The sequence below is a fragment of the Aristolochia californica genome, unplaced genomic scaffold (genome assembly GCF_029961685.1).
Source record: "Aristolochia californica isolate CCGP_79_NKW_82.1479 unplaced genomic scaffold, dmAriCali1.0.hap1 SCAF_10, whole genome shotgun sequence".
NCBI classification, from domain to species: Eukaryota; Viridiplantae; Streptophyta; class Magnoliopsida; order Piperales; family Aristolochiaceae; genus Aristolochia; species Aristolochia californica.
Window position 1 is genome coordinate 25,697,025 of NW_027181771.1, and position 72,089 is coordinate 25,769,113.

The window sequence follows — 72,089 nt, forward strand, 5'->3', positions numbered from 1 at the left end:
TCAAAATGTGCTATGGGTACATCTGAGGTGGCATATTTGGGCCACGTCATATCAGCTGGGGGCGTGAAAGTTGACCAGAGCAAGATTCAGGCAGTTACAGATTGGCCGGTTCCCACCTCCACTACAGCATTAAAGGGCTTTTTGGGCTTAGCGGGATATTATAGAAAATTTATTCAATCTTATGGACAGATAGCAGCACCACTCAACAACCTGCTCAAAAAAAATGCCTTCCACTGGTCTTCTTCAGCAGAACAGGCATTTAACCTGTTAAAGGAGGCCTTAGCCTCAGCGCCAGTCCTACAATTACCAGATTTTGAGGCAGAATTTGTGGTGGAATGTGATGCCTCCGGGGGAGGTATAGGGGCAGTGTTACAACAATTGGGGCACCCCATTACTTATTTCAGTCGTCAGTTGGGACAACACCACCATAAGTTAGCTGCATATGAGAGGGAATTGATTGGGTTAGCCAAGGCTGTCCAACATTGGCGACCGTATCTTTGGGGAAGATCGTTTCTCATTCGTAAAGATCATTGCAGCCTCAAGTATCTTCTGGAACAGCGCCTCACCACATCCCCACAGCAGCATTGGTTAACTAAACTCATGGGCTTTGATTTTACGGTTCATTATAAGCCAGGTAGTTCGAATTTGGGGGCTGATGCCTTATCACGTCGGGATATTTCCACCACTCAAATTTATGCTATCAGTCACCCACGTGCACTGCTATTAGATTCTATTCATGAGGAAGTAAATCAATATCCGGATCTTATGTCTTTATATCAGGATATTCAACAGGGGACAGCTGCTCCTCATTGGACGATTCAGGATCGTCTCATTCTCTACAAAAATAGGATATTTTTACATAATACATCACCACTTCTTCACACAATCCTGTCCTCTATCCATGATAGCACACATGAGGGTCGACAGAAAACATATTTCCGAATCAGTCGGGACTTTTACTGGAAGGGCATGAAGAGCACAATTGCTGATTATGTAGCTGCTTGTCAGATTTGTCAAAGAAATAAGGCCGAATCCTTAAGTCCAGCCGGCCTACTGCAACCTCTGCAACTACCATCTCAAATCTGGTCTGATATTTCCATGGACTTCATTGTTGGACTTCCCATTTCATCAGGTAAATCGGTGATCTTTGTCGTCGTTGATCGGTTTTCAAAATATGGGCACTTCCTTGCTTTGGCGCATCCATATACTGCTGCTCAGGTCGCTCAATTATTTATGGACAACATTGTCAGATTACATGGAATTCCCTCATCCATTATTAGTGACAGGGATGCAATTTTTACCAGTCTCTTTTGGAAGGAATTATTCAAATTACAGGGCACCCAATTGGCATTTTCGTCAGCCTATCACCCACAAACGGACGGACAAACAGAGGTTGTCAATCGCACTATTGAAATGTATCTTCGTTGGTTTGTGGGGGATGCACCTAGAAGATGGGTGAAATGGCTTTCATGGGCCGAATTTTGCTATAACACATCTTACCACACAGCATTGGGTACTACTCCTTTCAGGGTAGTTTATGGCAGAGATCCACCTCGTTTGTTACCATATGAACCGGGGGCATCCAAAGTCGTCACTTTGGACCAAGCATTAGCTGAACGAGATGCTATGCTCACTGAGGTACGTACACATCTGCAAGCGGCCCAACACTCTATGAAACGCTTTTATGATAAGAAGCACCGGGAGGCATCTTATTGCCCTGGAGACTATGTGAGGTTAAAGCTTCAACACTACCGCCAGCTGTCCCTGACTGCAGCCAAGCGCCATAAGCTGTCTCCAAAATATTATGGTCCATTTCCGATATTGGACCAAATTGGGCCCGTGGCATACCGTTTGCAGCTCCCACCGGAAGCAAAGATCCACAATGTATTTCACGTCTCCCAATTGAAGCCCTTCCAAGGTGACTCGCCCCTACTACACACTCCACTGCCGCCACTACATGAGGGCCGAGTCCTTTCTATTCCAGCTCAGGTAATACAAGCACGCCACATTCAAGGGGATTGGGAAATTCTAGTCTAGTGGGCCGATGCCGATCCCAGTGACACCACATGGGAGCAGTTATCAACATTTCGACTTTTATATCCTTCCTTCGAGCTTGAGGACAAGCTCTTTCTCCAGGAGGGGGGTGATGTTATGGACTCTATAGCATCACGAGTTACCAACAGGCGTAGGAATTAATTAATGTGTTTTTCAATTTCCATGTAATTGTCTTTGGTTTGGTTTTGTCTTTGGTTTGGGTTGGTTTAGCATTTATTGGTTTGAACCATTGACCCAAGAGGTCTTTAGGGTTTTGGACGTCCTCCACCCTATTTAAGGGGACGGCTAGGGTAATGAAGATTATGAATTGAGTTCACTCTAGTTAACGTAATTTAGATAAACAGGTCAAGAGCTCCTTCAAGCTCTCTTCCGAATTTCCCCAATTCTCCTTTCCAAAATTCAATCCCCTTCAACCCCTCATTCCATCTCAACGTCAAGCAAGATAATGGAAGGAAGAGAAGAGAGGAGGGTGACAAGATCCATGGCTCGTGAGGATCCTAACAAAAAGAACTCTTCAATTTAAAGATAACAGAAAATACATCAGTGGCATCACATTTGAATATGTTTAGCTTGATTTTCAATCAATTGACCTCAGTTCAAATTAAATTTAATGATGAGGTTCATGCTTTAATTCTCTTGGCGTCTTTGTTAAATTTTTGGGAGCCTATGAGGGTTTCGGTCAGCAACTCTATAGGCAACGAGAAGTTGATTTTTAATGATATTCGAGATATCATTCTTGCAGTGGAAGTTTGTAGAAAGAATTCTAAAGAATCCTCGATATCTAATTATGCCCTTAGTGTTGATACTAGGGGCATGAACTTCGAGAGGAATTCCAACAAGGGCAATGGTAGAGGGAAGTCAAGGAATGGAAGAAGCAAGTCCAAATTTGGAAGGAATGTGGAGTGCTGGAATTGTGGAAGTCTGGTCACATAAAGAAGAACTGCATAGCACCGAAGAAGGATGAAAGGAAAGGCGATGTTGCAAATGTAGTGACTGAAGAAGTACAAGATGTTTTACTCTTGTCGGTTGATAGCCCTATTGATTCTTGAGTGTTAGATTCAGGGGCTTATTTTCACACCATTGCTCACCATGCGATCATGGAGAATTACGTTGCTAGAGATCACGGGAAAGTGTATCTTGCTTATGGAGAACCTTTGGATATTGTCGGCATTGGTAATGTCAGTTTGAGGATGTCAAATGGGTTAGTGTGGAAAATTCACAAGGTGAGATATGTGCCAAAATTTATGCATAATTTGATCTTAGTAGGGTAACTTGATGATGAAGGTCATAATGTGACTTTTAATGGTGTTGTCTGGAAAGTCACTTAGAGAGCCATGGTTGTTACACGAGGAGTTAAAATTGGAACTCTTTACATCACTTCTAGTTGTAGAGACATGGTTGCAGTTGCTGATGCTGTTACTGATTCTGAGTTGTGGTATTATAGGCTCGGTCACATGAGTGAGAAGGGAATGGAAGTACTTCAATCCAAAGGGAAGCTACCAAGGTAGAAAACTGTAAAAAAAAAAAAAAAATTGTTGAAGATTGTATTTTTGGTAAGTAGAAAAGGGTTAAATTTCTAAGGCTGGAAAGGAGCAAAAAGACAACAAAATTGGAGTTGGTTCTCATGGATGTGTGGAGGACTTCAACTGTTACTTCCCTTAGTGGTTCTAACTACTATGTGACATTTATTAATGATTCAAACAGAAAGGCATGGGTTTATTTTCTAGAAAAAAAATATGATGTCTTTGATACCTTCAAGAGATGGAGAGCAATGGTTGAGAATGAGATAGATTTGAAGGTGAAGTACTTGTAGTCAAATAATGGGGGAGAATACATAGATGATGATTTCAAGATGTACTGTGTTGATAATAGAATCAAGATGAAGAAGACCATTCATGGAAATCCTCAACAGAATGGTGTGGCAAAGAGGATGAATAGGACTTTGAATGAGTGTGCTAGGGTCATGAGATTGCGTACGGGATTGCCAAAGATGTTTTGGTCTGAGGCTATTAGTATCGCTACCTATTTGATCAATAGAGGTCCCTCAAAACCATTGGATAGTAAAATACCAGAAGAAGTCTAGAACGACAAAGAGGTAAACCTTTCTTTCTTGAAATTTTTTTGTTCTATTTCTTATATTCACATTGACTCTGTTGTTAGAAGTAAATTTGATGCTAAATCTAAAATATGTTTCTTTATTAGCTATGGTGGTATCGCTTCTGGGATGACCAAAGTCATAAGTTTATTAGGAGCAAAGACGTGATCTTCAATGAAGGTGTTCTGTATAAAGATAGGTTGAGAACAGAATCTGAGAGCACAAGTGATGAAGCCAAGAAATTTGAAGTGATTCAGTTGAGAGATCTTCCAGTTATTGAGATGGAGAATATTGCTCAGGAAGACCAGGAAAACATACCCCCATAAGTAAATTAGAACATTCTTGTGACTGAACTCAGGAGATCAGCCAAAACTAGAAGACCACCATAGAGATACTCCCCTGCACTGAATTATATTTTATTGACTGATAAAGGTGAACCAAAGAGTTATGATGAAGTTGTGCAAGTTGATGAATCAACCAAGTGGAAGTTGGCCATGAAGGACGAGATGGATTCACTGTTATCCAATCAGACATGGCAGTTGACAGAGTTACCAAAAGCGAACAAGGCCTTGCAGAATAAATGGGTGTACCAAATAAAAGATGAACATGATGGCAGCAAGCTGTAGAAGGCAAGATTGGTGGTAAAGGGCTTTCAACAAAAAGAATGCATCGACTACATTGAGAATTTCTCTCCAGTAGTAAAATTGACTACTATTAGAACAATGTTTGGACTAGTGGAAAATGAAGACTTGCACTTAGAGCAGTTTGATGTAAAGACAACCATTCTTCATGGTGATTTGGAGGAAGAATTTTACATGATTCAGCCACAAGGTTTCAAAGCACAAGGAAAGGATAAAATGGTGTGCAAACTTCAAAAGAGTTTGTATGGTCTTAAACAGGCTCCAAGACAATGGTATAAGAAGTTTGACACCTTTATGAGTAGTAATGGTTTCTTGAGGTGTCAGGCAGATCAGTGTTGTTATGTGAAGAAGTTTGATGACTCCTACATCATTCTACCATTATATGTTAATGACATATTTATAGCAGGTGCTTGCAAACAGGACATAGATAAGTTGAAAAAGGAGTTGTCCAAGAAGTTTGTAATGAAGGATTTGGGTGTTGGAAAACTAGACACATAGATGTCTTGAAACTATCACAAGAAGAATATGTGAAGAAGGTACTGAGTAGATTCAACATGAATGATGCAAAACCAGTGGGTACTCCTTTGGCTAGTCACTTTAGGCTATCTAAGGAGGAGTCACCTTCTACAGAGCAAGAGCGAGCCAACATGGCCAATGTTCCTTATGCTTCTGCTATTGGTAGTCTCATGTATGCCATGGTGTGCACTAGACCAAACATAACTCATGGAGTGGGAGTTGTGAACAGATATATGAGTAATTCGGGTAACCAACATTTGGGAAGCAGTGAAGGGGATTCTCAGGTATTTGAGAGGCACTGCAGACTCAACCTTATGTTTCAAAACGTCAGACTTGGGATTACAAGGATATGTAGTTGTTGACATGGCAGGAGACATTGATGGTAGGAAAAGTACCACTGGATATGTATACACATTGGGTGGTACAACAGTTAGTTCGGTCTCTAAGTTGCAAAAGACAGTTGCTCTTTCCACCACTGAGACATAAGATGTTGCTGTGACCGTAGTGTTGATTTTATGGCAAAGAGAAAAACTTCATTGACTTATTATAATCATAGTACATGAACCTCTATTTATAATAGAGGAAGATAGTAGAGTCCAATTGCAATAAAACTACTTTTGTCCCAATTACACCCAAACTTTAACACTTAAAGATAAGTCCTAGCATAATTAAATAACTCAATATAAATAAAAAACAAACATAACTCAAACTAGAACTCTTCTAGGATGTGACCATAAGATAAAGATGCATTTGTGAGTCCTTCTTGATCTTCCAACCAGCTTGTGGTTATCTTTGTGGTTCTTCTTGATTTTCCAACTAGCTTGTGCCTTCTTGATCTTCCAACTTATGTGATAAGGATGCCATCTCGTGGTAATCATGGTGGGTCCTACTTCTTATGTGCTTGGGCCCATCATGTGGGCCTTCCTTGGTCATGTGGCCCATCTTATAATACTCTTAGATATGTGAACCTTCCTTGGTTGTGTGGGCTAGAGTCCATCTTCCAACACGAAGCCAACAAAGAGATGGTATGGTTGCAGTCTTTTTGGAAAGAATTAGGTCTCAAGCATGGAAGAATGTGTTGTATTGTGACAGTTAGAGTGTTATTCATTTAGCAAAGAATCTTGTTTATCATGCCAGAACAAAGCACATACAGGTGCGTTCTCATTTCATCATATCGGCTCTGGAAGATGGAGTCTTAGCACTTGAAAAGATTCAAGGAAGTCAAAATCCCGTTGATATGTTGACGACGACTGTTATAATCGAGAAACTAAAGTTGTGTGCAACTGCAGTTGGACTTCTCTCTGAGGATTGAGAAGTTGTTGCCGCTGCAGAGGAGATCTGGTGATGGATTAGTCTCCAAGTGGGAGATTGTTAAGTTGTGGAGCCTAATTAACGCCTTACGCTGAGTTGGTCGTGGATCGACCTTCGTGGTAAAGTCGTTGTAGAGGTTGGAAGGCGGGTGGAAGCCCCCGTCCGATCCACGATATATTGACTGATGTTTCTTTAAGAGTAGTTTGGAAATTTCACTCTGGTAATGCGGTTGCCATAACTTTCTCTTTAAATTGGGGGGTGCCACTATTAGGGTTTTATGATCTTAATTCGAGAAGCATCTTGAGTTGTAGCCCGAGAATTTAGAAAGAAACACTTGTAGTGTACGATTTCTCTTGTAAACTATTTCATCTTCATAGTGGATTAGTGTAGCGGTGGAAGACAAGACGTAGTCTCACCTTGAGGTATAAATCTTGTTGTGCTTTTTCGTGTTTGCTTTTCCCTTTTTCCATGTTTATTATTATTGCTCTCATTAGTTTGGAATTAGGAAGTCTAATTCCTAACATACTTTACAAGAGAGATTGCATACACTTACAAGTGTTGTTTTTCTCTAACCTCTCTTGCCGACAAATCAAGATGCTCTTCAGATGAGTAATAAAACCCTAATAGCGGCATTCCAAATATAAAGAGGAAACTAGGGCAACCGCAATACAAGAGTAAAATTCTCAGACTACCCTTAATGAAACAACACTTAATAAATCGTGGATAGGGCGGGGGACTCCGGTCCCACACCCCTGGGAGTGGCGACCTTACCGTAAAGGCCGATCTGCGTACCGACTCAACATAGGGTGTCGATTAGGCTCTACAACTTAACATAAAAAATGCAAACAGTTTATTAACTTACCTCTATTTCCTCACTTATGTCGGTGATGCTCGATTGAAAAAATTGATTGAGCGACGAAGATCGAAGAGGAAGAACATCGTAGAAATAGAGGATGAAATTGAAAAAAAAAAACAAAAACTTCTCTAAAGGGGCTGATTCTTTCTCTGTTTAAATGGGGAAAGATCGGAGAATCACTGGCGAACGAACTTCTCAACGCCAACACTTGATTTTCTTTCAATTTTCCCTAGACCAAATTCCTTGATTTCATGAACTGCGAAGGTTGCCGCCTGCCGAATCTCCGATTTTCTAATATAAAGCATCATTAAGTAACGAGTTGGCTTACAAGCTTCTGAATTGAACTAGGATTCGCTCGAGCTCGACTCATTCACTTAAACGAGCCTGATTCTGTGTTATGGACTCCATAGCATCAAGAGTGGCTAACCGGAGAAGAGAAGAGATGGAGTAAACTTGTATTTCAGTACCTTAGGGGTTTAATTGTAATTTGAAGTTCCATAAGGGTCTAATTATAATTATAGAACCTTTGATGTTTTCCTTAACCTATTTAGGGCGTCAAGTGATGGAATGAAAACAAGTATTGATCATTAGTCTAAGTGAGATCAGGTTCTCTCTCTAAAGAGGCCTAAGGTTGGAGCTCCTTTAAAGGCTCACGTCATTCACCATTGGGCGTTCCAGGTACCCCAAATCCCTCCCTTCTTCGTCATTCAATCTGGAAGCTAGAGGAGATCGCCGGGTGACTCGATCCATGGCTAGAGAGCCTAACATCGTGGTATCAGACAGGACCACCCTTGGTGATTCCTCTTCCCCTGCAGAAATTCGAAATTTTGTGGAAGAGAATCATGATGATCTACAATCTCAAATCAATGGCCTGGAGGAAAAATTCCAGATGTTGTTGTCACGAATGGAGGAGGGCTTCACCCAGCTTTCGGTCCAGATGGCATCCTCCTCACGTCCAGCAGATCCTCTCAACCCTCATCCAACGCCTCCACCTCCTCCCCTATGCCAAACACGTCCACCTCGTGGGGGCCTCAATCCAGCACCTCCTACCGTGCCAAGGTACACAAAGCTTGATTTTCCAACGTATGATGGGTCCTCCGACCCTTTAATGTGGTTGCACAGGTGTGATCATTTCTTTTCCAATCAAGGAACTCTGCCCGAAGGCAAGGTTCAATTAGCTGCCTTCCACATGCTCGATGAAGCGCTTATGTGGTTTCATCAATTCAAAAAGGAGTTTGTGGTGTATGATTGGAAATTTTTCAAAGAAAATTGTATGCTACGGTTTGGTCCTCTGCTTCGCAGCAACCCAGTTGGGGATTTGGTCAATCTAAAATAGCTTGGCACTATAGAACAATATCAGAAATTGTTCCAAGAAAAACTTGCTCGTGCAAGTCATTTGGTCCGGCCTGAACTTTATGTCAATTTGTTCACGACTGGCTTAGTAGAACCCCTTTGCCTAGAAGTGGAATTGGAAGCCCCCACCTCCCTAGCCCACGCCATGAATTTGGCAAGAGCATTGGACACCAAACAGCGCCTCTTCCGCGAGTCATTAACCAAACTTCCCCCCCATGGTCCTTATTCCACTATCCCACGGCCTCAACCCAACAATTCCTCTCCACCACCACCACCAGCCTTTACACCCCCACCGGGATTTATCAAACGTCTCACAAAAGCAAAAATTGATCAGAGAAGGGCTCAGGGCCTATGTTTCAATTGTGATGAAAAATTCGTCAAGGGCCATCAATGCAAAAGACTATTTTGGGTAGAAATAGAAGACCCCTCAGAGGATGAATTTCAGGAGGATGTGGACCAAACCGAGGAGGAGACACCAGAAATCTCCCTCCATGCCATGACAGGCCTACATAGCACCAATACCATGCAGGTCCATGCCACCATGCACCATTATATTCTGCTAGCACTCGTGGACTAAGGCAGCACACATAATTTTATAAGCAGCTAGGCAGCACAACAGTTGGGGTTATCCCTACAGCAGAAATCAGGCATATCGGTCTCAGTGGCTAATGGTGACATGGTCACCACTGTGGGTTTCGGTTCAGCAGTGCCCTTTACTATTGAAGGTCACTCCTTTGTAGCAGATTTTTTGGTCATACCGCTGGCTGGGTTTGACCTCGTATTGGGCATTAAATGGCTACAGCGATTGGGTCCGATTTTATGGGATTTCCAATCCCTGACCATGAGTTTTAACTAGGACACCCATCCGATCACCCTTCAGGGCAATAGCGCACAGAGGCCATGCAGCATCCAAACACTTTCGGTGGATCCTTCCCAAGGGGATAACTTAGCTTCGTTATTGGCCGAATATGCTGATTTATTTCAGGAACCTGCCGACCTTCCTCCTATACGAGAGTGTGATCACAGAATTCGTTTGAAGATGGGCACCAAACCAGTGGTAGTGCGCCCCTACCGCTATCCCCATGTGCAAAAAGATGAGATAGAATGACAATGTCAACAAATGCTACAACAAGGTATTATTCAGCCTAGTCATTCTCCTTTTTCATCCCCGGTATTGCTGGTAAAGAAATCAGATAAATCTTGGCATTTTTGTGTGGATTACCGTGAACTCAATGCTCGCATCATCAAAGATAAATTTCCAATTCCAGTGGTCGATGAATTATTGGATGAGCTACACGGCTCTCAATTATTTACAAAGTTGGACTTGAAATCTGGCTACCATCAGATTCGGGTTTATTCAGAGGATATCGAAAAAACTACCTTCCGCACCCACCATGGTCACTACGAGTTCTTGGTGATGCCATTTGGGCTATCCAATGCCCCGTCCACCTTTCAAGCGCTTATGAACCAGGTATTTCGCCCTTTCTTACGGAAGCATGTCTTAGTTTTTTTTGACGATATACTGGTCTATAGCAAAACTTGGGCAGCACACTTGCATCAATTGCGACAGGTTTTCACAATTCTCCGAGCACACCATTTATTTCTCAATCGTGCCAAATGTGACTTTGCCACATCCGAAGTAGCTTATTTGGGGCATGTGATCTCGGCATCTGGGGTGAAACCAGACTTTAGCAAGATATAATCGGTTATGGATTGGCCCACACCTCACTTCGTTACAGCTTTTAAAGGGTTCCTTGGTCTCGCAAGGTATTATAGAAAATTTATCAAAGAATATGGTCACCTGGCAGCGCCATTGCACAATTTACTGAAGAAGCATGCCTTTCAGTGGTCTCAGTTGGCAGACTCCTCGTTTAACAGCTTAAAACAGGCATTAGCGTCAGCACCAGTTCTCCAATTGCCCAACTTTGCCGAAAATTTCATCATAGAATGCAATGCATCCGGGGGAGGGATAGGTGCTGTCTTGCAGCAACAGGGTCACCCCATTGCCTATTTCAGCCGCCATCTCGCGCCTCACCATCACAAGTTAGCCACGTATGAAAAAGAACTCATCGGTTTGGCCAAAGCCGTGCAGCATTGGAGGCCGTATCTATGGGGCAGACCTTTTGTGATCCGGACAGACCACTGTAGCCTCAAATACATATTGGAGCAGCGCCTTACTACATCCCCACAACAACATTGGCTCAGCAAATTAATGGGATTCGATTTTCAGGTGGAATACAAACCGGGTTATCTCAATAGGGTCGCAGACGCTTTGTCCCACCGAGAACTAGAGGATTCACACTTGCACGCATTGAGCCACCCCAAGTCCCCTTTGTTGGACACAATCCGTCAGGATACTAGCCATCATCCAGATCTCCTTGATTTACAAGCTCAAATCGAAAACCATTCCAAAGACAAAAACTGGACACTACAGGACGGTCTCATTCTGTATAAAGGACGCATATATCTTCATCCTTCGTCGGTACTCCTTCCTGCCATTATTGCCTCCTTTCATGATAGTACACATGAGGGCCAGCAGAAAACATACTTCCGCCTCAATCGGGAGTTTTATTGGAGAGGTATGAAGCGGGTCATTGCTGAGTATGTTGCAGCATGTCAGATCTGTCAGAGGAATAAGTCTGAATCCTTACAACCCGCCGGTTGCTCCAGCCACTTCAACTTCCTTCACAGGTATGGGCAGATCTCTCAATGGATTTTATCGATGGTCTTCCTCCTTCTGCAGGGAAATCTGTTATTCTTGTTGTGGTAGACCGGTTCTCGAAATATGCCCACTTTATGGCCCTCAGCCATCCGTATACAGCAACACAAGTCGCTCAGCTCTTCATGGATAATATTGTCCGTCTCCATGGCCTTCCGGAGACCATCACCAACGACCGTGATGCTATCTTCACCAGCAAATTCTGGGGGGAGCTATTTAAGCTCCATGGCTCTAAGTTAGCTTTTTCTTCAGCATACCACCCTCAAACAGACGGTCAGACAGAGGTGGTTAACCGCACATTGGCGATGTATTTACGGTGCTTTGTGGGGGACACCCCTCGACAGTGGGTTCGTTGGTTAGCATGGGCGGAGTATTGTTATAATACCTCATACCACACCGCACTGGGTACTACCCCTTTTCGAGTTGTTTATGGACGCGACCCTCCGCGCCTACTGTTATGGACTCCATAGCATCAAGAGTGGCTAACCGGAGAAGAGAATAGATGGAGTAAACTTGTATTTCAATATCTTAGGGGTTTAATTGTAATTTGAAGTTCCATAAGGGTCTAATTGTAATTATAGAACCTTTGATGTTTTCCTTGACCTATTTAGGGCGTCAAGTGAAGTAATGAAGACAAGCATTGAGTATTAGTCTAAATGAGATCAGGTTCTCTCTCAAAAGAGGCCTAACGTGAGAGCTCCTTTCAAGGCTCACGTCCTTCACCATTGGGCGTTCCAAGAACCCCAAATCCTTCCCTTCCTCATCATTCAATCTGGAAGCTAGAGGAGATCGCCGGGTGACTCGATCCATGGCTAGAGAGCCTAACAACGTGGTATCAGACAGGACCACCCTTGGTGATTCCTCTTCACCTGCAGAAATTCGAAGTTTTGTGGAAGAAAACCATGCTGGTCTACAATCTCAAATCAATGGCTTGGAGGGAAAATTCCAGATGTTGCTGTCACGCATGGAGGAAGGCTTCACCCAGCTCTCAGTCCAGATGGCATCCTCCTCACGTCCAGCAGATCCCCTCAACCCTCTTCCAACACCTCCACCTCCTCCCCTGCGCCAAACACCTCAACCTCGTGGGGGCCTCAATCCAGCCCCTCCTACCGTGCCAAGGTACACAAAGCTTGATTTTCCAACGTATGATGGGTCCTCCGACCCTTTAATGTGGTTGCACAGGTGTGATCATTTCTTTTCCAATCAAGGAACTCTGCCCGAAGGCAAGGTTCAATTGGCCGCCTTCCACATGCTCGATGAAGCGCTTATGTGGTTTCATCAATTCAAAAACGAATTCATGGTCTATGATTGGGAATTTTTCAAAGAAAATTGTATGCTACGGTTTGGTCCTCCGCTTCGCAGCAACCCAGTTGGGGATTTGGTCAATCTAAAACAGAGTGGAACTATAGAACAATATCAGAAATTGTTCCAAGAAAAACTTGCTCGTGCAAGTCATTTGGTCCGACCTGAACTTTATGTCAATTTGTTCACGGCTGGCCTGGTAGAACCCCTTCGCCTAGAAGTGGAATTGGAAGCCCCCACCTCCCTAGCCCACGCAATGAATTTGGCAAGAGCATTGGACACCAAACAGCGCCTCTTCCATGAGTCCTTAAACAAACGTCCTCCTTGGCAACCTCGCCCACAGCCCCATGGCCCTTATCCCACTCACCCCAGGCCTCCTCCCACCCAACCATCACCACCACCACCAGCCTTTACACCCCCACCTGGTTTTATCAAACGTCTGACAAAAGCCGAAATTGATCAGAGGAGGGCTCAAGGCCTATGTTTCAATTGTGATGAGAAATTCGTCAAGGGCCATCTATGCAAAAGACTATTTTGGGTAGAAATAGAAGACCCCTCAGAGGATGACTTTCAGGGGGATATGGACCAAACCGAGGAGGAAACACCAGAAATCTCCCTCCATGCCATGACCGGCCTGCATAGCACAAATACCATGCAGGTCCATGCCACCTTGAAACATCATATTCTGCTAGCACTCGTGGACTCAGGCAGCACACATAATTTTATAAGCAGCCAGGCAGCACAACAGTTGGGTTTATCACTACAGCAGAAATCAGGCATATCAGTCTCAGTGGCTAATGGTGACAAGGTCACCACCGTGGGGTTCAGTTCAGCAGTGCCCTTTACTATTGAAGGTCACTCCTTTGTAGCAGATTTTTTGGTCATACCGTTGGCTGGGTTTGACCTTGTCTTGGGCATTAAATGGCTACAGCGATTGGGTCCGATCTTATGGGATTTCCAATCCCTGACCATGAGTTTTAACCAGGACACCCATCCGATCACCCTCCATGGCAATAGCGCCCAGAGGCCATGCAGCCTCCACACACTTTCGGTGGATACTTCAAAAGGGGATAACTTAGCTTCATTGTTGGCCGAATATGCTGATTTATTTCAGGCACCTGCCGACCTTCCTCCTATCAGAGTGTGTGATCACAGAATTCGTTTGAAGATGGGCACAGAACCAGTGGTAGTGCGTCCCTACCGCTATCCCCATGTGCAAAAAGATGAGATAGAACGTCAATGTCAACAAATGCTACAACAAGGTATTATTCAGCCTAGTCGTTCTCCTTTTTCATCCCCGGTATTGCTGGTAAAGAAATCAGATAAATCTTGGCGCTTTTGTGTGGATTACCGTGACCTCAATGCTCGCACCATCAAAGATAAATTTCCAATTCCAGTGGTCGATGAATTATTGGATGAGTTACACGGCTCTCAATTATTTACAAAGTTGGACTTAAAATCAGGCTACCATCAGATTCGGGTTTATTCAGAGGATATCGAAAAAACTGCCTTCCGCACCCACCATGGTCACTACGAGTTCTTGGTGATGCCATTTGGGCTATCCAATGCCCCGTCCACCTTTCAAGCGCTTATGAACCAGGTATTTCGCCCTTTCTTACGGAAGCATGTCTTAGTTTTTTTTGACGATATACTGGTCTATAGCAAAACTTGGGCAGCACACTTGCATCAATTGAGACAGGTTTTCACCATTCTCCGAGCACACCATTTATTTCTCAATCGTGCCAAATGTCACTTTGCCACATCCGAAGTAGCTTATTTGGGGCATGTGATATCAGCATCCGGGGTGAAACCAGACTTCAGCAAGATACAATCGGTGATGGATTGGCCCACACCTCACACCGTTACTGCTTTGAAAGGGTTCCTTGGTCTCGCAGGGTATTATAGAAAATTTATCAAAGACTACGGTCACCTGGCAGCACCATTGCATAATTTACTGAAGAAACATGCCTTTCAGTGGTCTCAGTTGGCAGACTCCTCATTTAACAACTTAAAACAGGCATTAGCGTCAGCACCAGTTCTCCAATTGCCCAACTTTGCCGAACATTTCATTATAGAATGCGATGCATCCGGGGGAGGGATTGGTGCCGTCTTGCAGCAACAGGGTCACCCTATTGCCTATTTCAGCCGCCATCTCGCTCCTCACCATCACAAGTTAGCCACGTATGAAAGGGAACTTATCGGTTTGGCCAAAGCGGTGCAGCATTGGAGGCCGTATCTGTGGGGCAGACCTTTTGTGATCCGGACAGACCACTGTAGCCTCAAATATTTATTGGAGCAGCGCCTTACTACCTCCCCACAACAACATTGGCTCAGCAAATTAATGGGATTCGATTTTCAGGTGGAATACAAACCGGGTTATCTCAACAGGGCAGCAGACGCTTTGTCACGCCGGGAACTAGAGGAGTCACACTTGCACGCATTGAGCCACCCCAAGTCGCCCTTGCTGGACACAATCCGTCAGGATACTAGCCATCATCCAGATCTCCTTGAGTTACAAGCTCAAATCGCAAACCATTCCAAGGACAAGAACTGGACACTACAGGACGGTCTCATTCTGTATAAAGGACGCATATATCTTCATCCTTCGTCGGTACTCATTCCTGCCATTATTGCCTCCTTTCATGATAGTACACATGAGGGCCAGCAGAAAACATACTTCCGCCTCAGTCGGGAATTTTATTGGAGCGGTATGAAGCGGGTCATTGTGGAGATCTGTCAGAGGAATAAGTCAGAATCCTTACAACCAGCCGGCTTGCTCCAGCCACTTCCACTTCCTTCACAGGTATGGGCAGATCTATCAATGGATTTTATCGATGGTCTTCCTCCTTCTGCAGGGAAATCTGTTATTTTTGTTGTGGTAGACCGGTTCTCCAAATATGCCCACTTTATGGCCCTCAGCCATCCGTATACAGCCACACAGGTCGCTCAGCTCTTCATGGATAATATTGTCCGTCTCCATGGCCTTCCGGAGACCATCACCAGCGACCGTGATGCTATCTTCACCAGTAAATTCTGGGGGGAACTCTTTAAGCTCCATGGTTCTAAGTTAGCTTTTTCTTCAGCATACCACCCTCAAACAGACGGCCAGACAGAGGTGGTTAACCGCACCTTGGGTATGTATTTGCGGTGCTTTGTGGGGGACACGCCCCGACTGTGGGTTCGTTGGTTAGCATGGGCGGAGTATTGTTATAATACCTCCTACCACACCGCCTTGGGTACTACCCCTTTTCAAGTTGTTTATGGACGCGAACCTCCGCGACTACTTTCTTATGAAACGGGGTCTTCTCGGGTAGAAGCATTGGACCAGGCCTTGGCCGACAGAGATGCAATGCTTGCTCAAGTCCGCCTTCAGTTACAACGTGCACAAGCAACTATGAAGCATACTTATGACAAAGGACACCGTCCCCTTACCTTTGCACCTGGAGAATTTGTTTGGCTCAAACTTCAGCCATATCGCCAACTTTCTCTAGCAGCCATCAAACGCCATAAGCTCTCTCCAAAATTTTATGGGCCATTCCAGATCACGCAACGTATTGGCACTGTGGCGTATCGTTTGAAACTACCACCAGACGCCAAGCTCCATGACGTCTTCCACGTCTCCCTTCTCAAGCCGTTCAAGGGAGACTCACCACTGCTGCATACCCCTTTGCCTCCTCTCAAAGATGGCAGGTCCATGCCCACGCCTGCTCAGATCCTTCAAGCCAGGCGAGTTAACAACGCTTGGGAAGTGTTGGTTCGGTGGACTGACAAGGAATTGATAGAAGCCTCTTGGGAGACCCTCGAGTCCTTCCAGACTCTATTTCCCACTTTCGAGCTTGAGGACAAGCTCTTTCTTCAGGAGGGGGGTGATGTTATGGACTCCATAGCATCAAGAGTGGCTAACCGGAGAAGAGAATAGATGGAGTAAACTTGTATTTCAATATCTTAGGGGTTTAATTGTAATTTGAAGTTCCATAAGGGTCTAATTGTAATTATAGAACCTTTGATGTTTTCCTTGACCTATTTAGGGCGTCAAGTGAAGTAATGAAGACAAGCATTGAGTATTAGTCTAAATGAGATCAGGTTCTCTCTCAAAAGAGGCCTAACGTGAGAGCTCCTTTCAAGGCTCACGTCCTTCACCATTGGGCGTTCCAAGAACCCCAAATCCTTCCCTTCCTCATCATTCAATCTGGAAGCTAGAGGAGATCGCCGGGTGACTCGATCCATGGCTAGAGAGCCTAACACCTACTTTCTTATGAACCGGGGTCTTCTCGGGTAGCGGCATTGGACCAAGCATTAGCTGACAGAGATGCAATGCTTGCTCAAGTCCCCTTTCAGTTACAACGTTCACAAGCAACTATGAAGCATACTTATGACAAAGGACATCGTCCCCTTTCCTTTGCACCTGGAGAATTTGTTTGGCTCAAACTTCAGCCATACCGCCAACTATCTCTTGCAGCCATCAAACGCCATAAGCTCTCTCCAAAATTTTATGGGCCATTCTAGATCGTGCAACGTATTGGCACTGTGGCGTATCGTTTGAAACTACCACCAGACGCCAAGCTCCATGACGTCTTCCATGTCTCCCTTCTAAATCCTTTCAAGGGAGACTCACCACTGCTGCATACCCCTCTGCCTCCTCTCAAAGATGGCAGGTCCATGCCCACGCCCACTCAGATCCTTCAAGCCAGGCGAGTTAACAACGCTTGGGAAGTGCTGGTTCGGTGGACTGACAAAGAATTGATAGAAGCCTCTTGGGAGACACTCGAGTCCTTCCAGACTCTATTTCCCACTTTCGAGCTTGAGGACAAGCTCTTTCTTCAGGAGGGGGGTGATGTTATGGACTCCATAGCATCAAGAGTGGCTAACCGGAGAAGAGAAGAGATGGAGTAAACTTGTATTTCAGTACCTTAGGGGTTTAATTGTAATTTGAAGTTCCATAAGGGTCTAATTGTAATTATAGAACCTTTGATGTTTTCCTTGACCTATTTAGGGCGTCAAGTGATGGAATGAAAACAAGTATTGATCATTAGTCTAAATGAGATCAGGTTCTCTCTCTAAAGAGGCCTAAGGTTGGAGCTCCTTTCAAGGCTCACGTCATTCACCATTGGGCGTTCCAGGTACCCCAAATCCCTCCCTTCTTCGTCATTCAATCTGGAAGCTAGAGGAGATCGCCGGGTGACTCGATCCATGGCTAGAGAGCCTAACATTCTGATCTCGAATTTGATTCGAGATTTAGATAAATCGAACTGAATCGAGCCAAAACTGAGCCGAACTCAAACTACTTCTGAACCGGCTAGTAGTGAGCAATGATTTGAGTGCTTTTTCCTTGAAGATCAATCTATTGGTTGATTCTTTGTACGTGATTTTGTATTCGCTGTATATTCCTCAAATTGATGAAGAAGCGTTATGGGATCTATTTAGGTTGCTGAGTTTCTTAACGTTTTTTTCAAAAGGCTTTTGAAATTTGGTGCCTTGGTTCGGACCTCTTGAATGTCAAATTTTACTGAATTGTTCAAAATTATTTATTTATTCTATTTTCTTTCTCTAAATTACTAGCTTAGTTTTGTGGGGGCAAGCGGATTTTTATAGATACCGTTTTAGAGATTTGGTAATACTTGGAGTAAGAATACAACAGGTTGAACAACTTGTTGGTTAGTGACTTCTCTTCTACATGTACTTGAGAGGTAAAGCTAGTGGATTAAAATGTGCATTTGTATGTTGCTATTCCTTATAGGTCTCATATGCAAGTTTTTCTCTTCCCAAAAGTGAGAGGCTGGCAAAATAATTGTTTTGATAAATTTTGCCTAGTGCAAGGGGCACCCAAAAGTGAGAGGCTGGCAAAATAATTGTTTTGATAAATTTTGCCTAGTGCAAGGGGCACCCGGGCCGTGGAGTCTCAATGCCTGCCAGGGACATGTCTTGCTTCAAATTATAGACATCGCCCAGCAAGGAGTACAACCCGGTTCAAATTATTCTTTGGAAAGTAATCGAAGGTTCTGTTGAAGCAACCGGTCCCTTCTAAAGGACAAAATCAATGAGTCATTTCAGCGACGAAAAAGGACAATTGCGTCATTCTCAAAAATTTCAATTTTAAGCTCCTTCCCTTCCATGTCTCTCACCGTTTTCTTTGCCATCCTTCCAACGCCGTCCCTTGCCGGGGAAAAGCGGAGTCGCCGCCGTCTCCAGCGCCGGTGGCGTCCGTTCCTTTTATTATGGCCGCAGTCTGATTTTTCTGAGCTTCTTATTTCTTTCATTAGCTTCAGTTCCACATCGTTACGTTGGAGCACTTCCTTGACTTCTGCACCTAAAAACTCTTCGCAGTGAAAACCCTAGATCACATAAAACTTGGATATGCTAATGAAGCGGAACTACGTGTCCCTTCCAATTCTCGTCGTTCTGTCGGCGATCGGATTTCTCTACTACACGACCGTCTTCGTCGTGATCGATGAATGGCTCGGTCTAAGCACCTCATCCGGACTCTTGAATGCTGTCGTCTTCACATTCTTGGTCATTATGTCGACTGTTACATACGGTATTGCCATCGTGCGGGATCCAGGTCATATTCCCGCTTCGTTCGTACCGGAAATTGAAGACGCTGAAAGCTCAATTCACGAGATCAAGCGGAAGGTGAGTATGTTACCCTTGAAATTTCTCTTTTAGGATTTTCCAATTGGTATTTTGAGGATAGTTATTTAAGTTTCGTGTTTAATATGGGGTATTGGACCTTTTTGAGGATCGGATGCCAACGAGTGTTTGTCTTCGGAATATTTTGCAGTATATATCATGGAATAAAAAGATGTGTATTCGGTCCATTTTATTACCTGAAGAGATATCTGGTGTTAGGTAGCTTGTGACGTAACGTTCGTCATCATCAATCCTGTGCACGCTATCTCCTCCTAAAATGAATTATTACCATGAATGAAATTCCAATTTTCATTTGCTCTTGTTATTAGTTAATATGGATATTTAAAATTTTATGCTTTTAGTTAGTTAAAAACTTGGGGGGTATAGTCTATTAGATACTCTGTTTTTTGTGTTTCGTCTTTAATCTCTGTTCTTGTTTCCTTATAACTTTTGGTCTTGCATTATCTGAATCAAATGTTATTGCTTCTGTAATTTTGTCATACCCTCGTGCCTGTATATTCACTTTGTAAGCTCATTTCATCCTTCTGTGCTGGCACGTAAAAGAATTTGTAAGTTAATCTAAAACAGAACTGACAAATGGGTGGAACCGGGTACTTGTATGAACTATATTTGAGTGTTTCCAAAACGCGAAAACTCCATCAAAGTTCAAACAGCCACTTGAAACTGCTATTTCTCTCTAATTCGATGTATTGTTGCTCTTTTCAGAAAAGAGGTGAATTTTTTTTTGAATGTCATCATAAAATGTCTTCAAGGCATTATTTTGTATCAGTTCAAGGCAGGTTGGTCCTTATTGTAGTTTGGATTGCCTTGCTTGCATGGATAACTGGTTTTATTGCGGCAATTATATTTACTAACACTATCACTATCAATGAGACAACTAAGAACTCATAAAATTTTACTAAGTGTATGCCTTTCACCCCAATAAAATAATGTAGCCAGCAATTATCCAAGTTCTTTAAGCATGAATTCAACTCTAGGCAGGCTAATCTAGAAAGATAAATGTACTTGTGGTTTCACATACTTTCTTATGAATCTTTTGCTGTTGCCTATATCTCTTGAGTGTAGATGTATTATTCCATCATTGTGTTAGTTTGAGAACAATTATCAAACAGAAAGCTACTAGGTATTCTTGGAAATATTGTCTAAATTTCTTTGTCATTCATAGAGAACTTTTGTCATAGCCAAAAATGACAACCAACTAATTGTATGTGCTTCCTTAAACATTGATTCCTATATTGCATAATAGAATTGTTCCTAATTTGAGGTGAAGGTTAGTAGTGATTCTTACTGGTTTGCAATATCTTTTGGTAATTGCTTTGAGGCTATGTTGCTAGTCACATCTATGTGCCTAGGGGTGCCATTGAGCTGAGCCAAGCTAGAACCTGCATTTGTTCGAGTTTGGCTTGATCTGAATACTTCGAACTCGAGTCCAGCCTTGAGCGTAAATTTGGAATCGAGCTCAAGCCCAAAAATTTTAACCGAGTTTGAGCTTGAACTCGAACCAGGTTCAAGCTCCAACTTACATTTAAAACTTTGCAATTTAAGAGTCGGGTTCGAGTTTTATCTCTTTTTCATTATGAAGCTTATTTTTTTCTTGTTAAGTTAAAGTGTAAACCAACATTTTTTTTTTTTTTGTTTTTTTTGAGCTTTATGGCTACGGACTCGCACAATTAAACTAGGCTCTCTTTTATTTTAGACACACAATCTCTTTTGTGCCTTAAATTTTCCAACAATTTCACAAGGCATCTTCAGCATTCAACTCTATAAAAACTCTTCATTTGTAAAATACAAACCAACAAACTTGGGACTTTTTGCAGTTTTCACATTGTTTTCAATTCAATTAGAAGTGAAGAGGTGACTTGGGACTCTTTGAAGAGGGGACTTATACGATTTCAAGGGCAAGTTTCCCTAGCCCACTAGCCTCATCCGCCCAATCCCTAAATTCAGGTCAATTCAGCAAGTCATGAAATTGTATTTTATACAAGACCAATTATCAAACAACTACAAGGCATGACCTCTACAAGCGCCTATCAACATGCGATAGGGTTGGGTGCACATACAAGACACAGTAGTAGATAGTAGGGACAAGAAGCAACGCATACAAAACTGAAAAATTACTCTCAAAATCAAACCCTAGATTCATAAGTAGAAGAAAATAAACAAAAACCAAATCCTTCACAAAACAATAGATTCATAAGTAAAAAAAAAAACAGAAAATAAGAAAATTGATCCTTTGACAAAACCAAACCTTGATGAGGAATTTCCCTTTTTTCGTCGGCAATAGCAAATCTTGGCGAAAACCAGTTGATTGAAGAGGCTATTGAAACAGGGCACTGTTGGCAAATCTCGACGTTTGACGGTGAAGAACATGGTGATGGCACTATTGAAATGGGGCATCCCTCCAGGCAGAGTTCGAGAGTTTTTAGACTCTCTGGATTTGTTAGAGAAGATGGCATTAGTGGAGTTTTGGAGAGTGTACGGGAGAGGAGGAGAGACCTAGACATGAGAGCGGCGATTTTTCTGTCCCGTCTTTGCAATTTGCAACTTGTTATCCCGATTTTCCCGAAGCTGAAGAGTGAAGACCCCGAAGGTCCGAAGGAATTTAAGTTACTGGTCTGATTTGCGAGCTCACGAACCAAACTGAGGCTTAGTCGAGCTTGGGTCGTGTAACTAAACGAACAAAACCCATATTTCGAATTCGATTTGAGATTGCGATTGATTGGCTCGGTTCGATGTCACCCCTATATGTACCCATGGTAGACTTTCTCTTCATGGACATGGATAGAACAACATACTTGGACATATTGAATTGTGTAGGAGACACATGTATAAGTTTCTTTTTGGATCCAACTTGAATTAACTATGTTCTGGTGTGACCGACTCATTCAGTAGCCAGGTTTATTATTCCTATGTCTAGTATCACATAAATAACTTGACTGCTCTATTAACCCAACACTTACACACACACACACATGTACACATATTTAATTCGTCTTACTTTTTTTTATCGTCGGGTTGTAGATTATAGTCAACACAATATTTGTTGAGTGTTGATTACACACACAGACTGCACCCATATTTTCTCATTCCATGAAAAGCCGAATGTTACGGTCCCAGATCACGTAGGGAGACCACGTGGAATCGTAGGGAGATATGGAGAGGAAGACGAAGATCAAGCCAAAGGGAAGCTTAAACCCTAGAACTCGTAAGGAGAGCTCCAAGCCTGTTTAACCTAAAATTAACCTAAAATCAATGTTTGTCTTTCTCATTACTCTTACCCCTTAAATAGGGTTCACACTGTTAGGGTTTAATATAAAATATTAAAAAAATACCCCTATAAATGAAATATTCCAAAAAATACCCCTGCGGCCTAAAACTGAAATAAATAAAGTAAATTAAAATAATAATGTTATTGTGTGCATAACACCGAACCTCAACATTGTCATCAACATTCGAAGTAAAAGTTCAAGATTTTATTTGCTTTGTAACAAGTTCAAGTGTATTTTATCTTTGCTTTTTTGGAAGGAAGAGCATAGTCAAATTTTGGACTCTATTGAATTTCTGATGATTCATCAAACAGCTGTCAAATATTCTGAAAGTTTTTATTTCATTATTAGAGCTCCGTCTAATAGCAAGAAATATATGTGAGAGTACAATATAAATGGATGTGAGGAAAAAATAGAAGATACAAAATCGTCAAAACACACAAAAGACTACAAAACATTCACAAAAGAAGTGAACTGCTGCTAGAGAGGTGTTGTCTAGTTCCCTTCCTTGTGTGAGTCTGAGTGTGCTGTCAAGTGATAGTCAAGGGTTGCAAATATCCTTGATCTCATCAAAGTACATCAAGAACCTCCTAGAAGACCTTTCTTCCCAAGGAACATATGATAATCACTGTTGAATTGCCCTCCAAGGTAAGGGGAAAAAATGATCTCGGAAGCATGAGGCCTTGATGGATAGTTTTTATCTTTGCCGATGTAAAATTATACTACCCAAAAGGAGTAGAGAAAACAAGGAGGCATCTCTCACTTGAATCCATAGGGATACCCCAACCACATGTCAGTCGGGCCACCCTTGGAGCTGCCATTAAAGTTGAGTTGAGTCATCTCTCTTGAGGGGAAAGCCAAACAACCGAATTGTCAATGTGATGGGGGGTGGAGTGAATTATAACCTTCCATTCTTTGGATGATAGAACTAGTAAAATGGAAGGTTTCATGATGTTTGGTTGGCCAAAACTATATACAATGCATAATTGTTTCATTGATTCCTCCCAATGTTCTTTGGTTGATTTCAAAAATCCTGTTGTTGTGTTCTTTCCATATATCCCTTGTGGTGGAGGCAATATTAATCTTTTGAAAACCTTATTTGAGTCTTCCAAAAGGAATAAGGAGGGAGAGAAGCATCAAAAGTGAAGGTGGGAAACAAAAGTGAAGACCAAAGTTGAGTGCAAAGGCTGACCAAATTTGTTGAGAGAATGGGAAGTGAAGCAAAAGATGACTTATCGTTTCTGTATGACTAATGCAAAATTTACAATTTTGGTCATCAATTGTGTTTTTCCTTCTGCCATAAGAGTTATCTTTTATTGCACCCTAAAGGAAATGGATGACCTTTGGGAGGGCTTTGATGTGCTAAATTAAGCCCTCATACGATCATTGTTGAGGTTGTAGCTAAATTGTAAGAATATTGAGATGCAATTGTGTGAGGCCTAGAAAGGTCATGCTTCCATATCATCATGGCCATCCCTCATCCCTACACATGTGGCAACTATGATGGAGAGTAGGTAGTTTGCTTCAAAATCTTTGACATTTGATAAGGGCCTTTTTACATGAATCTTTTACAAAGATATTGTTGAATTTTTGGAAAAGAGAAATACTTTATTAACTCGAAATCCCGAACGTCAGCATTGTAAATGGAGACATCAACCCCAGTGGATAGGCAGATGGAGTTGTGAGCCTCTTCAAGCTTCCCAAAGCTTTGAGCAAGAATGGAGACATGGTCCCCTTTGGAGGCGGCGCGGTGGGCAAGGGCAAGCCCAATTCCGCTGGAACCGCTGGTGATAAAAAAGGGAGAGCGTGTACGAGAGGGAGAAGGGAGTGTGAGAGGGAGAGTAGGGAGCGATGAGAGCGAGAGCAACGACTGGTGGGCGACGAGGGAGCGAGAGCAGAGTGAGCGATGAGAAGAGGAAATTTCCTTCAGGCCCGACGAGTTCAAGCAGAAGAATCAGGATTTAGGTGGGAATCCTGATTCAGCCGCTTAACGTTATAGCCACTTCAAGTGAATGATTTGCTTCATTCACTTGAACCTGGCGGAGGTTCCCCACTAATGGGTTCAAGTCAATGAAGCATGTAATCACATGAACTTGAACTTGAACCCGTGGTGCACTAACCCCCCTTAGATACCAGAATGGGGGCTGCACCTCCTCTTGCAACTTGTTGTTGAGCCAAGTTCGAATCGAGCTTGAGCGCATGAAATCTACCACAAACAGTGCTCGAGCTCATGAACGGGCGAGCTAGGGAGTCATGGTTTGAGCCAAGCTCGAACCAATCATTGGTCAAGCTCGGCTTGGCTCGATGCCACCCTTACATGCATGAAGCTAACTCCAAATCCATTAAACACTGAACTTTCATTGAGGTGGAGCCTGCTATAGATCACACAAAAACATCAGGTGGGAGAATTTTCTATTTGATTTCGATCTTTACTCAAGTTAGAAACAATGGCATTGAGTAATCTGTTAGATGGCAATGAGGAAGAAAAACCAAGCTTCTTCTTGTCTCTTCCTCCCAACAAGCTCAATCATATAGGGCTGTAGACTGAATGGATTCGGTTTTGATATTGAAAATTTCCAAATCCAACCCATTTGTAAATATCTGGATGTCTAAAATTTGGATATCCAAAAAACTTTCTGAAGTTATAATTCCAAATTCAGTTCCATCGGATAATTTTTGAATCGGGATAATAGCTGGAGGGGTTAAGAGATGCAGAGAAGGTTTTGGAGGGGCTGAGAGTGAGGAAACGGAATACGAAAAGAAGAAAGATAGAGGGAATGATTGAAAGAGGGGCCAAGAGGCTGAGAGTGAGGAGTTAAAAGAGAAAATGGAATGGGAAGGAGAGAAGAAGAAAGTAGAAAAGAGGGGTTGAAAGAGGGGCCAAAGATAGGATTGGAGAGAGACGTTGAGAGAGCTAGACCAGAGAGATATAAAACACAATCATAATTAGAAGGCTTGACATGAGCTTGTGCTTCTTGCTGGCTTTCATTGATTTTTTTTCTTAACCAAAGCATTTTTGGACTTTTTCTGAACTTGCGCAAAATATTGTGGTCTGTATCTTTGTGGTCCCTTCATAGGAAAGAGAGGAATCACAGAGTTTTCCCAAAAGCTCATTATATCTTTGTGGTCCCTTAGGGAAAGTCATTGAATAAGTGATGCACCAGATACCTTCCTGGGTGAGTTTGCTGAAGAAATTTCTGGACTGCACAAGTTCTTTTTTTCTTTTTTCATTTTTTGAAAAGTGACTGCAGAAGTTCATTGGTTGAAAGAATGTGAAGGGGAATGTAAAATATTCATGTTATTCGTCCTGATTTATCTCTCCTTGGTTTTCTCTTCCATGGGCTCCATTAATTTTCATGGAAGTTCCATGGGTAACTGGGCTTTTGGGATGGGTGTGTTCCACATGCTTGACGAATCCATTCTCCTCTCTTGCCGGTCTCTTAGGCATTGGTAATTCAACTAAAGTTGGGGCTAAAAGGCTAAGAATCTTTAAATATATGTTGTTGGGCCCTTCCGAAGTGATGGGGCCTTGATAGTGCTTATCAGATGCTGTAAATGGATTACAAATTTCTTGCTGTTGTTGCTCAGGCTCTGCCCTTATATTACTCTTTCTTTTCTTGAAAATGTTGATTCACATACACAGACTGTACAACAAACCCCTGGCGTGCCGCCCCCCACCCTGTCCCTCTCCAAAAAAAATGTGGCCATCGAGCCAAAGGCCCAAATCCACTGATATAACTTTTATTTGGAGATTTTCATTGTTTGTTAATTGCTAGTTGCTGCTTGTATTCTCATTCTCTTGCTTCACTAAAATTCATACTTATAGAAAAAAGAAGAAGCTCCATCTGCCTTTTTTGTCTGAATGTTAAAAGATCATTTGCCGTCACATGGAATTTCTTTGGAGAATTTGGTTTTCATAATGGCAACTTTCGGACAGGGTGGTGACTTGAGATACTGTCAGAAGTGTTCACACTATAAACCTCCTCGTGCACATCATTGTCGTGTTTGCAAAAGGTGCATTTTGAGGATGGTATGTATGAACGAACCATTTTGCTGTTCTGAAGTTTCTTTCCTTTTAGCTTGATAAAAAAAAAGTTTCTTTCTTTTTAAATCAAATGCCTGAAATTTCTGTAGCCAGTCTAACAATACTCTTTTAACATTTTTCTGTGATGCATGCAGGATCATCATTGTGTTTGGCTAAATAACTGTGTGGGCCACGCTAACTATAAGATTTTCTTCGTCTTTGTGATGTATGCTGTAACAGCTTGTATCTATGCCATGGTATACTTTTTTACCTTGGTTAAGTTTCCTAAATGTGACCAGAAATTTACAAGCCGCTCATACTATTTATGATGATCTTGTTCAGGTTTTGCTTGTGGGTAGTGCTGCTCATGATGTTCATAGTGACAATGAGCAGAATGGAGGATCATTCAAAACTTCCTTAGTGAGCTTTTACTTTTTTATTTATTATTTATTATTATTATACACATAAGCTACATCCTTTCCCCTAGTTTGAGACTTGAACCTAAGACCTCACACTAGAAACCCCTTATTTGAGTATGTGAACCAAATATCCAATCTGCCTTCCTTTGTAAGTTATTTGGGCACTTTTGATTGTTATGGTAGATAAAGAACACAATTTTGAGTGGCAATTTTTGTCCACTTGGTCGGCTCTTGAAAAGTCTGTAGATTACATCTAGGATGCAATACTGAGACCCCTGGTTGAAAGGTTGCTGATGGCCCAAAAATTGAATTCGTTAAGGTCAATGTAGTTATTCATTCGGAAAATTTGTGCAGATCATTTGTGGAGTGCTTCTTGTTCCTTTGACCCTAGCATTAAGTATTCTGCTGGGATGGCACGTATATCTCACTCTACATAACAAGACAACGATAGAGGTATGGTGCCCTTTTATGATGTGTTCCTTACCAGTAATTCTGTACAAAATTTTGATGCTATGATGTATTCGCAGTATCATGAAGGAGTGAGGGCAATGTGGCTGGCCGAAAAAATAGGAAATATTTATCGGCACCCATACGATCTTGGTGCCTACGAAAACCTTGTCTTGGTAGGACGAAGAAGTTGGATGCATTACTGTTTCTACTTTCAGTATCCTTCATGTGAATCATTTTTTCGTCTTCAGGTGCTGGGTCCCAGTATTTCTTGTTGGATATGTCCTACATCAAGGCATATTGGCTCTGGTGTTCGCTACCGCACATCCTATGACAACACAGTACCAGTGTCTTCAATGCCAAGATGATACTCGATGCAAGATGTCACTCCCCATGCTCAAACAGCCAGGAGCCCTCGCAGGTGGCAAGAAGGCCTTCTCCCAGCTGTGCAAGTTATAGGGGAAGGTTGCTTGTCTAAGATTGTGAAGGGGTTGTAGACAAAATGGGTAACGAGTGCTCCATTACTTATTCCATTTATCTACAACCTGTTGGTGCAATCCGTTTCTCATTATGGTGTTTTTGTCCTGGTCTTTGTAACAGAAATCAAAAAGAAAGGAGAGCGAGGCCTCACTTTCCTCTGACACGGTGCTACCATCATCCTTCAAGGGGGGAGGAGGGAAGGCCTATCATCCTTTCTTTTCTCCCCGATCTCTGTGATCGCTGTACAACACATTGGAAGAAGAAAAGGGGGCAGGTCTTACCCCCCACCCGCAGCCTTGTAGGGGGAGGGTAGTATCTTCCTGACTGCGTGTTGAACAAGGGGAAGAAGCACTTTCATCCTCCTTAAGCTTCACATGAGAATTACAAATTAAATTATTTTCCTTTACAAAGTTCTCTAAGTTGCAAAACAAGGGTTAATATAATGGAGAGAACTTTAACGATTAACAAGTTTTTATATAATTAAAGTAAGATTATAAATTTACTTTTCAATAGTTCCAAATAATCATATAAGGAATATCATTAATAATAAACATTCTTTTCAATACATAGTAAGTGAGTAAATAAGTATCGATTTTTATTCCTTTCTCATTTATAAATGGATAAAACAAATAAGTATGAAGATAATTGAAAAAAAGCCATTTGCGAGAATGGTGTGGCCTCCCCAGCCTTGGCTAATGTTGGGGGAGGCTTCCTTTAATTGCGTAGCAAGGCAAAAGTGGGAAAGTACTTCCTACATACCTGCTACCAAGCCCAAGGGTTCAAGACCCAGCGGTGAGTTCCACATCAAGGACCATCTTTCATTTGTGATTTGCCAATTTACTAAGAAGTACAAGTTAAACAAAAAAGTGTTTAGATAAATGATTTACAATCAAATAGTAATCAGATTAGTTAGTTTGTAACGATGCATGATGATCAGTTCGCTGATCTGAACTGAACTGGATTGGCATTCAGGCATGGCGCCCCACCCCCTCTATCCTGATTGGCTTTATTATCTCTGAAATGACCCTTTGTACTCCTTTTACAAAAAACTTGGCCTCCAAGACGAGATGCTGATGCCTGAGCCTGACTCGTTCATGTTAGGAATTAGAGAAGGGTACCTCTGACAATTCCACGTGAACTTTTCTCTATGGCACCTGTGGCGATCGCTCCCTTTACAGAATGTAGATCATCTCCTCCTCAGTCCTGTTTCCATTCCTTCAGTACCGATATGCTCCATCGTATCTTCCCGTTGAGCAGGCAAGCCTCGAAGAGATTACAGACTCAGATCGAGTTTCAACGCTTTGGTCGATATGGTGGGCGATGAGAAGAATTGGAAACCATTTGTTCCTGGCAGGTTTTTGTTTTTCTGCTTTTGATTTATTTGCTCTTTGCTTATTTTACTCTGTCGATTTTTGCTATTTTAGTTTTTTTTTTTTCTCTCCCGCTTTAATTCGGACCCGAGTGGAGATTCTGGACTTGTTTCTTTATAAAGCCTCTGCTTCTGCAAGAGACTCTTGAACGGTTGGTGAAACTGAAGCACGGTACAGGGAAATTGAAAAAACCTCTGTTTGTCCTTCTTGAAAAATTCAACTTATTTATTTATTTCTTATTTTCTGTTTTGAAGAATGTTTTCAGCCGATTGATGTCGGGGTCAATTCATATTTCTAGGAACTGTTTGGTTGGAAGCTTGCCAACATGGGTAAAACTTCAAAAAACGTCCTACGATTGTTCTGTTCAGCGTGTTAATGATATCCTTCCAGACAACCAACAAGCAAACTTATGGAAACCCAGAAGACGAGGAACCCGGGACTGGCTCTATGAACAGTCTAGTGCCTGAGTTCTTAGAAACTTTGACTTCTTTATCCCCAGACCAATTGTTACGCTGGAGTTTGAGCAGACTTGTTTGCTGTTGAGTGCTGACTAATCTTCAAGTTCCTGCTGCCGATGTCTAATCAAATCTGTTAAACTATTGTCTCAATTGTAGTTGCCCTTTTTGTTCGTTCTTCTTCCTCTCAATCATAAATATTATCAGAACATTGATTCAATCGCATAAATACGTTCTATGGCTCCTAATGAGGCACCTCACTCTTCTTTTGGTACTAATTCCTCTGTTTCTTTAATTATTCTCACTAGTTGCAATGATGTTTCTTCCTAACGTGTAACTCTGGTTCAGCTTCCCTCCTCTCGAAGTTCTCCATGATAGTATATATTACGTAAATGAGAAGAGGAAGTTTCAGGATGACCAGGCGGGTCATCCCGGGCGGAAACCAAAACTCGGAGATTTACCATGTGGATCCGAAGAATATGCAAGGAGTTCAATGGAATTAATTCAAGGAGAGACAGTAGATCCCGCGCGTAGCTAGTCAGAATCATTTCAGGACAGCAACAGCTTCGTCGAAGAATCTCAATTAGCCATGTCTGCAGATGCCGATAGTCAAGAACGACCTGATCATGATCTACATTGCACATCCTCCAATGACCATGGCAATGCTTTCATCTCTAACCTGTATTATCTGGAAAGCAGGACGGCCAAGAGAAAACTTGGGGACGATGCAGCAAACTTTGAGATCAGAAGGAGAAACTCAAAAAACCAACAAGTGACTGATTACGAGATGAACTATGCGGATTTTATGTGCTCCGAGTATGAGAATGGAGATAAAGAGGTGTTATCTGAATTGACAACAGAAGAAATGATGCTTTATTCGAATGACATCAGTCCTCATCTGAACGTACTTTCGTCAGGAACATTGGGCAGCCACCAAGGTGATTTATTCTTACTAAGAAAGAGTACACGCCTTGGGCTGTCGAAATCTGATCAATGCATGAGTGAATAGCCTGAGACACTACTATTTCTTGCTATGTATCTTTTCCATAGTGCGTAGTCAATGCATTTATTTGATCATTCGGCATAATAAAGCCTTGTGGTGGTTTTGTGCGCAGAAGCCCAAAGCATTGCTTCAAAGCCAACCATCGATCAAGAATTTGAGCAATACTTTGCCACGCTGATGCTTTAGGGAGGATCACATGACATTTAAGACCCAAGCTGCGGAAATGAAGTATTATGTAATTATTCTATTCGGAGAAATGTTATTTGTACAAAAGTGTGAAGAAACCGAGCAATTTTCCTTGTTTATTCCACTAGAATGGGGCCATCAACAACAAGAGATTGTTCAAATGTTACTCGTTATTCTCCTAAAGGTCAAGTTTTGGTAACTAGTGACAAAGCCTACTTGGCTTTTCCCTTACCTTTTCCATGACCTTTCTTGGCTTCCATCTTGGCCTGGATGCGGGCTGCTGCTGCAGCCTTTGCTTCTTCTCTCTTTTTCTTCTCTTCGTCTTTGGCAGCAGCTGCAAGTTCTCTCTGCTTTTTCAGTTCCCTTACAGCATATGAACAAACAGTCTCAGTGGAATCCATATAAGGCACAAGCAGACACACTTCAATTTGTACGGTCTCTAAAAGCTGCATTTTATTATTATTTTGAGAAAAAGCCACATTTTTATTATTAACCTGTTCAGATGATAAACCACAAACCCAAACATGAGTGGGTGTGCTTCATGGCGACAAGCAATCAAGACTCCAATTAGTTGCATACCCCTGAGCTGCATTCCGTTATCAACATGTGGAAACCAGCAGGAGATCATCAAATATGATGTCCACAAGAGCACCGTTCCATGCAGATCCCATGGGAAGAGATAACTAATTTATTATCTTTGGGGCAGTAAGTCTAATTAACTATGAAAAAACTGATAAGTTCTCATAAACCCTGTGATTTGAACTTTGTGAGTAAATGTAATCGAGGATCCTAATGTTTCTCTCAGTGTACATTGTCCCTAAAAGATTACATCATCAATAACTCACAGACTGATGCATCTATCATCAGCAGGCCATGCCAGGCCAATGACTTCAATAACCAATTTGGTTCTTCTTTCCTTGTCAACACGACAAATTATACGTAGTCAGTAACATTTTCATCTGAAACTGACACACCTAGTCAACCATTCTAATCTAGCTTGTTATTTAAACGTAATCAAGAAGGCAAGAACTATCATCATAAAAAAAAGAAAAAAAAGAGAAGACAAACGCTAGTGCGACTAATGTGTATTTTCTTCTGAAAAAATCACCCCAACTGAGTAAAACCATTTTATGGAAGTCACCAAAATGCGTGCAGAAAAAGGGCTTCCTAAATCAGTAGGATTGAAGAGTTTCCTAGCAAATTACTTTAAAGTGTTACTTACTCAAGCCTGGCCTTTTCATCAGAAACACTACCCAGACTTGAACCCTTGCGAGGCCTGCATATCATCAACTCCACTTCAAATACTAGAGTTGCACTGCATCAGATAAACGAGATAAACATAAATTTTTGTATATTTAGAAAAATGAGACACACAAAAAGGAAATAAGCAAAGAACTTACTTAGGGGGAATGTCAGGTGGGGAACCAGCACTTCCATAGGCATATTCTGGTTTGCAAGTAATTTTTGCCACCTCTCCTACCTTAAGAAGTTTCAGAAAACCAATAAAAACAATCACCAAGAAGAACTTCACCCAAATCACAGGTCTTTTCAACTGGTTCATTAGATAGTTCAATTTACCTTCATTGTCTTCACAGCAATGTCCCAAGCCTTGATTACAGAGCCTTTCCCTACTTCAAAAGAGAAAACAGTGTTGTCCTCATGGGTCGTGTCAAATACTTCCCCAGTTTCCTCAAGAACACCTTCATAATGAACTGTCCAAATACCAATTGTTACAGAGTAAGATTCTATCTTTATCATTTGCAACCATCAAATGAAATTGATCTAATAAAACGTGCCCTCGCTATTCTCAAAATAATGTTTTTTAATAGAACATGCATTTTATCATTTCAAGTTGATGAATCCAAAAATTTGGATTTTCCTTCAAAATGTAAAATTCGATAACATGTTTTGCAAAAACTGCCTAAAAATGATTCTGTGTCCTTCAAACAGAAGCTTTTCATAGGCTCAAATGATTTATTGGCTGCAGTAATGAATATGCTTTAGGTTTTGTGAGAATTATCGATCAACTACGACACCTACAAGAAGAGAAACAAGCAGCAAAGCTGGTAAGTGTTCCAATGTTGAAGATTAGGTACGTTGTAAACATCTATTGCTGCAGAATTTCTAGAAGTTAGTGTTGAATTTCTGAAAAAGAGAAAAACTTTATTGACTTGTTGTAATCTGAGTACATGAACCCCTATTTATTATAGAGGAAAGTAGTAGAGTCTAATTACAATTAAACTACCCTCGTCCTAATTATACCCAAAGTCTAACAGTTAAGGATAAGTCCTAGCATCATTAAATAACTGAACCTAAATAGAATGACTAACATAACTAAAACACCTTTAAACTAAGACTCTTCTGTGAGACCTCCATTTGTGAGACTCCATCATATTAATTCTAGCTTTGTAAGACTTTTTACTATGAGAGTCATGCAAAAGTCTTTCATATCTTTTCTTTGCTTGAAATGAAAATGATTTTTTGTCTCCAATTTTCTTTGCTGAAAAAAGTTCTTCATAGATGCAAAATTTCATCTTGTGTTCCCCTTTTCTTGAATACTTTGGTCATATAAAAATTACCACAACATGTGGAATAAAATACCTCTTTCTTGTAGTTCTTTTTCTACTTCTCTCCTTCAAGCTGGAGATAAAAAGGACACGGAGACCCAACTTAGACAAAACACAATATGGGAGAAGAAAATCACTTATAGCCATATAATAAAGTTCCATACACCAGTCAAAATGGTCATAGTCTGAAACACACTCCGCTCAATTTTAAAGGTGGAAAACTAGCCCAACTTTAGGGCTTAAAAAAGAGACTACTCACTTTTTCAGGGTAGCTCAAACACAAATCACCTCTTGGGTGAAGAATAAAATACTTGACTCAAACTGGATTTAGGCACACTCCTATGCTTTTTAGGTAGTGGGTCTAGGCATTGCTTTTAAGTGATAAAAACACAAGATGATAAATTGAAGAAATACTTGAGGAGAACAACTTTAACCGAAAGGAGGTGACTAGTCAACACTCATACTTCCAAAATGACCTTTTTTTTTTTTGGGGAAAACTAGCGGAGACTATAATGGTAGAACTTAATAAACCTGACCAAGTATTACTTTTTTTGGGGTAATCACAATTTTTTGGAGTTAACTATGTGGAAGATATACAACCAAGTAACAAAAACACAAAATTTGAAAACAACTTTGATGCAAGATATTGCATATCTTGAATTAGTACATCATGGAGTGATTAAGTTGGACAAAAAATCTCTGATTAGAAGACAAATTTGGCTAAAAAAACTCGGATTTTAGGAGAAAAGAAAAGTCAAATCACATCAATGCTAGGAGAGATAATAGGAGAAAATGAGAGATTTTGGCAGAACTGACCTTTGATACTTCTGATATCAATCTCCAAAAATAGAGCTCAGAATCACAAAAAGTTCGTTGATAAAGAAACTAGACTCAAATATCTTTAATTTTATATCTAATTTGATATATAAATATTCGTTCTTGAATCTTTTATGACCTCTTGATTCTCTTCATTTTGAATCTTGACCCTTGCCAACTGCAATACGAATATCTCAATAAATATAGATCAAATTGACATGGTATTTCACCTTCTAAAACTAGACTTCAATATCTTTCATCCAAGTATAACTTCTCTTCATAAAATATACTTATTTTAAGATAAAGAAAATGATATATTTCTAAAATTTGTAATCTGGCTGAACTGAGTACTCTTTCTTCCTTGGTCTACGTGACCATTGACTCTTCCAAGATCGATATCTCCCTCTAGAAAACTCAGATTGAGAATTGGTTGAATAGGTAAGAAAATAGACTTATAGATATTTCTTTTTATATATAATTCTCCCTGAAAAGTCTCGTTCTTGATGGCATAAGAAGGCTTGAAAATTGAATTTTTCTGCTACTGCTCGAACCTCTCTTACAATCTGACCTTTGCTGTTTCAAATATCAATTTCTCTTTGTAAAAAACTCCGATTGAAAAAATTCATTTTGTGTTAGAAAGTAGACTCGAATATCTTTCCGTCAATATATTATTTTCAATATGAAAAGCTTAGTATGGGGGTAGGAACGCCAAGAAAACAACGGGTATTGGAACTAAAAAGAGAAAAAAGATAGAATACCAACCTAAACTACTAGAGATGATAGATTAGAAAAGGATCACATTATCTCTGTGGGTTGACCGAGTCAAACTCACAGAACATGCTCTAATACCATGTTGAATTTCTGGAAAAGAGAAAAACTTCATTGACTTGTTGTAATCTGAGTACATGAGCCCCTATTTATAATAGAGTAAAGTAGTAGAGTCCAATTACAATTAAACTACCCTTGTCCCAGTTACACCAAAGACTAACACTTTAAATAATTGAACATGAATAAAAGACTAACACTTTAAATAACTGAACATAAATAAAAGACTAACATAACTAAAACACCTTTAAACTAAAACTCTTTTGTAAGACCTCCTTCTATGAGACTCCTATAAGACTCCACCATATTAATTCTGGCTTTGTGAGACTTCTTACTGTGAGAATCATGTAAGAGCCTTCCATATCTTCTCTTCAACAGTTAGTTTTTTGTCATGGAATTATACTTCATAATATTACAAAATTACTTTCCCCTTTTCATGTCTTTGGTTCCTCTGTCACACAAATATTATTCACACAAAATAAAGCTCATGAGGTTTAGGAAAGATGTTATTATCATTCTTTACGCAAAAAGAAAAAAAAAATAGTTCCTCTAATGTGAGCATTACTTATATTACTGAATATTTCAAATATTCATAGTTTGCTAGGGCCACTCTCCTTGAAGGAATGAAGCCAGACAGTTACAAGATAGACTTCATTGTGTTAGACCGACTTCGTTATCTATCAATTTGTATAGAAAATCTTCAAATTGCAGCAAACAATTTGTTTGCTCCGGTAAATGTGGTTTCTCTCAACTTCCTCCTGAAATGTTTTGGAAACCATTTTGTACCAGTACATGATCATGGATAGCAGAATATAGTATGAAGAATACAGAACATTAAAATGCCATAACGATTTAAATCAAGACCAAGAAATGTCATATACGATGATAGGGTCGAAGCATTCCATATGCATCAGTTATAAGTCAATATACACAGTTGTCGATTTGAAAAACTAGAAATATGAAGATGGTATTTATCTTTGCTCTCTTGGCAATGGAATGCTAATCAGCAATAATTTTTCATCCCTTCCCTCTTTCGTCCAACAAAGAGGTAGAGAATCTGCCAATCTCATGAGATTTAAGTACAAACAAACCTCTACAAGATGATATGACATCTAGAGAGACCATACAAGAATTGAGTTGTCTAATGAGTGTCGCCACCAAAAAAGGGTTGCAATGGAACGAGCAGTGATCATCCATATTCAGTATCCCATAAAAGATTAACCTACAGGTCCTTTCCTCTCCTTAAGCATACATAACATAATAAGATTAAACAAAGCATCATGTTCAGCAAAGTCTCCAAGCAGCCAGTACAAGAAACAGAAAAAAGTTTATCTAAAAGGCAAGACTCCAATCTTACTAGAACGTTTGAATTATCATACTAAGTGATTAGTTAAGAGTTAAAAAACCAAAAATAAACAAATAAAAAATAAGCACAGAAAGAGGTCATCTGTCATGAATTACGGGAGTTACAAAATAATAATTTTTCTATTATGTACTCAACTTATCTCAGCTCATTTTCCATATAAAAAAGTTCCACTATTGTTAAAACGACCATTTATAAAGCAGCTAACTCCTTCTCATTTCATAATTTTAAACCGCAACCCAACAATTAGGATTTATAAGAAATGGAACACAAACGATGCATTTAGTTAAATAGGTCATACGCGCAAATTTAAAATCCAATGATCAAAACAAAAGGAAAATAAAACCTGAAGAAATGGTAAATGCTTGTTACCTTTAATTACTACTGTACATACCATCGACAAGAGGGAGGTCATCCGTTGGCTGAAGCGCATCTGGCTTGGCTCTTCTAAGAATCTTCTTTAATACGCCTCCATCACCGGTTAAATCTACTGCATCGCCCATTTTCCTCGGATAAATTTAAAGTTGGGGAAAAACTAGCACCAATAAATAAACGATCAATCAAGCATCAAGAACTGTCCAATTAACAGGATTCCATATGTCTGGAAGTCTTCTACAACTCACAACGTTTCGGAAAGGAGTGAGATAGTCGAAGCCGCTGGTGAAGCTCAGACGTTATTATCTCGCTTCGGCGTTGGTCTGCGGTCTCGCTAGTTGCTAGGCTGGGGTTTTTGTTTGTGACTAAAGCTTCCGTGATTTCACATAAGGCAGCTCAATAATGTGGCCATATCTAGGCTGGGAAATTGGCATGTACACCACCGGTGTAACCTTTATTTGCATAATGTGTAAAAATGTGATTAAATGCTCTCGTCTCTATTTTATTTTATTTTTATTTATTTGGAGAAGTTTACTTATATGCAAAAGTAAAAGTTTTACTTGTGATGTGCATAACTTATGAGGCAAACAAAGTAAAAAAAATTAATAATTTTTTCATCATTGTAGCTCAAAGAGGAGGTAAGAACTTAGGAGAGGCAGTATTTGAAGGAAAAAGGGAGAGAATTAGGGAAAAAAAGGCTCTAGAAGGTGTAGAAATCACAAAGTTTGGAGTTTGGAAGGGTTTGGAATGAAAAAAATGAAATGAAATGTAGTTTAAAACTTTTCAAGTTCTCATTTTTCACTATAAATCATCGATCATTCTGTCTGGATTGATTGCCTAGTTCTCCTCGAAGCTTTGAGAACTGATCAAATCCTAATGGCTTTATGAAACTGTTCGCTAGTTGATTTTCAGTAAGAATGAATTTAATTCTAATCACTTTGGTTTCAACCAACTCTCTGTGAAGTAATGTCTTATGTCTCTATGTTTTGATTGAGAGTGGTGAACTGAGTTCTTACTTAGACTTATGATGTTCATATTGTTACAGTGGATTAGAATTTCACTTTGCCCTAAGCCATAATCATCTAGTTGTTGTTTTATCCAAATAAGATGAGTACGACAACTTCCACAAGCTACGGTGATAGATAATGCAATTAAATGTTATTTCTTGGAAATAAAGAGAGAAACATATTTCCAAGTAAATGGCATCTACATCTTACTAAAAAAAAAAAGTAATTGGCATCTACAAGTCATATTCTTTATGTCAATTTTGCATCCAACAAAATGAACATCGAAGTAACCTACTAGATCAAAGGCTGATGAGTTTGAGTACCAAAGACTAAGTTGGGTGTTCCAAGTAGATACCCGAAAATTCTTTTCACAACCACTAAGTGTGATTCTCTAGGGTTGAATTGAAATCTAGCAAATAGGTATACCGAGAACATTATGTCTTGTCTCCTGGCTGATAAGTAAAGTAGGGATCCTATAATACTTCTATAGAATTTTTTATTTATGGCCCTACATGAATTGTCTTAGTCAAATTTCAAGGAAGAACTGTTATGGGCTCCATAGCATCACGAGTTATCCATAGGCATAGGAATTAAATTATGTCAATTTACTTTTCATGTAATTTCAATTCGGTTTGGTTTACTTTATTTGGTTTGGTTTAATTTGGGTTGGTTCAGTGTAATGTGGCGTGAACCACTTGACCTAATGGGTCATCTTTGTATTTTCATCCTCAACCTTATTTAGGGGGACGTGAAGGAAAAGAGAGGCAAGTATTGAGAAAATTATATTTTACAGGTCTGATTCTCCCTCAGAGGTCAAGGTCGGATTCTCCCTTTGAGGTCCAAGGTTGAGCTTCCTCCAAAGCTCCTTCATTCTAAATTGAGTTCCACCATTACTCGTTCAAGAAACAAGGTTTCTCTTCCAACATCAAGATCAACCATGGAGGGAAGAGAGGAAAGAAGGGTGACTCGATCCATGGCAAGGGAAGAACCTAACAAGAACTCACGGCTGTGCTAATTAACTTAAAATTTTCAATGTTGAATCACTTTAGCAATCCTTTTAGTGTATTTGGACTAATTTATAAAAGTTCCATTTTCAGTTTACATTAGTTGAAGTCCAAAGAAGAATGTGAGTTCACCCATTAAACTCATTTCAAACTCATTCTTCATTACACTAGCAAATTCTTGCATTAGAGGGTTTTGTAGAACCAAATATGATATCATCCACATAAATTTGAATGATAATCAAATTTTGATCAAGGTTCTTAGTAAATAGAGTCTTATCTACGCTACCTTTCTTATAATTGTTATTTTCTAAGAATTCACTCAGTCATGAACTCTAAGAGCTTGCTTCAAACCATACAAATTTTTATGTAATTTGCCTATATGGCTTGGAATTCTCAATGTGTCTTTGAGCAGTAAAGGATTGATGAATCTAATCTTATACTCAAAGAATGAGATTGGTTGAGACTCAATGGTCTAATCAAGTGGATTTGCAATTTTTAGTTTGGTCTATTCAATATGATAAGATTCATCATCTAGCCATAGACCTATGTGCTTTGTGAAGATCAATTTCATTTATCTACATTATTTACAATTGAGATCTTCATGACACTAGAAAGGTGAATATTAAAATTTAATTTAGCATAAATAGGCAAATTTGAATTACACTAAGGAAATTCATAACACTCTTTAAGCTATTGTAGCCAACTAAATGATAATTGCCTATGTTTAGGTTTCTATACAAGCATAAGAATCACGCATATGATTCATACATAGAATCAACTTCTCATATGAAAAATGATTCTTAGCTATGAGATGAGATTTTCAAGACCTTGATAGAGATAAAAAAACACAAATACCTTTATTCCATAGTAAGACTACCTAAGTAATGATGGTAATATGTATTTATTCAAATATTGTGCTTTTTAACTCACCAAACTCATTAACGTATAAGTAAGGCTAATGGAAATATGAGCCAGATTTGCCTAAACCAAGAGATTTTCAATATGCTCTATAGGCACAAAAAAAAAAAAAAAAACAAATCCATTGTTGAAAAATATCCAAGATATTATGTTTAATTCTATTTTGGGCTACATAGGCTGTAATGGTAGTAGGACCCAAAGATTTTCTAATTGCCTTCTAATTGTGTCCTAATCCATGTCTGGCACATTAGGCTTAATTAATTTGTATAGATGCACATAATTTGACTATCATTTCTCTAACAAAATAATATATTCCTTAATTTGCAACCGATTCTAATTTTTAAAGTGATACCTAATGCAAACTTATAGTTTACCCAATATGTCAGATATCATGACTTGCATGAATTGCAAATTAATGATTGTCAATGTAGCTCATATCAACAAAGTAGTCAATTTGTCAAATGTTGATATAGTCACTGAAGCTCAATTTGTTGTGGGTATAACTATACACCTAGTTTGAACTTATGACTATGAATTAAATTCTCAAGTATGATCTAAGTCAATAGTTCACACTAGTAACACTAAGAGTAATAGATTCACCAATATAAGCTTAAGGTTTCAGATTTATTTAGTTCTCAATCCTCAACTAAACTGAAACCAAGTGCTAAGTAAAATAATTGTTAATGTAGAAACCTTAATTTTTTAGGATAGCATAATTCCACAAGAACAAGTTTCAAGATTGGTTAATGAGGTAAAGTTGATTTCACTTTTTAATTCTCATAACCATCTTGAATTGACTTGTCTCTAAAAACCAACTTAATCAATGTAGCTCAAGCTTCTCAAACTACAAGGATTTGAATTTTCTACTCTTTGTTTGACGTTGGAGACACCTACCTTCCAAGGTCTTAATTATTTGACTCTTGATCTAAGTCCTTGGTGAGTAGGTCTTATTCCTTTAAGGTTAGTTATTTTAGTTAGGCATACGTAGATTCATGTGATTCCATGTAGTGATTGAGATGGACATGTCTTTCAAAGTATAGGTTTAAAATGTCCAAGTTGACATGAGTCAATTACTTGGTCCATAATCACATGAAGTATGGATCAAACCTAATCACATTACACTTCATATGCATAACCTTACTTATGAACAACTAATGTTATTTCCAACATATGCCAACTAAATTCCGATTGGGTTAGAAACTAACATGATCTTTAACATGTCATTGGCAAGTGATAATTTAATTGTTCTTAAGCCAATGGATTCAAAAGTTCTAATTTATATAGGAATTTGATTTTCATAGAAATTCCAAGTCTACATAAACTAGACAAAGATTGGTGTTAGAGGTTAAATGATAAAACTATTATTGAATCAATCTTCAAAACCAAATCCCCTAAGATGAATCTCCAAATAGACATGAACATCAAGTTATGAAATCTTAATTACATAATTCATGTCCCACAAGATATTTAGGTAATTTTCATGTAGTATATAGCTTGGCTTGGAGAGTTCACTCTTTGCTTGAAGATCAAGTTACCTTGGGTACCCAAATTTGCTTGTTGTTAGAAGATAAGCTCGAAGTGTAGTGGCATGATGTAAATTATCTTTGATTTTTGTCCATTTTCCTCCCTTCTTAGGGTAATGGGTATTGATGTAATTATTGAGACTCTCATTATTATAAATACACATTGAAGGGGAGGCTTAGGCATGTCACTTAACCTAATCCTCCTTCCCTCCTCTCTCACTCTCCTAGCCGACCTCTCTTACTCTCTGTTTCTCCTTATCCATTCACTCGTTCATGTCTTCTCTCTCTCTCTCTCTCTCTTCTTATCCTTTCACTTGTTCATCTCTTCTCTCTCTCTCTCTCTCTCTCTCTCGTTACTCTCTTCACCTTTAATCTAGTTCCTCTACCAAAAACATCGTGGGATCCTAAATCTAACATGTTATTAAAGCATTAGGTTCAAGATCCCAAAGTTATGGTGCTGATTGATCAAGATTTTCATTAATATTAGTGGAATTGACATGTTGAACAAAGGATCGATCTTAAGTCTTTTTACCTAAAAAAAGACAAGTTTTTCTCTTTATTTTCTTTCTTGAGATGATTGCTGGTGTATATCTCAAAAATCTAGATGGTTATTGAGCATTTTTTTTCTTCAGAAAATAAAGAAATACTGCATCTTATATGTTAGTTTCAGCCTAGTAGATTTTTGATGTGTTCAATCCATGGTATCTTCGGAAAAAAAAGATCAGTTATTAATGTTGCTTGTGGAATTCTGGTTATTGTTTGTTGAATGAGATTGTGCTATTTTATTATTGGTTTCATAATTTTATGATAAAAAGATCATGCTTGCGTGCGTTGAAAGTCCTTAAGATTGAAGTAGCTTTCATGTTTTTTGCAGCCGATGTTATGGTTCAAAGTTGTGAACTCGTGAAGTCACCTTCAATTGTCGCAAATTTTTTTTTTTTTTTTTGAATATGATTCATGCTGTTATTTTCCTCACATTGGATGTATTCTACATTGAGATAGAGATATAGTTCTAGATTTACTTACCTAAATGTTGGAAGATGGGCTCCGACCAACACGACCAAGGAAGGCCCACATATCTAAGAGTGTTGGAAGATGGGCCCAAACCCATAAGAAGTAGGACCCACCATAATTACCATGAGCTGGCATCCTTATCACATAAGTTGGAAGATCAAGAAGGACACACAAATGCATCTTTATCTTATGGTCACATCCTAGAAGAGTTCTAGTTTGAGTTATGTTTGTCTTTTACCTATATTGAGTTATTTAATTATGCTAGGACTTATCTTTAAGTATTAGAGTTTGGGTGTAATTGGGACAAAGGAAGTTTTATTGTAATTGGACTCTACTACTTTCCTCTATTTTAAATAGAGGTTGATGTACTCTTATTATAATATGTCAATGAAGTGTTTCTCTTTTCCATAAATTCAACATGGTATTAGACTAGGTTCTGTGAGTTGATGTGGTCAACCCATAGAGGTAATGAGATTCTCTTTTCTGATCTATCATCTTTAGCAGTTAGGGTTCATAGTTATTTCTTTCAATCCCTACATCCGTTAGGTTTTTATGTTTTTCACCTCTATAATGAGAGTTTCATATTGAAAATTTTATATTGACAAAAATAGATTCGAGTCTACTTTCCAAGTAAAAAAGAAATTTTCCAAACGGAGTTATCTATAAAGAGAAATCGTTATTTGAAGAAGCGAGGGTTAGATTGCAAAAGAGGTTCAAGCAGCAACAAAAATCTTCAACTTCCGAGGTATTGTTTGCTAACAAGAATGTTGAATTTATGGAAAAGAGAAATACTTCATTAACTTTTTGTGATCAGTGTACATGAACCTCTATTTATACTAGAGGAAGGTAGTAGCGTCCAATTACAATAAAACGACATTTATCCTAATTACACCCAAACTCTAACACTTAATGATAAGTCCTAGTATAATTAAATAACTCAATATAGATAAAAAACAAATCTAACTCAAACTAAAACTCTTCTAGGATGTGACCATCAGATAAAGATACTTTTACTTGAGTCCTTCTTGATATTCCAAATGATGTGATAAGGATGCCAGCTCATGGTAAGCATTGTGGGTCCTACTTCTTATGGGCTTGGTCACTTGACCAATCTTATAATACTCTTAGATATGTGGGCCTTCCTTGGTTGTGCGGGCTTGAGCCCTATCTTCCAACACTCCCCCTCAAGCTCGGGGTGAGAGAACATCAAGAACTCCCAGCTTGCTACAAATGATGTATAAGATATTTTTGTATAAAATGGGAGTCCTCCAATCTTCCAACACTCCCCCTCACGCTAGTGCTCTCTTCCTTGAGACCCAACTGGCCAATTCAGGGGGGTATAACATAGATGCAATAATAAGTTCTACCGTCATGGACTTCCAACCACAAATAATTTTGATATTTTTGACGGGGATAAAGTTCCTCCGTCATAGACTTCCAAACACAAATAATTTTGATATTTTTGAAGGGGATGTGTTATGGACTCCATAGCATCACGAGTTATCCATAGGCATAGGAATTAAATTATGTCAATTTACTTTTCATGTAATTTCAATTCGGTTTGGTTTACTTTATTTGGTTTGGTTTACTTTGGGTTGGTTCAGTGTAATGTGGCGTGAACCACTTGACCTATGGGTCATCTTTGTATTTCCATCCTCAACCCTATTTAGGGGGACGTGAAGAAGAAGAGAGGCAAGTAATGAGAAAATTATATTTACAGGTCAGATTCTCCCTCAGAGGTCTAGGTCGGATTCTCCCTTTGAGGTCTAAGGTTGAGCTTCCTCCAAAGCTCCTTCGTTCTAATTGAGTTCCACCATTATTTGTTCAAGAAACAAGAATTCTCTTCCAACGTCAAGATCATCCATGGAGGGAAGAGAGGAAAGAAGGGTGACTCGATCCATGGCAAGGGAAGAACCTAACATCTTGGTATCAGACAGGTCCACCCTTGGGGATTCCTCTTCCCCTGACAATTTGAGACAGTTAGTGGAAGATACTAGGCAGAGGACAGATAACCAGGCTCACGCCCTGGAAGAGGTGCGTCAAACAACCTCTGATTTGTGTGAGGCAATAAAATCAATGGATGCTGCCATCCAAGCTCTCCTCCGGCGACAAGAGGACCATGATACACGAGCCCAACCACCAGCTGCATACTCTCCACCACCTCCCCCACAACCACCAATGCGTCAACACCATCCCCATCTGGGGCCTGCCGTTCAAGGACCAAACACTGTGCCCAGGTATTTAAAACTTGACTTTCCTACGTATGATGGGTCTAAGGACCCTTTGATTTGGTTAGCCAAGTGTGATTAGTTCTTTTATCATAAAAAAACACCTGCTGATGAAAAAGTGTATTTGGCCGCCTACCACATGCTCGATGAAGCGCTTCTATGGTACCACCAATTCCGAAATGACCAAGTGGTTCAGGATTGGGCAACTTTTAGATAGTCTTGCATGATGAGATTTGGTCCTCCAGCTAGTAGCAATCCATTGGGAGAATTAATCAATTACAAACAAACTGGATCACTAGAGGTGTACCAAAAGACCTTCTAGGAAAGGTTAGCTTGAGGAAACCAGTTTGTCAGCCACACACAGTATGTCCATATTTTTATTGCTGGTTTGACAGAAGCTCTGAGATTAGAAGTTGAATTACATGCTCCTTCAGATTTAGACCACGCTATGAATTTAGCCAGGGCAATTGAGCACAAGTAGTGTGTTCTAAAGGAGTCACTGGTCAGAAAACCAGCTTGGCTAGGGAGGCACAATGCCTCAGTGCCAAACCCTTCCTATGGACCTCCAAGATTTAGAGACAATGCAGCCCCACGCCCAGACATCTCTAATTCAGCTCCACCTGCTCCTTACTTCAAAAAGCTTACTAGACAAGAAATGGACCAGAGAAAGGCCAAGGGTCTCTGTTTTAACTGTGATGAACAGTATGTCATTGGACACCACTGCAAACGATTATTCAGTATATGTCTGTGGGAGGAAGGAGAAGAAATACCACCAGAGGAGGAAATTGTGGAAACTGACCAAGAGGGTCCAGAGATTTCCCTTCATGCTATGACTGGTCTACGCAGTTCAAGCACAATGCAGGTTAAAACCCAATTATATCATTTACAGTTGCTGGCTTTAGTTGACTCGGCCAATACACATAATTTCATCAGTCAGCAGGTGGCAGAACAACTTGGGTTAGTAATACAGCAACATACTGGTCTTTTTGTATCAGTAGCCAATGGGGCTAAAATTACTAGTGTAGGCACATCACCAGCCACACACATTGATATTGAGGGACATGCATTTGTTGCAGAATTTCTGGTGATTCCACTATCAAGATTCAATTTGGTACTAGGAATTAATTGGCTACAATTGTTGGGACCAATACTATGGGATTTCCAAGCTTTGACCATGTCTTTTATAGAGGACCAACATCAAATTATATTGCATGGCACACAAGCACCTGTTGTGGACTCAATAGCACACCGAGTCACACAACGAAGAAAACAACAACAACTCACTCAATAGGATTTAATTCTTATATTTCTTTGAGTAGGATTTATTTCTAATATTGTTTTAAGTAGGATTTATTTCTTATATTGTTTTAAGTAGGAGTTATTTCTAATTACTTTTTATGTAAGGGCATTATGGGGAATTATTGTAACCCTAACCCTAAAACTCCCTATTTAAGGGATAGGTATGAATGAAATAGGTAAGCTTTGAGATTTTAGAATAACCTAGTCTAAATAGGTTGGGATCACCTCTTGATCCCGAGTTTAGGGTTTACTCCAAAAATCCAACCTATCATTCACCCTCCATTGCCATCCATCTTCACCCAAATTCATCCACCATCATCCCTATTAAGAAAAGGAGCTTCCTGCCCCTTTTCCGAGCCTAAAGAGGAGGTCTATCCTCCTTCTTGGCAGCAGCAACAAGAGAGGCCCAATTCCTCCCTAACCAAGCAGCAAAGTGAGGATTTTTATCCTCAAATCTTGAGCAATTCCTGGTGCAACGTGGGAGCTGATCATAGCATCAAAGAAGAGGTATTAATCTATCCCAAACTTGTGTTTCAAGTTATTTAAGAAAGAAGGATTGCATTCTTAGCTAGAGCAGCAACAAAGAGGGCCAAACCCTCTTTGCCGTGACCAAGAAAAGAGAGCACCTTGCTCTAGCAAGGTCAACATTGTTGTGGGGTCTTCTACCTAGCACAACAACTCGGTAGGACCCTCAAAAGAGGATCTTTCCTCTTGGCCAAGCATTGGTTAAGGAGAAATACTCTTACACAGACCCTTGACGTGAAGTGAGTAAATTCTGAGTGCTGGATTCACAAATCCCACGCCGTGTTACTCGATCCATGACTCGGGACTGTAACAACTTGGTATCAGAGCAGGGTAACATGGGGGATAATATCAACAATGAAGAAATCCAAATCAGGATACAAAAGATAGAAGATAGCCTTGAAACAGCACAACCAGTGTTGGGAAAGGTTTGTGGTTTGGAAGAAGAGATGAGCCGAATCATTAGCATGCTACAGGAGTTGAGGACAGAGAGACATCAGAGTCCAGAGGTGAGAGAGGTTGCTCAACCATATCACAGAAGAGGGGAGCAGTGGCCTGGGCGCACTGCTGTCCAAGCACCTCAGCATGGAGGCACAATCCCAAGGTACACCAAGTTAGAGTTTCCCTCTTTCAATGGTTCTGTGGATCCCGTAATTTGGTTGCATAGATGTGAAAAAAAAATTTTGAACCAAGGGACTACTGAATGGGATAAGGTGCAACTAGCCTCTTTCCATATGACAGATGAAACCATGTTATGGGTGACTCAAGTAGAGAAAGAGAGACCGGGAATGACTTGGGGAGAATTTAAAAATCTATGCACAGTTAGATTTGGGCCTCCCACCAACAGCAACCCCTTGGGAGAGTTAGTCCTATTGAGACAAACGGGTTCAGTGGAACACTATCAAAAACTCTTCCAGGAAAAGTTGGCTCGTGCTGGAGAGAGGGTATTGGTTGACCAGCAGGTCTCCTTATTCACAGCAGGTCTCAATGAGTATTTACGGCTAGAGGTAGAACTCCTTATGCCCACGGATCTAGCTCATGCCATGAATATGGCCCGAGCAATGGAACAACGACAACAGTTGCAGCAACGTAAGCCGGGTTGGTCGAGTGAGAGGAACACTTCCTCCACGTGGCAAGGGCGCCGCTATAATTCATCTCAGGGAACATCTACAACAGCACCATCCAGACACACTTCGACTACGACTCGGGTAGCCGATCCCTGCCCTGGTAATTCCCTACCGAGCTTTATAAAAAAATTGACGAGTGCGGAGATGGCAGAAAGGCGGTCCAAAAATCTCTGTTATAACTGCGATGAGCAGTATCGGGTCGGACACCAATGTAAACGATTATTTTGGCTCGAGATGGAGGATTCAGTGGATCTAGAGGAACCAGAGGATATTATCGAGGAGGAACCACCAGAGATATCCTTGCATGCTATTACTAGGCAGAAATCGCCTACTACAATGCAAGTCCGAGCTCATGTCATTGACCGAGAACTGGTGGGACTAGTCGACTCCGGGAGCACACACAATTTTCTGAGTTTGACAGCCGCACAACATCTCCAGCTCCAGATACACACTCATCCGACAGCCACCGTCTCAGTGGCCAATGGCGAGAAGGTCCCTAGCTATGGTATTAGTAAGGCGGTAACTTTTTCCATTGGATTTACTTCATTTAATGCAGAATTTTTTGTTATTCCCCTAGTGGGATTTGATATGGTTTTAGGCATTAAATGGTTACAAACATTGGGGCCCATTCTGTGGGACTTTTCGGCTTTAACCATGAGCTTTGATTTGGCCGGAAGTCGGGTGCTCTTACAGGGCTGTCAGGTGGACAGGGCCCACCGCATACACACTTTGCAGACACAGGATCAGCCTGACAGTACTAGTGATGGTCTGGTTGAGGAGTTCTATGACCTCTTCCAGGAGCCTTCGGGGTTGCCTCCCATGAGGCACTGTGACCACAGGATTTGTCTGAAACCAGGTTCTGAGGTAGTGGTCGTGCGACCATACCGTTACCCACACCTTCAGAAGGACGAGATAGAGCGTCAGTGCCATGAGACGTTGAAACAAGGTCTTATTCGTCCCAGCCGCTCCCCGTTCTCTTCACCCGTCTTACTTGTGAAGAAACATGATGGGACATGGAGGTTCTGCGTGGATTATCGGGAGTTGAACGTGTAGACAGTAAAAGACAAGTTCCCGATTCCGGTAGTGGATGAGCTTCTGGATGAGTTACATGGGTCGTGGTTATTCACTAAACTTGACCTCCGTTCGGGATACCATCAGGTCCGGATGCACCCCTCTGATATTGAGAAGACGGCGTTCCGCACGCACCATGGCCACTTTGAGTTCGTCGTCATGCCGTTTGGGTTATCCAATGCACCCTCCACTTTTCAAGCTTTGATGAACGAGGTATTTAGCCCCTATCTTCGAAAATTTGTTCTTGTATTTTTCGATGATATTTTGATATATAGCAAGTCGGTTGAGGAGCACTTGGCACACTTGAGGATTGTTTTCGACTTGTTAAGAGCACATCAGCTCTATTTGAAACACTCCAAGTGTTCTTTTGTGGCTTCACACGTGGGATATCTGGGACACATTATCTCACATGAGGGGGTTACGGTGGATCCCGAGAAGATCCGAGCTATTCACGAGTGGCCGCAACCACAGTCGTGTTCTGCATTACAGGGTTTTTTGGGTCTTGCGGGCTACTACCGTAAATTTATTCAGAACTATGGGCCAGTGGCAGCACCATTGATGAGTTTACTCAAGAAAAATTCCTTTATTTGGAATGAGGGGGCCACCACGTCATTTGTGGCACTCAAAGCTGCCCTCGCATCCGCGCCAGTATTACAACTTCCCAACTTCGACGAATTGTTCGTGGTAGAGTGCGACGCTTCGGGCGTGGGCATGGGGGCCGTTTTACAGCAGCTGGGCCATCCTATTGCTTATTTTAGCAGACAGTTGGCAGTCCGCCATCACAAACTGGCAGCCTATGAGCGCGAATTGATTGGGTTGGCCAAAGCGGTCCAACATTGGAGGCCTTATCTCTGGGGCTGGGCTTTTCTCATACGCACTGATCACTACAGCCTTAAATTCTTACTAGAACAGCGTTTGACGACGTCGCCACAACAGCACTGGATCAGTAAGTTGTTGGGGTTTGACTTCTCGGTGGAGTATCGTGCGGGGAGATTAAATAAGGTGGCAGATGCCTTGTCACGGTGTTTTGAAGATCAGCAGTCGGTCTATTCTATCAGCCAACCGAGATTTCTCATTATGGACTTGGTGCGAGAAGCACATGCTACTAACCCTGCATTGCAGGAACTGCATCAACAGATCTCAGAAGGGACAATGAATGTGAAGTGGTCCATCCAGGATTCACTTATTTATTATAAGCATCGGATTTTCCTTCCACCTGAGTCCGAGTTGATTCCAGCTATTCTCTCGGCCTACCACTACAGTACACACGAGGGGATCCAGAAGACCTTGCATAGAATTCGAGCTGATTTTTACTGGCAAGCCATGAAAGCCTCTATTGCGACTTATGTTGGCGACTGTCAGGTATGCCAGCGCAACAAAGCCGAGCACTTGAGTCCAGCCGGTCTTCTCCAGCCTTTGGCCCTTCCAACGCAGGTTTGGGCTGACATTTCAATGGATTTTGTGGAAGGCCTACCCCTGTCAGCTGGCAAATTTGTACTTTTCGTAGTAGTTGATCGGTTCTCCAAGTAAGGGCATTTTATACCGATGGCTCATCTGTATACAGCAACACGGGTTGCTCAGACTTTCCTGGAGCAGATAGTCCGCTTACATGGCATTCCAGAATCCATTGTGAGTGACAGAGATGCAGTTTTCACGAGCACCTTTTGGTGGGAACTGTTTCGCTTGAGTGGGACAAAATTGAAGTTCTCCTCCGCCTATCATCCACAGACAGACGGGCAGACTGAGGTGGTGAACCGCACCATCGAGATGTATCTACGGTGCTTGGTGGGGGATCGTCCGCGACAATGGGTTCAATGGCTTCCGTGGGCCGAATATTGTTACAACACTTCGTTTCACTCTGCATTGCAATCCACTCCTTTTCGGGTTATATATGGTCGGGATCCACCTCGCCTCCTCTCGTACAACCCAGGGTCCACCCGCGTGGACACGATGTTAAGCACCTAGCCAATACTACCCAAAAGACCGGCCTGTTAGGAGCGGAAGACATAGGTACTTAACCCAGGACCATAACATCACACCTCGCCCGCCTGAGCCGACGACCACGGCGGCATTAACACAGCAACGCGACCGGGTCAGGGGTCACGCCAGGGGCTTGCGGTCCACCTGCGCACGCGGCCGCTGGGACTCGAAGTCAGGACGTAGCGCCTGCTCTGATACCAAATGTTAAGCACCTAGCCAATACTACCCAAAAGACCGGCCTGTTAGGAGCGGAAGACATAGGTACTTAACCCAGGACCATAACACACGATTGATCAGGCACTCATTGACAGGGATCTACTGCTATAGAATATCACAGAACGGCTACGACGTGCCCAAGCTCGAATGAAGGATGTATACGACAGAGGCCACCGTGAGGTCTCTTTTGAGGTTGGAAAGTATGTGTGGCTACGGCTCCAGCCCTACCGTCAGTAGTCTCTAGCGGGACCTCCACGTCATAAGCTCTCACCCCGATTTTTTGGGCCGTTTCCCATTCTTCGACGCGTGGGACCAGTCGCCTATCAACTCAAATTATCGGACACGGCCAAAATTCACGATGTGTTTCATGTCTCTCTTTTGAAGCCGCATTCCGGAGCACAGCCTACATCCACTCCATTCCTACCACCAGTTGATCATGGCGAGGTTATTCTTAACCCAGCTGCGGTGTTACGTGCACGGTTGACCAATGATCATTGGGAGATTCTCGTTCAGTGGACGGACACTGACCCCGACGCTGCAACATGGGAACGTGTGGACATCTTCAAACAAGTCTACCCAACTTTTGAGCTTGAGGACAAGCTCTTTCTCCATGGGGAGGCAGATGTTGTGGACTCAATAGCACACCGAGTCACACAACGAAGAAAACAACAACAACTCACTCAATAGGATTTAATTCTTATATTTCTTTGAGTAGGATTTATTTCTAATATTGTTTTAAGTAGGATTTATTTCTTATATTGTTTTAAGTAGGAGTTATTTCTAATTAATTTTTATGTAAGGGCATTATGGGGAATTATTGTAACCCTAACCCTAAAACTCCCTATTTAAGGGATAGGTATGAATAAAATAGGTAAGCTTTGAGATTTTAGAATAACCTAGTCTAAATAGGTTGGGATCACCTCTTGATCCCGAGTTTAGGGTTTACTCCAAAAATCCAACCTATCATTCACCCTCCATTGCCATCCATCTTCACCCAAATTCATCCACCATCATCCCTATTAAGAAAAGGAGCTTCCTGCCCCTTTTCCGAGCCCAAAGAGGAGGTCTATCCTCCTTCTTGGCAGTAGCAACAAGAGAGGCCCAATTCCTCCCTTACCAAGCAGCAAAGTGAGGATTTTTATCCTCAAATCTTGAGCAATTCCTGGTGCAACGTGGGAGCTGATCATAGCATCAAAGAAGAGGTATTAATCTATCCCAAACTCGTGTTTCAAGTTATTTAAGAAAGAAGGATTGCATTCTTAGCTAGAGCAGCAACAAAGAGGGCCAAACCCTCTTTGCCGTGACCAAGAAAAGAGAGCACCTTGCTCTAGCAAGGTCAGCATTGTTGTGGGGTCTTCTACCTAGCACAACAACTCGGTAGGACCCTCAAAAGAGGATCTTTCCTCCTGGCCAAGCATTGGTTAAGGAGAAATACTCTTACACAGACCCTTGACGTGAAGTGAGTAAATTCTGAGTGCTGGATTCACAAATCCCACGCCGTGTTACTCGATCCATGACTCGGGACCGTAACAGCACCACTCACCTGCGCACTACAGGTTGCCCAGGTCCAATCCACAAACACATGTAAGTTATCTCACTTACTTACTGAATTTGAAAATATCTTTCAAGACCCTACTGCCTTATAGCCAATTAGGCACTGTGATCACTGTATCAGTTTGAAAATGGGTACTGAGCCTGTAGTGGTGCGTCCGTATCATTACCCCCACTTACTGAAGGATGAGATTGAAAGGCAGTTCCAACAGATGTTAGCACAGGGTATTATTCAGCCCAGCAGATCTCCTTTTTCCTCACCAGTATTACTAGTCCGCAAGCATGATAAGTCATGGAGGTTCTGTGTGGATTACCAACAACTCAATGCCCATACGATTAAAGATAAATTTCCTATTCTAGTGGTGGACGAGCTATTAGACGAGCTACATGGAGGTACTATTTTTACTAAACTCGATTTGAAATCTGGCTATCATCAAATCCGAGTTCATCCATTAGATGTGGAGAAAACAACGTTCTGCACGCATCACGACCATTTTGAATTCCTCGTAATGCCATTTGGTCTGTCAAATGCGCCTTCCACCTTCCAGGCCCTCATGAATGAGGTATTTTCCTCTCTCTTGAGAAGATACATATTGGTATTTTTTAACGATATTTTGGTCTATAGCAACAGTTGGGAAGAACATCTTCAACACCTTCACCAGGTATTTTCTCTTATACGTTCACATCATTTGGTTTTAAACCGGTTAAAATGTTCTATGGGCACATCAGAAGTGGCATACTTGGGCCACATTATTTCAGCGGTGGGGGTGAAGGTAGACCAGGGTAAGATACTGGCGGTCACAGATTGGCCTATTCATACATCTATTACAGCCTTAAGAGGATTTTTGGGCCTAGCTGGATATTATAGAAAAATTATTCCTAGCTATGGCCAGCTTGCAGCTCCGCTCAACAATCTCCTCAAGAAAAATGCTTTTACCTAGTCAGAGACAACAACTCATTCCTTTTAGCAATTGAAAGACGCCTTATCATCAGCCCCAGTTTTGCAGCTCCCCGACTTTGATGAGTAGTTTGTAGTGGAATGTGATGCTTCAGGGGGCGGTATTGGCATAGTGTTGCACCAACAGGGCCACCCGATTGCTTATTTTAGCCGTCAACTGGGCCAACACCACCACAAGTTGGTAGCTTATGAGAGGGAATTGATCGGATTGGCGAAAGCTATACAGCATTGGCGTCCTTATCTATGGGGATGTTCTTTTTTGATTTGCACTGATCATTGCAGCCTCAAGTATCTTCTTGATTAGCGTCTCACTACTTCACCACAACAACATTGGTTAAGTAAGCTTATGGGGTTTGACTTTTCTGTCGAGTATAAACCGGAAAGTTTGAATTAGGGGCTGATGCATTATCTCGCCAGGACTTTCCAGAGCCGCAATTAAATGCCATCAGTCAGCCCAGAGCTCTCTTGTTGGATTCTATACGGGAAGAGGCACAACAGTACCTGGACATTCCCTCATGCTAGGACATCCAGTAGGGGACAGTGGCAAACAATTGGAGCGTTCAGGACAATCTCCTCCTCTACAAAAATAGAATTTTTCTACACCACACATCCCCTCTGATTAACAGCATTTTAGCCTCCTTCCATGACAGTACACATGAGGGCCGTCAAAAAACATATTTCCGGATTAGTAGGGAATTTTATTGGAAGGGCATAAAGCACACTATAGCTGATTATGTGGCGGCTTGTCAGACTTGTCAATGGAATAAAGCTGAAACATTAAGTCCAGTTGGGTTGCTCCAACCACTTCAACTTCCGTCACAGGTCTGGTCTGATATTTCTATGAACTTCATAGATGGACTTCCCTCTTCGTCGGGTAAATCTGTTATCCTTGTAGTGGTGGATCGTTTCTCTAAGTATGGGAATTTCATTCCTTTGGTGCATCCTTACACTGCAACTCAGGTCGCTCAACTTTTTATGGATAACATTGTCCGCTTACATGGGATGCCTAATTCAATTACTAGTGATAGGGATGCAATCTTTACAAGTACCTTCTGGAAAGAACTCTTCAAGTTACAGGGCAGAACGTTAGCCTTTTCTTCAACCTACCATCCGCAGACTGATGGTAAGACAGAGGTCGTCAACAGAACCATTGAAATGTATCTCCGCTGTTTCATGGGGGACTCACCTAAGAGGTGGGTTAAGTGGCTCGCCTGGGCTGAGTTCTGTTACAACACCTCCTACCACAGCGCACTCGGCACAACCCCATTCAAGGTGGTATATGGTAGAGAACCTCCCCGTCTTTTAGCCTATGAACCAGGGGCCTCTAAAGTCACCACTTTGGACCAAGCATTAGCTAAAAGAGACACATTCATCACTGAGGTGCCCACTCATCTATAGGAGGCACAACATTCTATGAAAAAATATTATGACAAGAAGCACCGGGAAGTCTTCTTTTCTCCTGGAGATTATGTTTGGTTGCGTCTCCAACTCTACAGGTAGTTATCGTTGACAACCTCCAAACGTCACAAGCTTTCCCCTAAATATTATGGTCCCTTTCAGGTGATGGACTGCATTGGGACAGTGGCCTACAGATTGCAGCTTCCGCCAGAGGCCAGAATTCACAACGTCTTTCATATCTCACAATTAAACGCCTTCCAAGGTGATTCGCCTTTGCTGCACACCCCACTGCCCCCACTCCATGAGGGACGTGTACTTTCTACCCCGGCACAGGTATTACAAACTCGCTGTATTCAGGGTGATTGGGAGATCTTAGTGCAATGGGCAGATGCCGACCCTAGTGACACGACATGGGGGCCATTAGCGGCGTTTCACACCCTCTACCCATACTTTGAGCTTGAGGACAAGCTCTTTCTCCAGGGGGGGGGGGGGGGGGGGGGTGATGTTATGGACTCCATAGCATCACGAGTTATCCATAGGCATAGGAATTAAATTATGTCAATTTACTTTTCATGTAATTTCAATTCGGTTTGGTTTACTTTATTTGGTTTGGTTTACTTTGGGTTGGTTCAGTGTAATGTGGAGTGAACCACTTGACCTATGGGTCATCATTGTATTTCCGTCCTCAACCCTATTTAGGGGGATGTGAAGGAGAAGAGAGGCAAGTATTGAGAAAATTATATTTTACAGGTCTAGGTCGGATTCTCCCTTTGAGGTCCAAGGTTGAGCTTCCTCCAAAGCTCCTTCGTTCTAATTGAGTTCCGCCATTACTCGTTCAAGAAACAAAAATTCTCGATCATCCATTGAGGGAAGAGAGGAAAGAAGGGTGACTTGATCCATGGCAAGGGAAGAACCTAACAGGATGAAGTTCCTCCTTCATGGACTCCTAACTTCAAATAATTTTGATATTTTTGACGGGGATGAAGTTCCTCCGTCATGGACTCCCAACCACAAATAATTTTTATCTTTTTTACGGGGATGAAGTTCATCCGTCATGGACTCCCAACCAAAAATAATTTTGATATTTTTGATGGGTTAAAATAAATGAGGATATGAGGCCACCTCTTCTTAAATAATAATGTCCCCAAAGAGACATAATAGCTGCAACTGAATATAACACGACCATCTTCCAACACATATAACATGAACCAAAATAATAAACCTTGTAGAAGGACCCATGAAATAATCATAATTCGATATAAATATTTTTTCTTAAATGCAGAAGCTTCATCTTTTGTGCTCCCCTTTTCGTGAATATTTTGGTCACATAAACTCATCCACATTATATGGAATAAAATACCTATTTCTAGTACTTCTTCTACTTCTCCCCCTCAAGCTGGGAGGTAATGGCAGTGATCCCAGCTTGAACCAAATATCATAGATGTAGCAATAAGCCAAAATAATAGAGATGTATAAATAAGCTCTTAAACCAGGGAGAAGTGAGATATTTTCATGATATATCAACTCAAAAAGTGAGGCAACACAATTGGCATAAATTCGGATTTTTCAATACAACAGAATACCAGCATGACCTTTGATTCTTCCAATGCGAATATTTCTTTAAATATAGATCAGATTGACATGAAATTTTATCCTTCTGAAAGTAGACTTAAACAAATTTCATCCAAGTATAAATTATATTCATAAAATATAATCATCAAAAGATAAATAATCTGATAGATTTCAGTCTTTGTCATCTAGCCGAACTAAGCACTGTTTCTCTTTTTTTTTCTAACATGACCATTGACTCTTCCAAGATCGATATCTACTTAAATAAAAATCATACCGAGAATAGTTTGATTAGGTAAGAAAATAGACTTATATATATTTATTTTGATATATAATTCTCCATATAAAGTCTCTTTCTTGGTAGCATAAAATACCTCAAAAGTTGAGGCTTTTTGCTACCGCTCAAACCTCTTTTTCAATCTGACCTTTTCTGCTTCAAATATCGATTTATTTTTGTAGATAGCTCAGATAAAAAATTGGTTTAATAGGTAAAAGAATAGACTTACAAATATTTCTTTTGATATATATTTCTCCATATAAAGTCTAGTTCTTGATAGCAAAAAATACCTCGAAATCTGAAGATTGCTGCTATTGCTCGAATCTTTTTGCAATCCTTTGCTCATTAAAATATCTATATCTCTCTGTACATAAATATGATTGAAACAAATTATTTTTCTTTGGAAATTAGACTCAAATATATTTCCGTAAATATATAATGTGAAATATTAAAAACTACGTATAGATTTAAAAAATTCAAAGCAACCTATGGGTGCAGGGACTGGAAAAAAAATAACTACAAACTTAGACATACAGTTTAGGGTTTAGAGAAAAGGATCACATTACCTTTGTGGGTTGACCACATCAATTGTTAAGCTCCCTTGCCATGGATCGAGTCACTCAACAATCTCCTCTTGATTCCAGATTGTAATTCTTTCTTAGGAGAGGCTTTGGATTTTTCAAACGACCTATGATTGAGAGGGATCAAGCTTTCGAAGGATGCGTACACCTTGGACCTCGAGAGAGAGAGAATCCGATCTCTGTTTAGACTAATTGATCAATGTTTAAGATTCATTTCAGAACCCGTCATCCATATAAGAGGATTAGGGTTGACGCACACCAGCAAAGGCCAAGCAAAGGGCCACTAATTTAAAGGAAATTACATCTAAACCTACTAATTGCAAAAACCTAGAAATTACATAATTTAACCCCTGCATCTACTAATTACTCTAGATGCTATGGAGTCCATAACATCAGCCCCCTCCTGGAGAAAGAGCTTGTCCTCAAGCTCAAAGGTGGGGTAGAGGGCACTGAAAGCCTCTAATGGTTCCTAGGAAGCTTCAACAGGATCTGTGTCGGTCCATTGGACTAAAATCTCCATGACCCTTGGACTTGACGAGCTTGAAACACCTTCTGTGGAGTATTTTTAACATGACCATCTTGTACTGGTGGCAATGGTGTGTGGAGCATAGGCGAGTCTCCCTTGAACGGCTTCAATAGGGAGACATGGAAGACATCATGAATCTTGGCGTCTAGTGGGAGTTGCAGGCGATAAGCCACTCTGCCAATACGTTGCAACACCTGAAATGGCCCATAGAACTTTGGTGAAAGTTTGTGCAGTTTGGAGGCCGTAATGGAAAGCTGGCATTAATGTTGAAGTCGAAGCCATACATAATCTCCTGGAGCAAAGGAAAGGTCACAATGACCCTTGTTGTAGGTGCTCTTCATAGTGTCCTGAGCTTTGACCTGGGCAAGCATAGTATCCCGTTCCCCCAAAGCCTGGTCAAACGTCGCCACCTGAGATGTGCCAGGCACATAAGATAAGAGAAAAGGGGGGTCTCACCCATAAACCACCTTGAAGGGTGTAGTGCCAAGGGCAGTGTGGTAAGATGTATAATAACAAAAATCCGCCCAAGCGAGCCAGCGGACTCAACTTTAGGGAGTATCCCCCATGAAACAGCGCAAATACATCTCAATAGTGCGGTTGACTACTTCCATTTGCCCATCTATCTGAGGGTGGTAGGCTGATGAGAAAGCCAATTTTGTGCCCTATAATTTGAATAGCTCTTTCCAAAAGGTACTTGTGAATACTGCATCTCTGTCATAGGTGATGGACTCCGGTAAGCCATGAAGGCAGATAATCTGGTCCATGAAGATTTGAGCTACATGTGTCACCATATGAGGAGGAGCCAGTGTTATGGACTCTATTGCATCACGAGTTACCAACAGGCGTAGGAATTAATTAATGTGAATTTCAATTTCCATGTAATTGTTTTTGGTTTTTGTTTGTCTTTGGTTTGGGTTGGTTTAGCATTTATTGGTTTGAACCATTGACCCAAGGGGTCTAAAGTGTTTGGGCGTCCTCAACCCTATTTAAGGGGACAACTAGGGTAATGAGAAGACAAAAATTGAGTATACTTTAGCCTAGAGTAAATTATATGAACAGGTCTAGAGCTCCTTCAAGCTCTCTCCCATTTTTTCCCAATTCATTTCCGAAATCTCCTTTTCCGAAATTCAATCTTCATCATTCCATCATTCTATCTCAACGACAAGCAAGACAATGGAAGGAAGAGAAGAGAGGAGGGTGACAAGATCCTTGGCTCGTGAGGATCATAAGAACGTGTTATCATATAGGTCCACCCTTGGTGATTCCTCTTCTCCAGAGGACATACGTCAAGTACTTTCAAAACTTCAACAATGATCCACTCTTTAAGGTACTGAAATTTCTCACATCCAAAATACATTACATACGCTGGAATCATCTCTCCAAATAGTCATCCGACAACTTGCTGCAATTCAATCACCAATGCCACCACCAGCCACCAACTTTCAACCACAACCAGTACATCACCAACAATTCACGCCACCACCAAACCCACCACTGCGCCAACCACCTGTGCCCATGGCTACTCACGCACATGGACCAACCATGGTTCCAAGGTACTTTAAACTTAACTTTCCTACATATGATGGCTCTAAAGATCCTTTACTCTGGTTCACCAAATGTGAACAATTCTTCTATCATCAACAAACGGTGGAAATGGACAAGGTTACATTGGCCGCCTACCACCTGCTCGATGAAGCGCTCATGTGGTTCCATCACTACCGAAATGTCCATTCCACTCAGGATTGGCTACACTTTAAACATGCTTGTCAGTTGAGGTTTGGACCTCCAGCTAGCAGCAACCCAGTGGGGGAATTGATCAACTTTAAACAGACAGACACCTTAGAAGTGTACCAGAAACGTTCCAAGAAAGGTTGGCCCGAGCCAGTGAATTTTGTTCCTCCTCACCTACATGTTCAGATTTTTAATGCTGGATTGACAGATGCGGTTAGGTTGGAAGTGGAATTACTTGGTCCGATAGATTTGGACTCAGCAATGAATTATGCCAGGGTTGTGGAACACAAAAAAAGAGTTCTAAAAGAATCTTTACACCGAAAACCATTTTGGAACAACAGAATATAGGGTACTGCATTTGGTCCACGCTTTGGGTCCTCTGCCCTTAACTGAGCAGAGTAGTCTACCAGTGTGCCTCCCCACACTCTTCCACGTAAATTTTTGACTAAACAGGAAATGGAGGCTAGAAAGGCCAAGGGCCTATGTTTTAATTGTGACGAACAATTCCTTCCAGGACATACCTGTAAACGTTTATTCAGTATTGAACTTTTAGAAGAAGATTCAGAAGAGCTTCCTGAAAATGAATTTGTTGACGAGGTACAGCAAGAACCAGAGCTCTCCCTCCATGCCATGCATGGCCTGCGTAGTTCTAACACCATGCAGGTAAAAGCCAAGTTACACCACCTCATGCTACTGGCTTTAGTTGATTTGGGCAGCACACATAATTTTATCAGTGAACCAGCAGCGCAACAATTGGGATTGGAAATTCAACAGCAAAAGGGTCTCTCGGTTTCAGTGGTCAATGGGGCTAAAATTGCAAGTGTGGGGTTATGTACAAACACCCCTTTCACCATTGAGGGACATTCATTCCAGGAAGACTTACATGTCATTCCCTTGGCTGGATTTGATTTGGTGCTCGGGGTAAAATGGCTTCAGTTATTAGGCCCTATATTATGAGACTTTCAGGTGCGGACTATGTCATTTACAGCACCACAGGGCCAGATTACATTACAAGGTATTGTGGCACAGGTCCCTAACGCACTTCACACATTACAGCTTCAGAACAATGGTGAAGGTCAATTAGCTCCTTTAATTACAGCATTTACGGATTTATTTAATGACCCTACGGGTCTACCACCAGTGTGTCACTACGATCACCGCATTCGTTTAAAGTTGGGAACTGATCCAGTAGTGGTGCGGCCTTATCATTACCCACATATACAGAAAGATGAAATAGAACGACAGTGCATGAATATGCTCGTTCAGGGAGTGATCCAGCCCAATCGATCTCCTTTTTCCTCACCAGTGTTACTAGTATGCAAAAAGGATAAACCATGGAGGTTTTGTGTCGACTATCGGCAACTCAAGTTGCAGACAATTAAAGACAAGTTCCCCATTCTAGTCGTGGATGAGTTGCTGGATGAGTTACATGGTGCTACAATTTTTACAAAGTTAGATTTAAAATCAGACTATCATCAAATAAGAGTTCACCCGACTGATGTGGAGAAGACTGCGTTCTGCACACATCACGGTCATTTCGAGTTCCTCGTCATGCCCTTCGGTCTCTCCAATGCATCCTCCACCTTTCAGGCCCTCATGAATGAGGTATTTTCATCGCTTCTGCGCAACTATGTGTTAGTATTTTTTGATGACATTATGGTCTACAACAAAAATTGGGTAGAACATCTCCAACACTTCCATTAGGTATTTACCATTCTACGCTCTCACAATTTTGGTTTTGAATAAATCCAAATGTTCTATGGGTACATCTGAGGTGGCATATTTGGGCCACATCATATCAGTTGTGGGTGTGAAAGTTGACTAGAGCAAGATACAAGCAGTAACAAATTGGCCGATTCCCACCTCCATCACAACATTAAGGGGATTTTTGGGCCTAGCGGGATATTATAGAAAATTTATCCAATCTTATGGCCAGATAGAAGCACCACTCAACAACCTTCTCAAAAAAATATGCCTTCCACTGGTCTTCTACAGCGGATCAGGCCTTTCTGCTGTTAAAGGAGGCCTTAGCCTCAGTGCAAGTACTACAATTACCAGATTTTGAGGGAGACTTTGTGGTGGAATGTGATGCCTCTGGGGGAGGTATAGGGGCAGTGTTAAAACAATTGGGACACCCAATTACTTATTTCAGCCGTCAGTTGGGACAACACCACTATAAGTTAGCTGCATATGAGAGGGAATTGATTGGGCTAGCCAAGGATGTCCAACATTGGCGACCTTATCTATGGGGATGACCATTTCTCATTCGTATAGATCATTGCAGCCTCAAGTATCTTCTTGAACAGCGCCTCACCACCTCCCCACAGCAGTATTGGCTAACTAAACTCATGGGCTTCGATTTTACAGTTCACTATAAGCCAGGTAGTTCGAATTTGGGGGCTGATGCTTTGTCATGTCAGGATATTTCAGCAACACAACTTTATGCAATCAGTCACCCACGTTCACTTGTGCAAGATTCTATTTGTGAGGAAGTACATCAATATCTGGAACTCATGTCATTATATCAGGATATTCAACAGGGGACAACAACTCCTCATTGGATGATACCACACATGAGGGTCGACAGAAAACATATTTCCAAATCAGTCGGGACTTTTATTGAAAGGGCATGAAGAGGACAATTGCAGATTATGTATCTGCTTGTCAGATTTGTCAACGAAACAAGACCGAATCTTTAAGTCTTGCCGGCCTACTGCAACCTCTAAAACTACCATCTCAAATCTGGTTTGACATTTCAATGGACTTCATTGCTGGCCTTCCCATTTCATCAGGTAAATCAGTGATATTTGTTGTCGTTGATTGGTTTTCAAAATATAGTCACTTCATTGCTTTGGCGCATCCATATACTGCTGGTCAGGTTGCTCAATTATTTATGGACAACATTGTCCGATTACACAGAATTCCCACATCCATTATCAGTGACATGGATGCCATTTTTACCAGTATCTTTTGGAAGGAATTATTCAAATTACAGGGCACCCAATTGGCATTTTCATTTGCATATCATCCACAAACGGACGAACAAACAAAGGTCATCAATCGCACGATTGAAATGTATCTTTGTTGTTTTGTGGGGGACGCACCTAGACGGTGGGTGAAATGGCTTTCATGGGCAGAATTTTGCTATAACACATCTTACCACACAACACTGGGAACTACTCCTTTCAGGGTAGTTTATGGCAGAGATCCACCTCGTCTGTTACCATATGAACCTAGGGCATCCAAAGTCATCACTTTGGACCAGGTGTTAGCTAAAAGAGACGTTATGATCACTGAGGTACGTACTCATCTCCAGGAGGCCCAACACTCTATGAAGCTCTATTATGTTAAGAAGCACTGGGAGGTATCTTATTTCCCCGGAGACTATGTGTGGTTAAAGCTTAAGGTACGTACTCATCTCCAGGAGGCCCAACACTCTATGAAGCTCTATTATGATAAGAAGCACCGGGAGGTATCTTATTTCTTCAGAGACTATGTGTGGTTAAAGCTTCAACACTACCGGCAACTGTCCCTGACGGCATCCAAGCGCCATAAGTTGTCTCCAAAATATTATGGTCCCTTTGAGGTGTTGGACAAAATTGGGCCCATGGCATACCGCTTGCAGCTACCAACGGAAGCGAAGATCCATAATGTATTTCACGTATCCCAATTGAAGCCATTCCAGGGTGACTCGCCCCTACTACACACTCCACTGCCACCACTACATGAGGGCAGAGTCCTTTCTATTCCAGTTTAGGTTTTAAAAGCACGCCACATCCAGGGTGATTGGGAAATTCTTGTCCAGTGGGCAGATGCCGACCCCAGTGACACCACATGGGAGCCGTTATTAGCATTTCAACTCCTATATCTATCCGTTGAGCTTGAGGACAAGCTCTTTCTCCAGGAGGGGGGTGATGTTATGGACTCTATATCATCACGAGTTACCAAAAGGTGTAGAAATTAATTAATGTGAATTTATATTTCCATGTAATTGTTTTTGGTTTGGGTTTGTCTTTGGTTTGGGTTAGTTTAGCATTTATTGGTTTGAACCATTGGCCCAAGGGGTCTAAAGTGTTTGGGCGTCCTCAGCCCTATTTAAGGGGACGACTAGGGTAATGAGAAGACAGCAATTGAGTCTACTTTAGCCTAGATTAAATTATATAAACAGGTCTAGAGCTCCTTCAAGCTCTCTCTCGTTTTTTCCCAATTCATTTCCGAAATATCCTTTTCCGAAATTCAATCTTCATCATTCCATCATTCTATCTCAACGTCAAGCAAGACAATGGAAGGAAGAGAAGAGAGGAGGGTGACAAGATCCATGGCTCGTGAGGATCTTAACAGCCAGGGCAGGAAGTGCTCATATTTAGAGAACCAATCCACCACTACGAAAATAATAGATTTGCCTGAAGATGTTGGGAGATTATCTATAAAGTCCATGGATATATCTGCCCATACCTATGAAGGGAGCTGAAGAGGTTGCAGTAGGCCTGCTGGGTTTAATGTCTCCACCTTGTTCCATTGGCACACCTGGCACACAGAGATATAGTTAGCCACCATACGTTTCATGCCTCTCCAATAGAAGTCACGACTTAGCCGGAAATATGTCTTTTGCCGGCCTTCATGAGTGTTGTCTTGAAATGTAGATAAGATGTTGTTGAGTAGGGCTGAAGTAGGATGGAGATAAATCCGATTCTTATACAATATGAGATGGTCCTAAAGTGCCCAATTGCTGTCCATGGTGTTTTGATCAATGCAGTGATACAAGGCAATGAGCTTGGGATGTTGCTGAATGTCATCCCTAATTGAATCAAGCAAAAGAATCCGTGGTTGACTGATTGCAGGTAGCTGTGGTTCTGACATGTCTTGGCGAGACAAGGCATCAACCCCAATGTTAAGGTGGTCTAGTTTATACTCCACTTTAAAATCAAACCCCATCAATTTACTTAGCCAATGCTGATGCATTGAAGTAGTGATACGTTGCTCCAATAAATATTTCAAATTGTAGTGGTCTGTCCGGATCACGAAGTGTCGACCCCAAAGATAGGGCCACCAATGTTGAATGTCTTTGGCTAACCCGATAAGTTCCCTTTTATAAGCAGCTAATTTTTCAAGGTGCGGGGCAAGGTGTCTGCTGAAATATGCAATGGGATGGCCCTGCTATTGTAAGATTACGCCAATGCCCCCTCTAGAAGCCTCACATTCAATAACCAACGGTTCTTCAAAATTGGGGAGTTGGAGAATCGGGGTAGTGGCTAAGGCGTGTTTCAACTGCTCAAAGGATGAAGCCACTATGTCTGACCATGTGACAGCATTACGCTTAAGTAAGTTGTTGAGTGGAGCCGCGATCTGGCCATAGTCGTGAATGAACTTCTAGTAATACCCGGCCAAGCCTAAAAATCCCCGTAAAGCAGTGACTGAATGTGGTGTAGGCCAGTCAACCACTGCCTGTATTTTGCTACTGGTGGCCTTAACACCAGAGGCTGAGATGACATGACCCAGATAAGCGACCTCTGAGGTACCCAAAGAGCATTTGGATTGGTTGAGAAACAAATGATGGGAACGCATGAGGTTGAATACCTGGCGTAAATGTTGAATATGGTCTTCCCAGTGCTTGCTATAAATCAGAATATCATCAAAGAATACCAGAACATATTTCCGTAAGAGATGGCAAAAGATTTCGTTCATCAGGGCCTGAAAAGTGGAAGGGGCGTTGGAGAGCCCAAATGGCATGACTAAGAACTCAAAATGGCCATGATGCGTGCGGAAGACAGTTTTCTCCACATCTGCAGGGTGTACCCGAATCTTGTGGTACCCGGATTTCAAATCCAGCTTAGTAAATAATTCTTCCTCATGCAATTCATCCAAGAGTTTGTCCACCACGGGTATTGGAAATTTATCCTTAACCGTATGAGCATTGAGCTCTCTGTAGTCAACACAAAATCGCCAAGAGTGGTCATGTTTTTTTTACCAACAACACTTGGGAAGAAAACGGAGACCGGTTGGGCTGAATAATGCCTTGCGCTAACATAAGCTGACATTGGCGCTCTATCTCATCTTTCTGCAAATGAGGGTAGCGGAATGGGCACACCACTAAAGGCTCAGTGCCTAACTTTAAACATATTCGATGATCACATGTTCGGATCGGTGGGAGCGCAGTAGGCTCCTGAAATAAATCAAAAATTCTGTAAGGAGTGAGTTTAACTTACAGCGATTGGAGTCCATAGGTTGGATAGTCTGGAGAGAGCAAGGTAATGGAGCATGAGTCCCATGAAGGGTGAGTTGTTGCTGGTCTTGTGTAAAACTCATAGTGAGGGACTTGAAATACCATAAAATTGGACCCAACTACTGCAACCATTTAATACCCAACACCAAGTCAAATTCAGCGAGTGGAAGAACAAAGAAGTCTGTCACAAATGTATTGCCTTCAATATCAAAAGGTACGATTGGACAAACTCCAGCAATGGAAATCTTTGCCATATTGGCTACCGAGACCGAAATGCCAGTGTTCTGCCGAATCGGTAAGCCGAGTTGTCGTGCTACTGGTTTGCTAATAAAGTTGTGCCTGAATCCACTAAGGCCAACAACTGTAGGTGTTGGAGGCCAGCTCGGACCTGCATGGTGTTTGTGCTGTGCAGCCTTGTCATAACATGGATGGAAATAGCTGGTTCGTTTATCTTAGGCTCGACAACTTCTTCCAACGGTGGGGTCTCCTCGGAATCATCCACCTCTAACCAAAACAGGTGTTTGCATATGTGACCCTATGTGTATGTCTCATCAAAATTATAACAAAGGTTTTTGGCTCTCATCTGTTCCATCTCTGATTTAGAAAGGCGACGAAAGTATTGTGGTGGTGGTGCCTTGGGTGGATCGGATATGTGAGAAGGATTGTTGCCTTGGTGCATTGGGGGGGGGGGGGGGGGGGGGGGGCGCGCGAAGGTGAGTGGGCACTAGTGGTTACCCGGCCTAGCCATGGAGGCCTACGCTCGAGGGACTCTTTCAAGACCCGTTGTTTGGCATCCAGAGTACGGGCAAGATTCATGGCATGTGCTAGGTCCGCTGGGTCATGTAATTCCACTTCCAGACAAAGGTCTTCCACTAGTCCAGCAGTAAATAAATAAACATACTATGTCGGACGCACATACCTATTGGCTCGTGCCAGCCGTTCCTGAAATTGTTTCTGATAATCCTCTATGGAACCCGTTTGTTTGAGGTTGACTAAATCTCCTAGAGGGTTACTTCGGGCTGGTGGACCAAACCTCAACATGCAATAATCTTTAAAAATCTCCCAATCATAAAGGGGATGCTCAGAGTGAAATTGATCGTACCACAACTACGCTTCATCAAGCATGTGGAATGTAGCTAAAGGAACCCTATCCTCGGGTTGGGTTCTTTGATTCCAAAAGAATTGGTCACACCGGTGAAACCATATCAGAGGGTCTAAGGACCCATCATAAGTGGGAAAGTCGAGTTTGGTATACCTGGGCATGGTGGAGTGGTTGTTGCCATGAAGCCCTCCTAGAATAGGATGCATTGGACACAGAGGAGACATTGGTGGTGGCAGGGGAGGGGGATGGTGGTTGGAATGCCTATTTGAATTGCTCAGAAGGGTAGTGTCCCCCACCATGTACTCTCCCATACGAAGAGTGAATTGATTAAAGGCCTCCCGAAGCTCCATTACTTCTGTTCAAACAGTGGTGATGGAATTCTGGGATTCCATTCGAACTTCCTCAATAAGATTGCGTATATCATTCGGAGAAGATGAATCGCCGATGGTGGTCCTGTCTGATACCACGTTGTTAAGGTCCCTTGCAATGGATCGAGTCACCTGACGATCTTCTCTTGATTCCATATAGTAATTCGTTCTTAGGAGAGGCTTTGGATTTTTCGAACGACCTATGATTGAGAGGGATAAAGCTTTTGAAGGAAGCTTTCACCTTGGAACTCGAGAGAGAGAGAATCCGATCTCTGTTTAGACTAATTGATCAATGCTTAAGCTTCATTTTAGAACCCGTCATCCATATAAGAGGATTAGGGTTGACACACACCATCAAAGGCCAAACAAAGGGCCACTAATTTAAAGGAAATTACATATAAACCTACTAATTGTAGAAACCTGGAAATTACATAATTTAACCCCTGCATCTACTAATTACTATAGATGCAATAGAGTCCATAACATCAATTCACAGAACCTGCTCTGATACCATGTAGAATTTATGAAAAAGAGAAATACTTCATTGACTTGTTGTAATCAGTGTACATGAACCTCTATTTATAGTAGAGGAAGGTAGTAGAGTCCAATTACAATAAAAATACCTTTGTCACCCAAACTCTAACACTTAAAGATAAGTCCTAACATAATTAAATAACTCAATATAGATAAAAGACAATCCTAACTCAAACTAAAACTCTTCTAGGGCATGACCATTAGATAAAGATACTTTCTTGAGTCCTTCTTGATCTTCCAACTGATGTGATAAGGATGCCAGCTCATGGTAATCTTGTGGGTCCTACTTCTTATGGGCTTGGGCCCATCTTGTGGGCCTTCTTTGGTCATTTGGGCCATCTTATAATACTCTTAGATATGTAGTCCTTCCTTGGTCGTGTGGGCTTGAGCCTTATCTTCCAACAAAGAAAGAGACTTTATATGGAGAATTATATATCAAAAGAAATATCTGTAAGTCTATTTCCTTACCTATTCAACCAATTTTTGATCTGAGTTATCTACAAAAAAAAATTGATATTTAAAACAACAAAGGTCAAATTACAAAAGATGTTCAAGCAGCAACAAAAGCTTCAATTTCTAGGTATTTTATGCTATCAAGAACGAAACTTTATATGGAAAGTTATATATCAAAAGAAAGATATGAAAAAGGGAGAAATAGTGCTTAGTTCAGCCAGATGACAGAGACCAAAATCTATTAGATTATTTATCTTCTAATAATTATATTTTATGAAGAGAATTTATACTTGGATGAAAGGTATTTAAGTCTAGTTTCTGAAGGAGAAAATTTCATGTCAATCTGTATTCACATTGGAGGAATCAAATGGTATTCTGTTGCATTGAAAAATCCGAATTTACGCCCATTGTTTTGCGTGACTTTTTGAGTTGATATATAAAAAAATATCTCTCTTCTCCCTGGTTTAAGGGCTTATTTATACATCTTTGTTATTTGGGCTTATTACTAGATCTATGATATTTGGTTCAAGCTGGGATCACTACCATTACCTCCCAGCTTGAGGGGGAGAAGTAGACGAAGTACAAGGAAGAGGTATTTTATTCCATATGTTGTGGGTAAGTTTCATGTAACCAAAATATCCAAGAAATGGGGAGCACAAATGAAGCTTGTGCATCCAAGGGGAAAATATTTATATCGGATTATTTCATGGGTTCTTTTACAAAGTTATTAAATGTGTTGGAAGATGGTCATGTTATATTCAACTGTAGCTATTATGTCTCTTTGGATGAGACATTATTATTGAAGAAGAGGTGGCCGCAATATCCTTTCTCATACCATCATTTACTTAATACCCCATAAAAATATCAACGGTGGGATTCCATGACAAAAGAACTTAATACCCCATAAAAAATATCAACGGTTGGGATTCCATGACAAAGGAACTTGATACCCCATCAAAAATATCAAAAATATTAATGGTTGGGATTCCATGACGGAGGAACTTAAAAATATCAACGGTCGGGATTCCATGACAGAGGAACTTAAAAAATATCAACGGTTGGGATTCCATGACAAAGGAACTTAAAAATATCAATGGTTGGGACACCGTGATGGAGGAACTTGATACCCTATAAAAAATATCTACTACTGAGAGTCGATACCCGGATTGGGACACCATGATGGATGAATTTATTATTAGATCTATGTTATACCCCCCTTGAATTGGCTAGCCAGGCCTCATGGAAGAGAGCACCAACGTGAGGGGGAGTGTTGGAAGATATGGATGTCAAATGCCTAGCCAATACAACCCAAAAGACTGGTCTGTTAAGTTTGGAAAGCCAAGTACCTAACCCAGGTGGGCGGAACCCAATCCAGGTGGACCGGAATGACCTAGCTCTGACACCTACTGTTCCCATTCCCTACAACTTCACTCGGGATTCGAACGCGGAACGTGTTGCCCAGTTCTGATACCATGTCAAACGCCTAGCCAATACAACCTAAAAGCTGGTCTGTTAAGTATGGAAAGCCAAGTACCTAAGCCATGTGGACCAGGGGTGGACGAGAACCATCTAGCTTTGACACCCACCATTCCCGTTCCCTACTGCTTTCATCGGAATTCAAACGCGGAACGTGGTGCCCAACTCTGATACCATGTCAAACTCCTCGCCAATACAACCCAAAAGACCGGTCTGTTAAGTGAAAAAAGACAAGCACCTAACCCAGGTGGACCAGGGGTGGACAAAACCTAACCCAAGTGCATCGGAATCACCTAGCTCTGACAAGGAGGACTGCCATTTTATACAAAAATATCTTATACATCATTTGCAGCAAGCTGGGAGTTCATGATGTTCTTACACCCCAGCTTGAGGGGGAGTGTTGGAAGATGGGTTCCGGCCAACATGATCAAGGAAGGAAGATCTATCTAAGAGTGTTGGAAGATGGGCCCAAACCCATAAGTAGGATCCACCATGATTACCACGAGCTGGCATTCTTATCACATAAGTTGGAAGATCAAGACGGACACACAAAGGCATCATTATCTTATGGTCATGTACTAAAAGAGTTCTAGTTTGAGTTATGCTTGTCTTTTATCTATATTGAGTTATTTAATTATGCTAGGACTTATCTTTAAGTGTTAGAGTTTGGGTGTAATTGGGATAAAAGTAGTTTTATTGTAATTGAACTCTTCTACATTCCTCCATTTTAAATAGAGGTTCATGTACTCTTATTATAATAAGTCAATGATGTATGTATCTTTTTCATAAATTCAACACTAAAGATTCAAGAAAAAAAAGGAAGTAAAGGTTGGAGTGAAATGATAGTTGGCACCAAAGCTATAGAAGGAAAATTCCTTATTTAGAAGATTCTCTTAGTTAATCGAGATATTTTGAGATTTTGGTACAATTTCACTTGCCTTTTTTTTGTTTTTTCCTTACCTAAAATAATTAAGGCAAGAAGGGAAGTCAAAGATTGTGATCCCTTTGGTCAAGGGGCACCCATAACCCAAAAGGAAAGTTTCCTTTTTTATTTTTGGAACTGGCTGATTTTGATCAAGATCTTCCATGATTTGATTTGTTGATTGAAACCCTTTGTTGATTAAGAAATTTATGAGTTTTATCTATTTGATGTGAACCAGCTGATGGAGTAATTATCTCCTTGATTTAGTGCATATTTGAAGTATGATTATGTTAAGCACCTAGCCAATACTACCCAAAAGACTGGCCTGTTAGGAGCGGAAGACATAGGTACTCAACCCAGGACCATAACTGCCTAGCCCATACTAGGGTCGTGTTATGGGCCAGCCCATACCAATCCATAACACCACACCCCCCATCGCGAGCCGACGACCACGGCGGCACACCGACACTGACCCGACCCAAGGATTACACGAGGACCTATCAGTATTCACGCCTTTGTGCGCTTAATCCAGCCTATGCGCCCACCGGGATTCGAACTCGCGACCGAGCGCTAGCTCTGATACCAAATGTTAAGCACCTAGCCAATACTACCCAAAAGACCGGCCTGTTAGGAGTGGAAGACATAGGTACTCAACCCAGGACCATAACTGCCTAGCCCATACTAGGGTCGTGTTATGGGCCAGCCCATACCAATCCATAACACCAGGTCAGATTCTCCCCTCTGAGGTCTAGGTCGGATTCTCCCTTTGAGGTCCAAGGTCGAGCCTCCTTCAAAGCTCAATCCCTTCCTCCCCACGTTGGAAGAATTCGTCCGGTGGTTGATCCGAAATGGGCTACAACAGATTAAGCCTCTTTTTTATTTACTTAGCTTCAGTTTGTTGTGATCTTCCTCCTCGGCTGATATATTGCATATAAGTGAATTTTTATTGATCAATTGATGGATGAAGACTACATGATGGGTAAAAATGACCTTCTCAAGATTACCACTATATCCTTAAGAGTGTTGTCTAATTATCTATGCTGGTCTCAATTGCTTAAAAGGTTTCTTATCAATCGAGATTTCTTGGGGCATTTAACCAGACCAGCACCACTCACTGATGAGGAAGACAACTCCTATCTTAAGTAGCTCAAGAATGACACTCTGGTTATTAGTTGGTTAATAAATAACATGGAGGAGCATGTGGCAAGTAATGTTGTCCACATTGAGCCCGTAAAACAGATATGGGACATTTGTGCGAAGTTGTATTCTAGTATCGAGAATTTACAGAAACTATATGATGTATTTCAGAATATATTTAATAAAAAAAAAGGGGAGAACCTACATGAGTACTTGTCTCGGTTTAGAGATTGATTCAGCAGTGGAAAATTGATCAACACTACTCTACTGACATCTCAATTC

At 41.2% G+C, this 72,089-nt stretch overlaps 2 protein-coding genes and 1 long non-coding RNA gene across 5 annotated transcripts; 2 read left to right on the plus strand and 1 right to left on the minus strand.

Annotated features, from left to right (window-relative positions):
• The first annotated feature begins 18,992 nt into the window (after positions 1–18,992).
• On the plus strand, positions 18,993–28,584 carry LOC137941581 (probable protein S-acyltransferase 16). 2 transcript variants are annotated; one of them, XM_068787058.1, is made up of 8 exons: positions 18,993–19,478; positions 26,700–26,792; positions 26,942–27,043; positions 27,129–27,206; positions 27,560–27,658; positions 27,733–27,828; positions 27,904–28,158; positions 28,253–28,584. In XM_068787058.1, the coding sequence occupies exons 1-7, from the start codon at positions 19,203–19,205 to the stop codon at positions 28,018–28,020; spliced, it is 861 nt and encodes a 286-aa protein (XP_068643159.1). In that variant the 5' UTR covers positions 18,993–19,202; the 3' UTR covers positions 28,021–28,158; positions 28,253–28,584. The 2 variants fall into 2 exon arrangements, with proteins under 2 accessions (XP_068643159.1, XP_068643169.1); XM_068787068.1 differs by lacking the exon at positions 27,733–27,828.
• A 637-nt stretch (positions 28,585–29,221) lies between these two features.
• LOC137941609 (uncharacterized) lies at positions 29,222–31,209 on the plus strand. The gene is made up of 3 exons (XR_011110420.1): positions 29,222–29,486; positions 30,306–30,895; positions 31,073–31,209. It is a non-coding gene; the product is annotated as an uncharacterized lncRNA (long non-coding RNA).
• Positions 31,210–31,215: 6 nt separating this feature from the next.
• LOC137941594 (peptidyl-prolyl cis-trans isomerase FKBP20-1) lies at positions 31,216–37,470 on the minus strand. 2 transcript variants are annotated; one of them, XM_068787079.1, is made up of 6 exons: positions 37,341–37,470; positions 37,112–37,252; positions 32,725–32,858; positions 32,547–32,626; positions 32,369–32,461; positions 31,218–31,509 (listed from the first exon to the last, which is right to left on the minus strand). In XM_068787079.1, exons 2-6 carry the CDS (start codon positions 37,218–37,220, stop codon positions 31,359–31,361), a joined length of 567 nt encoding a protein of 188 aa, XP_068643180.1. In that variant the 5' UTR covers positions 37,221–37,252; positions 37,341–37,470; the 3' UTR covers positions 31,218–31,358. The 2 variants fall into 2 exon arrangements, with proteins under 2 accessions (XP_068643189.1, XP_068643180.1); XM_068787088.1 differs by lacking the exon at positions 37,341–37,470 and having other exon boundaries at positions 31,216–31,509; positions 37,090–37,160.
• Between the last annotated feature and the right edge of the window lie 34,619 nt (positions 37,471–72,089).

Coding starts and splice junctions, on each gene's coding strand:
- LOC137941581 (XM_068787058.1), top strand. CDS start 19,203: ATGCTAATGAAGCGGAACTACGTGTCCCTTCCAATTCTCGTCGTTCTG. Junction 27,659..27,732: donor ATAACAAGACAACGATAGAG/GTATGGTGCCCT, acceptor ATGTATTCGCAG/TATCATGAAGGAGTGAGGGC. Junction 27,829..27,903: donor CCTACGAAAACCTTGTCTTG/GTAGGACGAAGA, acceptor TTTCGTCTTCAG/GTGCTGGGTCCCAGTATTTC.
- LOC137941594 (XM_068787079.1), bottom strand. CDS start 37,220: ATGGGCGATGCAGTAGATTTAACCGGTGATGGAGGCGTATTAAAGAAG. Junction 32,859..37,111: donor TGACCTCCCTCTTGTCGATG/GTATGTACAGTA, acceptor GTATTTGGACAG/TTCATTATGAAGGTGTTCTT. Junction 32,627..32,724: donor TTGCTGTGAAGACAATGAAG/GTAAATTGAACT, acceptor AAACTTCTTAAG/GTAGGAGAGGTGGCAAAAAT.